Source organism: Ovis canadensis, chromosome 11 (assembly GCF_042477335.2).
Source record: "Ovis canadensis isolate MfBH-ARS-UI-01 breed Bighorn chromosome 11, ARS-UI_OviCan_v2, whole genome shotgun sequence".
Lineage (NCBI taxonomy): Eukaryota > Metazoa > Chordata > Mammalia > Artiodactyla > Bovidae > Ovis > Ovis canadensis.
This window is the reverse complement of record NC_091255.1, coordinates 66820170-66891280: the sequence shown is the minus strand read 5'-3', so window position 1 is coordinate 66891280 and position 71111 is coordinate 66820170. Positions and strand designations below refer to the sequence as shown.

Sequence of the window (71111 nt, the reverse complement as noted above, 5' to 3'; positions counted from 1 at the left end):
AATATGATAAATATTTGTTTCATGGAAGTTTCTGTGTCAGTGTTTTTTGATTTCCTGAAACTCAGCTTATTCTTTGTTTTCTATTAGAGTATAATTGCTCTACAATGTTAGTTTCTGCTGTACAATGACGTGAATCTGCTGGTGTTTCTGTTTTACGCTAAAAGATTAAAACACACCCGAGGGTTGTTTGTCACCATATCCCGACAGCCCTGACTGATACAATGCAGCCAGCAAGACATTGTGACCCCTGTTATAAAGTACTTCCTTATCTCTGTGGTCCCTCTTCTGCTTAGAGGCCAAGAAATGTCTATCTTCTGAAATGAGAACTAAAACCTTTGGGGTTTTGTTGTTGTTGTTAAGACAATGTGTTTTTAACCCAAAGGACAAAGTTAGAAACATGAAGCAGAACATAGAATGGAGGCCCTGGGGCAGAACGTCTTCACAGTTCTCAGCCCTAATTTCCTTAGGGATGACGGCTGCATCCCAAAAGGCCAGGCACGATTGGCTCTGAAACAGAGAAAGCAAGAAAGGGACATCACCCGCAGCTTCTCTCCAACGCCGCTTTTCTCTGCCTCAGCACCCTCGGCCCAGACTCACGTGGTTACTGTAGTCTCTAGAGCATAGTATGCTCATTAACTGCGCACATCCAGGGAGGCAGGTGAAACAGCTTCACGGGACATGCAGGCAGGAGGCTTCACCCAAAGGAGAGGAGGTTCCCGATGGTCTGTCCCCACTGGCAAATTGTTGTTGTTCAGTCGCTAAGTCATTTCAGACTCTCTGTGATCCCATGGACTGTAGCCCACCAGGCTTCACGGTTGTCCAGGCAACAATACTGGAGTGGGTTGCCATTCCCTTCTCCACGGGATCTTCCCGGACCAGGGATTGAATGCGCATCTCCTGCGTCGGCAGGTGGATTCTTTACCACCAAGCCACCAGGGAAGCCCAGTGCCTGAGAGATATCCAGAGGGATCCTCTCAGTCAGAGTTAAACCAGGGTACAAGGGCAGAGGGAACTTTCAGTGCTGTCCCCTGGCCATGAACCCAGCTCAAGCAATGCAGCAGGCACTCGAGGTATCTCAGAGTGCAGAAGGCAGGGAGTCAGTACATACTGTGACGGAGTAACTCCCCACACCCCAACCCGTGTCAGTCGGAAGGCAGCAAGATGATTTCTTCGGGAAGGTCATGATGGTGTTCGGTCATCCACTCCCTTCTATGCATTGCTGCCCACCCCCTTCTCCTAAAATTTAAAGCCAGCACTGCATGGGGAAATGACAGGGACCACCAGCTTTAAAAGACGCTTTTGAAAAATTGTGGTTTTGTTTTGTTTCATTTATTTTGCTCTGCCCGCTAAGGTGCAGAGGCTCTCTGCAAGTTCAGCTGCATTTTAAAACTCTGGCCCGATTTTTCTCTGGCCATGCTGTGTGGCCTGTGGGATCTTAGTTCACCGACCAGGGATCAAACCCTCACTCTCCACATGGAAAGCATGGCATCTTAACCACTGGACCTCCCAGGAAGTCTCTGAGAGCTCTTGCCCTCTTGAAAGCCAGTTGCCAAATCCTCTTGAAAGCCAGTTCCCAAACCAAACCTCGGGTTCTTCCCACACACCTTCAGGCAAAGTGCTGAGTTTTCACTCCGAGTTCAACCCTTCGAGAGCCTCTGTCAGCCCTCGGAGGCTGTTGACCAATAACTGTTTCCCAACCTCAGTGTTTGCTGATCTAACCTCACTCATTAAGCCAACAAAAGGAGTCAATGAAATTGATTTTCCCTTATTATAAAACCAGGCTATTAATCACTGTGGCAACCTGGCACGTGATCTGGTCCCTTCCATAAGAGGCGCTAAACCAGCAACATGATAAAAAACCGTGCTGTTTGGGGAGAGATACACTGTTAACCTGTGGTCGTCATACCATAAAAGAATTTTCATTACAGTCTGGGCAGTGCTCAACTTCAAGGTCCTATAATAATAATCCATTGATTTTTATTTTTTATTGTCTCATGCTAAAAGCAAAACGCCTAGAGCATGATTACTTTCACACCAAGGTCCAGTTGGGTGTGAGCCCTCCCACTGTAAGTTAAGGCAGCTGTGCCCGCCTCCCTCCCCTGCACCCGGAAGTGTGCCTGAGAGAAACCAACACCAGGGATGACTCATTCACAAAGGGATCCAGACAGGCCACCTTTGCCAGGCATAGGACTCTGGACTTTCTCTCTCACCACATTTCTCTCTCTCTCCCTGCCTTTTATTTTAGTAGTTTGCAAGATATCACAACACAAGTTTGTATAGTCAAAGCTATGGTTTTTCCTGTAGTCACGTACAGATGTGAGAGTTGGACCATAAAGAAGGCTGAGCACCGAAGAACTGATGCTCTCAAACTGGGGTGCTGGAGAAGACTCTTGAGAGTTCCTTGGACTGCAAGGAGATCCAACCAGTCTATCCTAAAGGAAATCAGTCCTGAATATTCATTGGAAGGACAGACACTGAAGCTGAAGCTCCAGTGCTTTGGCCACCTGATGCAAAGAACCAACTCATTGGAGAAAGACCCTGATGCTGGGAAAGACTGAGGGCGGGAGGAGAAGGGGGAAGCAGAGGATGAGATGGTTGGATGGTGTCACTGGCTCAGTGGACATGAAATTGAGCGAATTCTGGGAAATAGTGGAGGGCAGTGGAGCCTGGCGTGCTACAGTCCATGAGGTTGAAAAGAGCTGGACACGACTAGTCACTGAACAACCACCGCAACATGTGGGTCAAGGGTGCAGACCCGGGAGACAAAATTCTTGGGTTTGAATGCTGCTGCTTCTGCTAAGTCGCTTCAGTCATGTCCGACTCTCTGCGAACCAAGAGACGGCAGCCCACCAGGCTCCCCCGTCCCTGGGATTCTCCAGGCAAGAACACTGGAGTGGGTTGCCATTTCCTTCTCCAATGCATGAAAGTGAAAAGTGAGAGAGAAGTCGCTCAGTCGTGTCCGACTCTTCGTGACCCCATGGACTGCAGCCCACCAGGCTCCTCCGTCCATGGGATTTTCCAGGCAAGAGTGCTGGAGTGGGCTGCCATCGCCTTCTCCAGTGTTTGAATGCTAGCTCCCTCTTATTCTTAGTTGTGTGACCTTCAGCCGCTGTGCCTGTCTCCACCTCACAGTGTGATTATGAGGACAAAGTGAGTTCATTCGTGTCAAGCGCTTAGAAGGGGACCTGCACAGAGACGTTATCCAGTCGATGCAGGTCATGTGTTACCATGGCAACACAGATGAAAGGGTGGCTGCCATTCTTTGCCTTCTAAGCTATAAGTTCTGTGTTAGTGAACACTTGCTCTAGACATCTTTTATATATTTTGAAATATTTTTACATATTTAGATAGGGACTTCCCGGGTGGCACAGTGGTAAAGAATCCTCCTGCCACTGCAGGACATGCAAGAGACTCGGGTTCGATTCCTGGGTCGAGAAGATCCCCTTGAGGAGGAAATGGCAACCTGCTCCAGTATTCTTACCTGGAAAATTCCACAAACAGAGGAGCCTGGAGGGCTATAGTCCACGTGGTTACAGAGAATAGGACACTACTGAGGAACTGAGTGCACACACATGTATTTAGATACTTTGATATATTTACATTTTTTATATATTTTGGTATTTAGACACATTTAAAGGCACACCCCAGATTTTACCCATCACTATACCCCATGGATCCAGCAGTGAGTCTGGTACCCAGTGTTTAATTATAATGCTTATGATGCCTGGCAGGTTATAAATTTTCACTGATCAGACAAATGAGTGTTCAAAAATCACTTTATCCACTTTTTCTTTAAATGAATGTGTGCTCTGTTTAACAGATTGTGTTAATAAATAGAGACTTAGGGAGGAAGGTTCTCCCTGAGCAGGAGAGAGGGAGGGACAAGATGCGAGATTGAAAGGAGAAGAGATTTCCTATTTATGTAACAGGAGACTATAGCCTCTGCTGGCATCTCTCTGACTCTGGGGACCACATGTAAGAGGGGTCCCAGGGTTTCCTGGGGCTTCCCTGGTGGCTCAGATGGTAATGAATCTGCCTGCAATGTGGGAGACCCAGATTTGGTCCCTGGGTTGGGAAGATCCCCTGGAGAAGGGCATGGCAGCCCACTCCAGTATTCTAGAGCCCAGAGAATCCCATGGATAGAGGAGCCTGGTGGGGTACAGTCCAAGGGTCACAAAGAGTCAGACACAACTGAGCTCTTCACCAGGCACTTCACCAGGGCTTCCTAAGTAGTTCGGTGGTGAAGAATCCACCTGCCAGTGCAGGCAACGCGGCCTCAATCCCCTGTCCAGGAAGATCCCACGTGCAGAGGGGCTGCCAAGCCCGTGCACCGCAACTCCTGAGCTGTGCTCTAGAGCCCTCGCTCCGCAGCAAGAGAAGCTGCCACAGAGGGAAGCCCCGGAGACTGGAGGGCAGCCGCTGCTCGCCGCGACTACAGGAAAAACTCCCTCAGCAACAGAGACCCAGCCCGGCCAATCAAGAAATAAAATGTCAAATTAAAAAAAACAGGGGCCCCTGCAAACCGCCGGGTCTTTAGGGAGGCGATGAGGACGATGAAGGCGCTAGAGCACCTGTGGTGCGTGATGAGCTGAGTGAGCGCCAGAGAGGAGGGGGCTCCTGCAGAAGCGGGAAAAGGCTGCTCGGGACACCACAGACTCCGGAGCCCTGTCCTCGCACCTTCCGTGTACAGTAGGCACTCTGTTCTGTGATCCTGTCTCCAAATATGTCTTTTTTTAATTTTCAAATTTTTTCTGTATTTATTTTTACTGAAGCCCAGTTGATTCACCAAGTTAGGTTAGTTTCAGGTGTAGAGCAAAGGGATTCCGTTATATATTATATAATATATTATATGTTATATATATATGAAGAAGATATATGTATTCTTTTCAAATTCTTTTCCATGGTAGATGATCACAAGATGATTGTAGATTATTACCAGATTTTGAATGTGGTTCCTGTGCCTCCAAGTGTTTCCTGAATTCAGTGCGGACTCAGCCCCAGATTGCCGGTTATCCTGCTTCTGTGATGCTGAAATGCCCATACATTCCTCACTTGAATGGTTCCTCTTCTCCGCGGCCTAAATTCCAAGCCTATCGGGCGCAGCGCCCAAGATCCGCGTCGACCTTGCTCCAGCCCTCCTTCCCAGAGCCACCCGGCCCTCTTCACCCTGCTCGGTGTCCAGCGTGCTTTGCAGCAGACGCCTCTGATCTGGGAAGATTATGTTTCCGTCCTAGGTAACGTGCCCCGCCACTTCCTCCGCCTGATGGAGTCTGACCCCCCCTCCAGGCTCTCTGCTGAGGTCGCATCCCCTGCACGGCCTTGCCTGGCCTTGCCTCACCTTCCGGAGCAGCTCTGAGCCCTCCTCCACCTGCGTCCACCGGGAATGCGGAACGGACTGACATGTATACATCACCTTGCGGAAAATAGATGGCTGGCGGAGGCTGCTGTGCAACACGGGGAGCCCAGCTCAGTGCTCTGTGATGGCCTGGGGGGGATTGAGGGAGGGGATGGGATGGGGGAGGGATGCGTAGGGGGAGGGGAGGGGAGGCTCAAGAGGGAGTGGATATAGGCATACATATAGCTGATTCACGGTGTTGTACCGCAGAAATAACAGTGTTGTAAAACGATTATACTCCAATTTAAAAAATATTTTAAAAAACATTTATTTCTTTGTTTATTGCGGGGTGGTGGGAGGGTTTCCCTGGTGGCTCAGATGGTAAAGAATCTGCCTGCAATGCAGGAGACCTGGGTTTGATCCCTGGGTTGGGAAGTTCCCCTGGAGAAGGAAACGGCAACCCACTCCAGTATTCTTGCTTGGAAAATCCCATGGACAGAGGGGCCTGGCGGGCTACAGTCCATGGGGTCACAAAGAGTCGGACACGACTGAGCAACTAATACTGTGCACACTAAACGTTAAACAATAAAAAAGGACAAATCCTGAAATGTACTCGACTTGACATCCCATGAGCTTGCAGCATGCCTGGCTGAACAAGTAGGGAGAAATAGAAGCTGGAGATGATATCCCATTTAGTGTGAGAGAGGTGTTTTAATTAGAGACTAAGCCCCCAGTGGGCTTTGCTGGAGAGGTACAGAGACCTGTGACTCCCACACAAAGGTCTGTAGCAGGGACTTCCACATGATGCAGAAGGCTGACCCAGAGGGCCTTGGGGATCTTTATCAACCTGGACTTGAGAGTCAAGGATGCTATGGAGTTTGCAACCACAGCTCCAGACCTTCAGCCGCTTCACTGGAAAGAGGCGCACAAAAGTCTTGGACGTGCACACACTGCTATATTTAAAATGGATAACCAACAAGGACCTCCTGTACAGCACAGGGAACTCTGCTCGATGTTATGTGGCAGCCTGGATGGGAGGGGAATTTGGGGGAGAATAGATAACAGGTATATGTATGGCTGAGTCCCTTCATTGTTCACCTGAAATGATCACAGTATTGTTTGTGAATCGGCTATACCCCGATACAAAATAAAAAGTTAAAGAAGTGTTGGTCCTGGGACTTTGCAATCCCACAGTGGTGCTTCACCAAGAAAAGGATGCTTTTTCACCTGTGGGAAATGAAATAAATATGAAAGTTTCAGCTGTTGAGCAATAAAAGGATTACCTAGCTCTGAATATAACCCTGAATGTCTAAGACCTTTCTGCAAATAGATGCAAAGTAATATCTACATATATATAATGTTTGTTGTTTTTTTTTTTTTACCATACGTTCTCATAACTGAAAGAGGCAGAAAAACAGGAGGAAGGCAAAACGTGGCCTTCCAGATGTGTCAGAGTTGTGATAAGTCATGTTTAAACTTTACCCAAAGTGAAATAAAGTGTCAACAGAAACTGCCCAAACTCTCTGATCAGGTCAGGCAAACAACCAATCGAAAAAAAATCAATCAAATGTGAAAGGTGGCTAAAAGGGGTGAGAACGCTTACCTCTGTGATTCCCATAGGAGCCAGGGCTATTTAACATGTTTTCTGCCAGCGGCTGCTGCTCCTCCTCGTAGCTACAAACTAGCCACAAGGACGCCAGAGGCTGTTGTTTTGTCCTGGCTTGGTCATGAGCAGTCTAAGAACTCAGCAGCACTGGCTGACGATGCAGGAAGGAGGCTGGTAATGGTGGGCTGGAAAGAGATGGAGGGACTCAACCCCAGGGCCACAGCTTTGGGCAAGGAGGTGGCCAAAGCTGCAAAGATGAATGGCAAGTCAGATCTAGATCTGGAAGACCGCACAGACTCAAGGAGATTGGCTCACGTGGGTGGGATAGCTGAGCCAAAAATCTCTAAGTGAACTGCTGAATTCTGCTGATGACAGTATTATAACAGGGGAAGAATAGGTGTTCAGAGATATGCATGAGAAGCATATGGTAAATAAGCTATTTCCATGAAATATTTTGACTACCTGATAAAGTAATTAGGCTCATTGTAAAAATTGAGGGAAAACTTGGAAAGTGTGAAAAAGAAAATAAATATCACTCATGAACCTCTTAGCCATTTGGAATATTGTTGACTTTCAGATATACATGTGGATACATGAATATTGGGCTTCCCTAATGGCTAAATGGTAAAGAATCAACCTGCAAAGCAGGAGTCACAGAAGATGCGGGTTCAGTCCCTGGATCAGGAAGATCCCCTGGAGGAGGGCATGGCAATCCACTCCAGTATTCTTGCCTGGCGAATCCCACAGGCAGAGAAGCCTGGTGAGTTACAGTCCATGAGGTTGCAAAGAGTCAGACACAACCGAAGCAAGTTAGCAAGTACGCACACAACGCTTGTCACAGTCTTTCTTCCAAGGAGCTCGTGTCTTTTAATTTCATGACTGCAGTCATCATCTGCAGTGATTTTGAAGCCCAAGAAAATAAAATGTCACTGCTTAGGGGGAAAATGCATTAAAATTAGAGAAGGAGAAAAGTAGGTGAAATCAGAGAGTTGGAAAGGGCAACATTTTGAATGTTTATCACTATTATATTTGAAACTTTACATGGATCATCCCTTTTCATCCTCACAAAATCTGCAGGCTCGGGACAAGGATGCTCATTGTAGCTCGTTTATAATAGCGAAAAATTGAAAACAGCCTTCTTGTATAATCCTGAGAGAAACATTACGCTGTGCCCATGAAGTGCTTTACCACCAAACCCTTAAAAGTGTTTATAAAAAATTCTGTGCTGACAGGAGACAGTGCTCAGAGCATGACGTTAGGAGAAGTATACAGAATTGTATGCAATAAAATCACCAAAGCTCGTCTGTTGTCCTTGTTTACACGTATGCCTGAGGTACGGTTACATACTCATGCATCCATGGGTATGTCTGAAGTTAGCAGTGTTATAAATGGGCAGTGAGATCATGAGTGATGTTTATGTTCTTCTTCACACTTTCCAAAGTTTCCCCCGATTTTTATAATGAGCATACCTACTTTAACTATTAGACAGTCAAAATATTACATGGAAACAGCTTATTTGCCATATACTTAAAAAATAGCTTTATGTATGTATTTATTATGACCTCACGGATATACAATCCATGGAATTCTCCAGGCCAGAACACTAGAGGGGGTAGCCTTTCCCTTCTCCAGGGGATCGTCCCAACCCAGGGATCGAACCCAGGTCTCTCTCATTGCTGGTGGATTCTTTGCCAACTGAGCCACAAGGGAAGCCCAAGAATACTGGAGTGGGCGGCCTATCCCTTCTCTAGCGAATCTGCCCGACCCAGGAATTGAACCAGGGTCTCCTGCACTGCAGGCGGATTCCTTACCAACTGAGTTTACCAGGGAAGCCCGTCCTAATTTTATGTACTTGTTTATTCACTGTGCGCGGTCTGCCTTGCTGCACACAGGCTTTCTCCAGTCCCGGTGAGCAGGGGCTGCATTGTAGACACTGGGGCGTCGGCTTCTCATGGCAGCGGCTCTCGTTGCAGAGCAAGGGCTCTGGGACACACGGGCTTTGGAGGCTGTAGTACCTGGGCTCCGCAGTTGCAGCACGCGGACTCAGTAGTCGGGACTCCCGCGCTCGAGAGCAGAGGCTCAGCGGGTGTGATGAGGCTTAGCTGCTCCTCAGCTTGTGTAACCCCGGGTCGGGGATCCAGCCCGTGTCTCCTGCATCGGCCGGTGGAGTCTCTGCCACTGAGCCACCGGCGATGCCCATACCGTGGGCTTTTCGTGGAAAACTCTGATGCGTATTACTCCTCTGCCAGTCCATTCTGAAGGACATCAGCCCTGGGATTTCTTTGGAGGGAATGATGCTGAAGCTGGAACTCCAGTACTTTGGCCACCTCATGCGAAGAGTTGACTCACTGGAAAAGACCCTGATGCTGGGAGGAGAAGGGGACGACAGAGGATGAGATGGCTGGATGGCATCACTGACTCGATGGACATGAGTCTGGGTGAACTCCGGGAGTTGGTGTTGGACAGGGAGGCCTGGCGTGCTGCGATTCACGGGGTCGCAAAGAGTCGGACATGACTGAGCAGCTGAACTGAACTGAAAGTATCCTCACCAAAGGACTTCAAGTGGCCACATTTCTTTAACAAGGGCAAATTACAGACAATTGGAAAATGTCTAAAATACATCAGTAACTGCTCTGTTGCTCTCAGTCTCGGAAACATACCTTCCATGTTCTCACAACAAGCAAGCAGTGTGACTCTAACACCAGGAAATAGATATTCAATGTATTTTTATTCTGAAAAGTGTATGACCTGCTCACATTCTTTGCTGATGCTGAAAATACTTTGGGGGTGTCTTAGGAAATTATCAGAACCATACTTGTGTTACTCCCAAATAAAAAAATAAAATAAAAATGATGTTTTCATTAACCATATGTTCTACTAACCAATGTCCTAACATGACAATCCTAAGAAAGAGAATCTTACTGACATTTTTTTTTTGGTAGGGTTGATTTTGTTTGTTTGTTTTAATTTTTACAATGTTGTGTCGGTTTCTGCCATACAACAAATCAAATCAGCCATAATTAAACATACATCCCCTCCCCCTTGAGTCTCCCACCCCTCCCCATCCCACCCCTCGAAGTCATCAGGGAGAAAGGAGCTAAGCTCCCTGTGCCACAGGCAGCTTCTCACCACCTACGCATTTCACACGTGGTCGTGTGTATATACTGATGCCACTCTCTCCATCTGTCCCACCCTCTCCCTCCCCGACTGTGTCTGCAAGGCAATTCTCTATATCTGGATCTCCATTCCTTCCCTGCAAATGGGTGCCACCTTTCTAGAGTGCGTATATATGTGTTAATATACAGTCTTTGTTTTCCTCTTTCTGGCTGACTTCACTCTGTGTATGGGGCTCTGGGTTCATCCATCTCACTAGAACTGATTCATATCCACTCTTTTTAATGACTGAGTAATATTTCACTGCGTATATGTTTGACATCTTAACACAAGGTAGGCAGGGAAAACTGACGGAGCAGAGCTTTTGAAGGGTGGTTTTCTTTCTTTAAAAAGAGTCATAAAAGATGGGGGCAGGTCTGGGGAGATGAAAACAGATTGTGGCTCATCACTGAGAATGCTGATCCTAGTCTTTTTCTTAGAGAATAGTTGGGGTAGGGGGAGGGGAGACAGGCTCCTGGACCTCATTAGACTTTTCATCCCCCAATCAGAAAGGTGCTACCTTCCTCCTTTCTGCTGGGCTCAAAGCCAGAAAGCAATTCACCTCATCTATAGCCTGAGATTCGCTATCAAAGAGAGCTGGGAGATTGCTAATAAGACCCCAGGAAGGCAAATCACGTCTGATTCCAGGAAACTCAACCGGTTTTCAGCTTAGCAGCTTTACATAATGGACGTTCCAGGTCAGTCCAAAAGAGAGATCGTTTCCAAGATATTCAAGGGTTTAGAGTTAGACGAATGTGATGTCATCTCGAGGACGACATTCTGTTAAATGTCCTGGTGTGTTTTCAAGGAAGTTTACATAATAAGTTGCTCAGAACATGAGCATCAATAAAGTAGATATTAAGAGCTGTTGTAGTTGTTGTGGGCTTTTCTGAGAGCTCGGTTGGTAAAGAATCTGCCTGCAATGCAGGAGACTCCAGTTCGATTCCTGGGTCAGGGAGATCCGCTGGAGAAGGGACAGGCTACCCACTCCAGTGTTGCTGGGCTTCCCCTGCGTCTCAGATGGTAAAAAATCTGCCTGCAACGTGGGAGACCTGGGTTTGATCCCTGGGTTGGGAAGATCCCTTGGAGAAGGGAGAGGCAGCCCGCTCCAGTGTTCTGGCCTGGAGAGTTCTGGGGACTGTGTAGCCCATGGGGCCGCAAAGAGTCGGACACGACTGAGTGACTTTCACTCTCACTTCACTTTCAAGAGTTATTACTGTTGTTTAGGCGCTCAGTCCATGCGACCCCATGGGCTGTAGCCCTCCAGGCTCCTCTGTCCTTGGGATTTCCCAGGCAAGAATACTGGAATGGGTTGTCATTTCCTTCTTCTCCATGGGATCTTCCCGACCCAAGGATCGAACCCACCTCTCCTGCATTGCAGGCAGATCCTTTCCCGCTGACCCACCAGCGAAGCCCAGCTATCTAGAGTAGGTGGCTGCATATACACAACAATGTGAAGAGAAATGAAAGAGGCCTATAGCCAAAAATACGTTCTCCCCTCTGATAGTATCACACCTAGGGCTCCCCTATTGGAAAAGGGTACTAAGGTGTATTTTGTCTTCAAGAATTCCATTCCAAAGGCTAACAGAGCTGCTAGTGAGAGCAGGGTGAGTTGCTGACATTCAACCACAAGATAACCAGTAAAAGCCTCTTGAGGAAAGTGAAAGAGGAGGGTGAAAAAGTTGGCTTAAAGCTCAACATTTAGAAAATGAAGATCATGGCATCCGGTCCCATCACTTCATGGGAAATAGACGAGGAAACAGTGGAAACAGTGGCAGACTTTATTTTTGGGGGGCTCCAAAATCACTGCAGATGGTGACTGCAGCCATGAAATTAAAAGACACTCCTTGGAAGAAAAGTTATGACCAACCTAGATAGTATATTCAAAAGCAGAGACATTACTTTGCCAATTAAGGACCGTCTAGTCAAGGCTATGGTTTTTCCTGTGGTCATGTATGGATGTGAGAGTTGGACTGTGAAGAAGGCTGAGCACCGAAGAATTGATGCTTTTGAACTGTGGTGTTGGAGAAGACTCTTGAGAGTGCCTTGGACTGCAAGGAGATCCAACCAGTCCATTCTGAAGGAGATCAGCCCTGGGATTTCTTTGGAAGGACTGATGCTAAAGGTGAAACTCCAATACTTGGGCCACCTCATGCGAAGAGTTGACTCATTGGAAAAGACTCTGATGCTGGGAGGGATTGGGGGCAGGAGGAGAAGGGGACCACAGAGGATGAGATGGCTGGATAATATCACCGACTCGATGGACATGAGTTTGAATGAACTCCAGGAGTTGGTGATGGACAGGGAGGCCTGGCGTGCTGCGATTCATGGGGTCGCAAAGAGTCGGACACGACTGAGCGACTGAACTGAACTGATAGAGGTAAGGATCTACATTAGCCAGCATACTGCTCAGAGGAGGGGAGAAGTGTCCAGAAGAAAAGAGAGCAAGGGGGAGGGATACATTAGGAGGTTGGGATTAACATACGCACACGACTTTGTAGAAAATAGATCACCAACAAGGACCTAAGGTGTGGCACAGGGAACTCTGCTCGGTATTGCATGACAACCTACAAGGGAAAAGAATCTGAGAACATGCTCGCGTTATATACACACCAAACCCAGGGCCGGCCGAGGAGAGACTGTGAGAGTGCACCGCTTTCAGCACTGGGGCTCATCATCTGTCTGCGCTTCCCTCCATCGTTTGTGCTCTTCAGGGCCTTTTTTCTTTCCTTTTGTTTTGCTTTTGTTTTGTTTTGTTTAACTGAAGCATAATTGACGTGCAATAGCGAGTTGGAGACAGTCGCGAACTACGGAAAAGCACGTCCGGACTGAAATCCAGCCTAGGGGACAGTGGGCTCTTCACAGCTTCAGACGGACTGATGGGGTTCACAGAGATATAGGGGGAAAAAAGTAGCAGAGCAAACAGGAGCCTCTAACTAATTACAGTCAACCCTGCTTCATTGGTTCTAGCTCCTTGAGGTACAACAACAATACTCTCAAAAATACTTTTTAAAAATATTTTCTCTTCGGGAGAAAAAGCGCATATTCCATAGATGGTTTTTTGAAACACCAAGCGCTTAGAATGACAAGCCTTCTGCCACTCTAAATGCCTCCGAGACTGGGGCACAGGCGAGGTGACGGGTCGGTGGTCTGTGAGCCGATCCCTCCTCCCCGCTTTCCGGACCTTCCCCCTCCCCACACGGCCCCCCGCTGTCATCGCTGCCGGATTCCTCTCATTCTTCATCAGGGCTCTGACCTCCTCCAGCCAAACAAGCAGGGCCCATTCTGGGAGCAAGGACGCAGGGCAGCGGGGTGACGAGGAGGAAGCGATCGATGCCCTAGGCCTTTCCCACACTGACCAGTGTTTGCACACCGGGGCTCAAGGTTGGTCAGGTGGAAGCCAGAGGTTCTGGGGAGGCGGGGGGCTGGGAGAAGGCTGCTCCTGTGCCTTCAGTCACAGGGAGGTTTCCTGGAAACGGCGGACCCCAGCCGCCAGGTCCCTTGGAGGACCTACGCCTCATGCTCCGCCTCTCCTATCAAGATGCTGTGGGTCCCTCCTTCTCTCTCACGTGTGACAATGACTCCAACAGTCCGCACAGGTCCTCTCTGCCTTGGAAACCCACGAGGAAATATGAAATGGTCCTTGAAAAACAGGCCGATGCCCAGGGTCCTGGGTCCTGCCCTTCATAAGCAAACTGGAACTATTTGTGAAGCTGTCTGCTCTCAATTAACCAAGAACTGACTCTCCCCATGGTGTTGAAATCTGTGTTTGCCTCTCCCTTCGGTTGCTGTCCGGGATCGTGATGATGACTGGTATTATCAGAGGAGAAGAGAAGAGGACAGAGGGAAAAAGAGAGGGGAAAACCTCAGTCGATCAGGTTGCTTCCTAAGTAGGACGTGTGGGCAGAGGAGGGTGAAACTTCTGCCCTGATGAAGACCCTAAGCTTCTCTGCTCTGCTTCCCGATTTCTCACATGCTCCAGGCTGCTCTGTCCCTCTGGGCTTGTAGTCATGTTGCTTCCTCTCCCCCACCCACCCGCCCCCTTGATGCCCACGGAGCTCCTATCCTTATATCAGCACTTAGAGATGCGTGTCCCTGAGCATCCTAGTTAAGTCACCAGTCCCTCAACTTTGCTTCCACTCTGCCCCCCCAAAAATTTTTAAGTGGTTCTAATGCTCTACAGCATCCACATATTAATATCTGAGTCCCCTGGAGGCAGATTCTTCTTTACCGGGTTCATCTTTGTATCCTCAGACCCTGCATGGTGGGTAGCATAGAGTAGACACTCCCTAATCATCTCATGAGCACACACATTTGTAGATTTATATTACTAAGAGCCTCTCTATCCTTACAGTTCCAGAAACCAGAGCCATAAATGGGTGTGAGCATTTCTCTAGACCAATACGCAGATGGCGCTACATGGAAGTGATACTGGAGAGGCTCTTCAGACATTCTGTCAGCTTTATGTTATGTTACGTTCAGTTGCTCAGTCCTGTCTGACTCTTTGCGACCTCGTGAACTGCAGTGCTCCAGGCTTTCCTGCCCTTTACAATCTCCCAGAGTTTGCACAGACTCATGTCCACTAAGTCGATGATGCCATCCAACCATCTCATCCTCGGTTGCCCCTTCTTCTCCTGCCCTCAATCTTTCCCAGCATCAGGGTCTTTTCCAATGAGCAGGCTCTTCGCATCAGGTGGCCAGAGTATTGGAGTTTCAGCTTCAGCATCTGTCCTTCCAATGAATATTCAGGGTTGATTTCCTTTAGGATGGACTGGTTAGATCTCCTTGCAGTCCAAGGGACTTTCTCCAGCACCTCGGTTTGAAAGCATCAATTCTTCAGGGCTCAGCCTTCTTTATGGTCCAACTCTCACATCCCTACATGACTCCTGGATAAACCATAGATCTCCCCAGCTCATTCCCAGCTGCAGGTTAGCCCAGCTGCTATCCAGCCTCTGGTACCCGCATGGCTGGGCAAGGGGCACTGGAACCACCGCCCACGGCCCTGGGTGCTGCAATCTCCTTCTTCCCACACCACCTCTGCTCTCTCTGCCCCAGGCAACAGAACCGTATAAACAAGAGAGAGGGCCTAGGAAATCTGAAGTCCCAGTGACTCCGATGTCTGCCTGACCTGAACACTTCATATAAAATCAGCCACTTCCTGATACCAAACATCCCTTGAGGTGACTGGGGCACCCTCTGGTAATCTGAATGTGCCCTGCATACCTGGGTGAGGCAGTAAGCTATTGTCTGTCGGCTCTAAAACTCCTCTACAGCATTTATGATGCTAAGGTGTGTGTGTGCGTGCCTAGTCACTCAGTCATCTCTGACTCTCTGTGACCACATAGACTGTAGCCCACCTGGCTCCTCTGTCCATGAAATTTTCCAGGCAAGAATATGGGAGTGGGCTGCCATTTCCTCCTCCAGGGGCTCTTCCTGAACCGGAGATCTAACTCTTGTCTTCAGCGACTCCTGCATTGGCAAACAGATTCTTTAACACTGGGCCACCTAGGAAGCCCATATGATGTGAAGGTGTGTGCGTGCCAAGTTGCTCCAGGCATGTCTGACTCTTGGCTGTCCTGTGGACCGTGGCCCACAAGACTCCTCTGTCCATGGGATTCTTCAGAGAAGAATACTGGAATGGGTTGCCATGGCAACCTTCTCCAGGGGATCCCGATTCAGGGGTCAAACCTGCACCTCTGCATTGCAGGTGGATTCTTTACGGACTGAGCCAGCAGGGAAGCCCAGAAACAGAAGCAAAGAACCTCAGCTCCTTGCTTTGTCCTGGAAATGCAATGAGACGGTACAGGGAGTCTATATGAAAGTGCTTCAATGTCTGTTAGAAAGGCATCGTCGTCTTACAAAATGACAGAAATCTGCATGGAGGCTTTGCATGGCGACAGGCTCTGAAGACACTTCCTAGTTCTGGCCTCAGAAGGCTCTGCAAGACAACTCCTCCCACCTCCATCAGCCGCACAGCGAGTCATCCAGGTTCCCTGCTTTGTGAAAGACTCCCCTTGATGGAAAGAGGGTGCAATCCCCTCTTCCTTTATTGGTGAGATAACAATCACCTGTTTCCAAAATGAGACACATTCTGGATGTTGCAATGCCACGTTGACCCTCCTGTGCACTGAGAGTAGAAATTGGAGGATGTGGGTTTTGAGGCAAGAGAGGAAGCAGAAGGGGGTGGCCAAGCGGGATGAAGACCATATTTCTTCCACGCTTACCGTCATGCCACAGTATTCCATTCCTGTCAAGAACGGTGAGATCTGGAAGAAACTTGAGGGGTTAGTGGGAAGTGAGCGTGGGGGAAAGAGGCGGTACGATCAATTGCCCAAAAATTGGCCCAGCCATATTTCCTCATTGTTCTGCCAACTGGTTTTGCAATAAATTGGAGGGAATTTGGCAAGATATTCAACCAGAGCATGGACAGTGTGTTGGGACCAAAATAAACAACCATGAAGAAGTTGGCAGCTTCTCATTGGATGTTTCAGAAGTGAGACACCGAGCTGTGGGCTACTTCTTGTAAGTTTGCGCCTGCTCAGTCACACAGTGGTGTCCAGCTCTCTGCAACCCCGTGGACTGTGGCCCGCCAGGCTCCTCTGTCCATGGGATTTCCCAGGCAAGAATACCAGAGTGGGTTGCCATTTCCTCCTCCAGGGGATCTTCCTGACCCAGGGATGGAACCCATGGCTCCTGTATCTTCTGCACTGGCAGGTGGGTTCCTTACCGCTGTGCTACCTGCAAAGCCTCTGCTAAGTTTACCTAATGAAAATAAAAATAAGGTCACCAATGACAAATTTCTCTCCTAACATTTGAGAAACAAACAGTAAATAGGAAATACTTTCAGGAAACACACAAAGAATTAGAAAAAAAGTTAGAATTAGATCAAATATTTAAGATAAGTTAGATATAGTCAGCACATTGAACCAAGGAACTTCAGTCCAGAAGCTCCACATACGGAAACTATTCGGGCTTTCTAATAACTGGGGATTTTTTTTTTTTCTAGAAAAAGATGTCCCTGAGATCTATCCATTGCTAGATTTTCTTGAATGAATGTCTATGAATGAGCAGAGGTTCTTGACAATGTGTGTACAATGAACTCTTGGAAATTTATTGAAGACTTTTTTCTAAGAATTGTATATTTAAAGGCATAACTTGAAATATACACTGTTATAAAAAATAAATTATATTGAAATGCAGTTATCCAAATATTTAGAAAGCAAAGTTGTGATATATGATATACACGTTTCTTTCTTAACAAGATAAACGGGATCTGACTCTGGGACGATTAATGGTTCCTTGTTGACATAAACCATACCCTGACCAGAAATTCCCATTGTTCTCTCTTTTGTCTACACCTTATGCTAAGTCATTAGCTTCATATTTATGCACAAGAGGAAGTTTATTTTGTTGTTTAGTCTCTCGGTCATGTCTGACTCTTTGTGACCCCATGGACGGTAGCCCACCAGGTTCCTCTGTCCAAGGGATTCTCCAGGCAAGAATACTGGAGCGGGTTGCCATTTCCTTCTCCAGGGGATCGTCCCAACCCAGGAATAGAAACTACGTCTCCTACTTTGGCAGGAAGTAGATGGCACACTTGAAAAAGAACAATTTTAGAAGGCTTTGTCTACACAGCAACATTTACAAAGGTGTGGTTATAGGAGACTCACCGGAGACAGTGCAGAAACCCAGAGTTTGAATTTCTAGACCCAAATGATGAGGAGAAGCAGCAGCCACCTGATCTTTAAAGGACACTTTGAGTTGACCAGATTTAGAGGGGCCCTGATTTTCCACTGGGAAAATCGTCCATCCCAAGATGGGGACCCCCTCCTTTCTCGTGGAGGGAGTCAGTGGAGCAAAAACTCAGACTCCCCTCTCTTCCTTTTTCCCAGCCTCTTACCAAGTCTCTCCATGGGATGAATCCAACCAGAAGCCAGGGGGCGAAGGAATCCACTGATATCCTCCCAAGAACACGGACGACAAGGGGGGAAAGTGACCTGAAGTGACGCACCAAAGACATCAACACAGTATTAAAGAAGGTCACGCTCTGGTTCCAAACGTTCCTCCTCTCTGCTCCACCTCTCACGCTCAGATCCCCTCCCTGACGCACATCCAAAGCTCCCCAGACTCACCAAGTACTTTGAGTTGTCCATAGTTTAGGTCAGTCCAGAGCAGTGTGCCTTTAGCCTGTTTCTCTAGATGAGTTCCTGGCTGAGTTCTAACTTCAGGATCCAGATAAAAGGTCACCTTCTCTTGGAAACCTTCTCCAGTATTCCAAGGCAACGCTGCCTCTGTGTTTCCCAGAATATTGCATCACTTCAGCACTTCCCAAAGTGCTTCCCTGAGAATGCGAGTCCTGGCAGGTGTATTTTTTGGTGAAATGTGAAATACCAGTTTACAGGGTATTGGTGTTCCATGGAATATAGTCACGGGGGAATGGGACTTTATTACAACACTTGATCCAAATTCCTTTAGACTCAAGACAGAAAATGCTCAGAAGAAGGGGACAAATTTATGTGGAGAGTGATCCAGATGCCAGTGAACGTGAGAATTCACTTTCAAAATAAAGCTATGTTAGTTACAAATGCTGGATCAATAGGCGAAGAACACATTTTTGCCTCAAAACCCTAATCCTGTCCTCAGAGGACAGATGCCAAGGAATATATATACTTGAAACAAAAAAAATGCCCGTCACATGGAACTTTAATCAGAGCAGGACGCTTAGGCGAACTCGTCTCTAAGGAGTGAAGAAGCCCCAGACCAGATGGGGCAGAAACAGGAAGCCGCGGCCCCAAGGACCCAAGCCTGTTGGTCACATGAGCTATTAGATGGTGACATTTTCGTTTTCTAATAATTATTTTTGGAGACTCAACCAAATCGTGTTATGCATATATTTTTTATTAATTTGTATTACTTTACAATGTCGCGTTGACTTCTGCTGTACAGCACAATGAATCGGCCGGGGGGTACGTGCATTCGTCTCCTCCCTTGGGGCTTCCTTCCCGTTCAGGCTGCACTGCGCAGAGCCCCTTGTGCTAGCCGGTATGCTCTCATTATCGTACACACAGCATCAACAGTGTACATGCGTCAATTGTATTGAAGTACAGTTGATTTACAAGCTTCTGTTCAGTTCTTCTGTGCCACAAAATGACTCCGTTTTACATAAATGTATATACGTATGTGTTATTTTTCATATACTTTCCCGTTATGGTTTATCACAAGATATTGAATATAGTTCCCTGTGCTCTACAGGAGGGCCTTGTTGTTTACTATTCACGTATTTTTAAATTTTCCTTCTGAGAAAATTGACTTTAAAGAATAGTGATACGTTTTTAGGCTGTCTTATTTTGAAGAAAGATATAAAAAGTTTCCTCAGACTCCCCAGCTCCCCCAAGGAAGAGGGAACGTCATCACTATGGACTGTGACCACCCCAGGGGCCCCCCAGGAGAGAAGCAGAACGTGAGCCGTGGAAGGTAGGAGGCGCTTGGTTTTGCCACCTCCTCCCCAGTAGACTCGTCTCCATCACAGTCTTCTTATTTTCTGCTCCCTAGTCCGTGGACAGTGGGTTTGTCTGTGATGGTGCCTAACTCTCTGGTATTGCTGCTCAATAGAAATGCCAACCCCAGGGCCTCCCTGGTGGTCTGGTGGTAAAGCACCCGCCTGCCAATGCAGGAGACATCAGAGACGCGGGTTCGATCCCTGGGTCAGGAAGCTCCCCTGGAGGAGGGCATGGCAACCCACTCCAGTGCTCTTGCCTGGAGAATCCCCGTGGACAGAGGAGCCTGGCGGGCTACAGTCCCTAGGGGTGGCAGAGAAGGACATAACTGAAGTGACAGCAGACACACCCGGGCAGGAGACACGAGTTCGATCCCTGGTCTGGGACGATCGCACGTGCCGTGCAGCTACTGGGTCTGCGTGCCGCAACTACTGAGCTTGTGCTCCAGGGCCCAGGGGCCACAACTAGCGAGGCCCACGAGCCCCCGAGGGCGGCCCCCACTCACTGCCACGAGAGAGAAGCCCGCTCAGCAACGACTCGGCGCAGCCAAAAACAAACAAATAATCAAATACTCGAACTTTTAGAAAGGCGAGATGCCAGCCCCAAGGCCGCAGTGGCACCTGAACCCCTGGGCCCCTTCTGGGCCCTATTCTTCACGCACACCCTTGTCCTTGAGGAGTCAGTGAGCGCTGGGCCGGGAGCGTCTGCGACGAGCTGCGGATGTTTCCGCTAGTGCCTTCAGCGCACAGTGTGGGGGCTCCGGCTTTCATGGCTGGATGGCCAGGGAGGGTTTGAAATCGGGGGAAATCTTCAGGAAGTGTGTTCCTGTAGCAACCCGGAACCAGCACGTGCAGACGCATCACACGCATTTAGGATCTCCACCAGTGGCTGCTCTGGTGTTGGCACGGTCCTGAGAGGGACCCCTGTGACCCCCTCGCTGAACTACAAAAGTAAATTAATCTGTTCCAAATGCAGTTCCTTCCATTCGGCTCTTAGGGCCCGAGCCGTCCAGATGGCCGGGCTAGTTGAAATGAAAACCATTTTTCTTGTGACCAGCTCATGGTTTCAAGCGGAGCAGACACAGCAGACTTGACCTCTTTCCTACTCAAGCTCTTAAAGAGGCCAGAGATCTTCAGAGGGCTGGGCGTGTGTGCATTTCCCCGGGCAGATGAGGGGATGAACCAGAGGTAACGTGCATTAGTGAAGTCTCTGGGCGCGTTAGGAACTGGGACCATTCTGCTCCTGTGAGCAGGTTCTGACTTCTCTGAGCCTGGAATTTTCTATCTGTAAAGCACGCTTAGCAAAGGTGACACCTGAGCTGGGGAGGTGATGTGGCTAGAGGGGAACCCCAATAAGGATGAGCCTTGCTCTCCCCCTGGTCGTTTTTACCCTAGTTGGTCCCAGCACCCCTTGCCTTCCTCCCCTGTCCACTTACGCATCCCCACCTTATACACAGCAGTGTGTGTGTGTGTGTGTGCATGCGTGCTCCGTTGTGTCCAGCTCTTTGCCACCCCATGGACTGTAGCCCGCCAGGCTCCTCTGTCCATCGGATTGCCCAGGCAAGAATACTGCAGTAAGTTGTCATTTCCTCCTCCAAGGGATCTTCCTGACCCAGGGATTGAACCCACGTCTCTTGCGTCTCCTTCATTGGCAGGCAGATTCTTACCACTGTGCCACATGTGAAGCCCTCACACACAGCAAAATTTCGAAGTCACTCAGTTTTTGTCCGACTCTTTGCGACCCCATGGGCTGCATGGCCTACCAGGCTCCTCTGTCCATGGGATTTTCCAGGCAAGGGTACCAGAGTGGGTGGCCATTTCCTTCTGCAGGGGAATCTTCCTGACCCAGGGATGGAACCCAGGTTTCCCTCATTGCAGGCAGATGCTTTACTAACTAACCAAATGTTAGTTAGTTAGTATTTAGTTAGATGCTTTACTTTACGAACTGTCGGAGCAAAGAGCTATACAAATCCTAGCTCGGGGCTATCTGGGATCCTTCATCAATTTTTGTTTATAAAACATGGTAAAACAATCAATGCCTGGAAACTCCAGTATGCCAACCTCAAGAAAGGGTCGTGTTTGCGTGGGCACACACACGTGAGTGTACGCATGCTTTCCAAATTGTTTTCGTCTTAGGTGAGGGCTACTAGAGCTACAAAAAGCGCCATCAGGACTTCTCTGGTAGATCCTTGGTTAAGAATCCACCAGCCAGGACAGGAGACACAGGTCCCATCCCTGGTCTGGGAAGACTGCACGTGACCAGCTAAGCCCGCGCACCGCAGCTACTGAGCCTGTGCTCCGGAGCCCGTGAGCTGCAGTAAGAGGAGCCACCACGAGAGAAGCTTGTGCCCGCGACGAGAGCGCAGCGCCCGCTGGCTGCCACGGGAGAAAGCATCGCACAGCCAGGAAGACCCAGGGAAACTGAAAATAAAGTGTTTTTAAATCGGGTTTCCCTTGTAGCTCAGTTGGTAAAGAATCTGCCTACGGTTCAGGAGACCCAGGTTCGATCCCTGGGTCAGGAAGATCCCCTGGAGAAAGAAATGGCAGCCCACTCCAGGATCCTTGTCTGGAAAACCTCATGGACAGAGGAGCCTGGTGGGCTGCAGTCTATGGGGTCGCAAAGCATCGGCCACGACTGAGCGACTAACACACGCAGAAAGTGCAATAAGTTTTCCGTCCACTACTTTACCTTTCACCGGTGACCGAAAAATGATATGAAGACTAAATCTCACCCATGTTATTTTCCTGCTTACTTAATAGGGTACCATGTATCAGTGGATTGGTTTTGGCTCAAGGAACAAAACTCCTCATTAAAAGCAGTTTAAATGGTAAGGGCACATCAGAAGGTAATGGGGCAGGGTGTCTCCAGAAGGGGTTAAGTCAGCCACTCAACAACTGGTCTCTTTCGGAGTGTTTTGGCTTTCCCTAATAACTGCAACTGATAGCAGCTTCAAGCATTACTTAAAAAAAAAAAAACACAATATTTTTAATTATTTATTCACTTATTTGGTCAAGACTTACATGCCAACCCTTGAAGCAAAAAGAATGAATCTTTTGATGAATCTTTTCATACAGTATTTTCCCAGAACCTGCAGCAGATTGCTGTTACCTTTCTTATGCCGAGTTTAGAATGCCTGCCTTTAAGTCCATCACTAGCATAGGGAACCTTAAGAATCTCATGACTGGTTAAGATCCACGAAGTTGTCTCCCTTATCATCCTCCTAGTCCACCCTCCCTGGCACATGGTTTCTCTAAACTTCAACCAAATCGGGGTCCTATGGGGGAGATACAGCAGGAATTGGCTACCGAGCTGTTGTAACCAACAGATGCCTAGACACAATATTTCTTTCATTGCTCAAATCTGTTTGAACACAAACCATAGAAACTTTCATAACTGAATCACAGATTCACAGATGACATAGTTGTCTGTGTTTGGAACAGAAATCAATTATCTATATGACAGGTGTATGGAAATCTTTTATTATAATTTCATACCACATAGCTCAGTGGTAAAGAATCTGCTTGTCAAAGCAGGAGGTGCAAGAGATGCAGGTTCCATCCCTGGGTCAGGAAGATCCCCTGGAGAAGGAAATGGCAACTCGTTCCAATATTTTTCTTTGGAAAATTCCAGGGACAGAGAAGCCTGGTGGGCTACAGTCCATGGGGCTCAGGAAAGCGTCTGACTCGGCTGAGCACGCACTCATGAAGTTAGTTATCTCAACCTTCCTTCCTCCAAACTTATCCATCCAGCAGCTTGTTCCAAGGTGACCTGCTTGAGGAGGTGTGAGTTTCCCCTTAAAGATGAAATAAAACGATAGTGCGTGTTCATGGCAGGTGATGACTTTGTTCTGCAGTGGGACCGCTGATGACACTTCCCTCCTGAAAGGAGCAACTCTCCCAGAAGCTTGGAGACGTCTCAGCGTGGGAGGCAGGAGCTCTGCTGGGAACGGAAGATTGGACCAGGGGTCTGCCTCCCACCCAGCTGAGGCTTCCAGCCAGGGGCAGTCTTGAGGATGGAGGTCCGATCACCCGGCAGTCCTGGGAGCATGGTCTCTCCACTTTTAAAATAGCCCAGCGATGCGGCCCCGGAACCTGAAATGCGAAGGCCTGGAGTTAAACCCAGACCCTGCAATTCCCTCTTCCCCACAGGCCAAACGAGGACTAATTTTAAACAAACCACCATGGCCAAGCCCGGGGAAAAGGCCGGCTCGCGCAGCGATTGGAGCCGCGCCGCTGCACGCCCCACCCGGCCTGTTTACTTCTGCGGAACCTCTCGGGGATGGACCACCGGGCTGGGGCTTGGGACGTGTCCATCCTTCCCTGAAGTTCCCTTTTCAGGTTAAGATTAGGAAATCCTTCCCCACACCGGCCCCCACCGAGCCAGAAGCTCCTGCCTTCCTCCCTTCTGGTTGTTTTCATTAGGAACTCACGTCTGGATTCCTATAATAGACTAGCCGAAAAAAGAGTCCTGCTAAAACCTGTCTACATAGGTGCTGAAGTCACGGGTTTTTATGTCAGTGTTCCAGAGAAACAGAAGAAATAGGACATTATATATACATGTGTGTGTATTTATGTATATAAGATCCATATTTATTATAGATTATCCTATATAATGTGATATATAATGTGTAAATATATGTTGTATTTATTATATGTATTATATATTATTATATGCGTTATATATTATATTCCTTATTTGTTTATATGTTTTTATACATACTTAATGTATACTATATATATATATCAGTTCAGTTCAGTCGCTCAGTCGTGTCCGACTCTTTGCGACCCTATGAATCACAGCACGCAGGACCTCCCTGTCTATCACCAACTCCCAGAGTCTACCCAAACCCATGTCCATAGAGTCGGTGATGCCATCCAACCATCTCATCTTCTGTCGTCCCCGTCTCCTCCTGCCCCCAATCCCTCCCAGCATCAGAGTCTTTTCCAATGAGTCAACTCTTCACATCAGGTGGCCAAAGTATTGGAGTTTCAGCTTCAACATCAGTCCTTCCAATGAACACCCAGGACTGATCTCCTTTAGGATGGACTGGTTGGATCTCCTTGCAGTCCAAGGGACTCTCAAGAGTCTTCTCCAACACCACAGTTCAAAAGCATCAATTCTTTGGCGCTTAGCTTTCTTCACCATCCAACTCTCATACCCATACATGACCACAGGAAAAACCATAGCTTTGACTAGACAGACCTTTGTTGGCAAAGTAATGTCTCTGCTTTTCAATATGCTGTCTAGGTTGGTCAAAACTTTCCCTCCAAGGAGTAAGTGTCTTTTAAGTTCATGGCTGCAATCACCATCTGCAGTGATTTTGGAGCCCCCCAAAATAAAGTCTGACACTGTTACCACTGTTTCCCCATCTATTTGCCATGAAGTGATGGGACCAGATGCCATGATTTTAGTTTTCTGAATGTTGAGCTTTAATCCAACCTTATATATTTAAACATATGTTTTATGTATTATATATAAGGGATATTCAGGTGGCTCAGTGCTAAAGAATCTGCCTGCCAATGCAGGAGGCACAGGTTTGATCCCTGGGTCGGGAAGATCCCCTGGAGAAGGAAATGGCAGCCCACTCCAGTATTCTTGCCTGGAGAATCCCCTGGACAGAGGAGCCTGGCAGGCTATACAATCCATGGGGTCACAAAGAGTCAGACATGACTGAACAACAACATTATATATAAATGCATAATTTTAAAGATATATAATTTTATAATTATGCATACATATGGGCTTCCCTTGTATCTCAGCTGGTAAAGAATCCGCCTGCAATGCAGGAGACCTGGGTTCGATCCCTGGCTTGGGAAGCTCCCCTGGAGAAGGAAAAGGCTATCCACTCCAGTATTCTGGCCTGGAGAATTCCATGGACTGATTTCTAAATCCCATGGATGGAGGAGCCTGGTAGGATACAGTCCACGGGGTCACAAAGAGTCAGACACGACTGAGCAATTTCACTTTCTTCATATACACATATGTGTGTATATACATATATGTGTGTGTGTGTGTGTGTGTGTGTGTGTGTGTGAGCCATAAGAGACGTGGGTTCCACCCCCGGGTCAGGAAGGTCCTCTGGAGGAGGAAATGGCAGCCCACTCCAGTATTCTTGCCTGGAAGATCCCATGGACAGAGGAGCCTGGCTGGCTACAATCCACAGGGTCGCAAAGAGTTGGACATGACTGAAGTGACTTAGCATATACATACATATATATATAAAGTCATTCAGTTGTGTCTGACTCTTTGTGACCCTATGGACATACAATCCATGGAGTTCTCCAGGCCAGAATCCTGGAGTAGTAGCCTTTCTCTTCTCCAGGGTACCTTCCCAATGCAGGGATCGAACCCAGGTCTCCCTCATTGCAGATGGTTCTTTACCAGCTGAGCCACAAGGGAAGCCCAAATACATATACAGAAATATGCATTTGTATACATTTCCTGACATACACTGGAGGAGGAGGTGGCAGCCCACTCCAGTATTCTTGTGTGGAGAATTCCATGGATAGAGGAGCCTGGAGGGCTACAGTCCATGGGGTCACACAGAGTTGGATACAACTGAGCACTTCATATATATATATGAAGAAATTTGTTTCAGGGATTAGCTCATGTAATTACGAGGACTAGAAAGCCCGGAATCCATAGGGCAGGGCAGCAAACTAGGAGCTCAGGTGTGGATGAATTCTGCATTCTAGAAGCAGATTTTTCTTCTCTGGGAGACAGTTTTCGCTCCGAAGTCCCCTTTGACGACCTGAATGAGATCCACCCACATTACTGAGGTAATCTCCCTTACTTAAAGCCAACAGTTCACGAATGTTAAACACACCTACACGATACCTCCTCAGCAATATTTAGATGAGCATCTGATTAAACAGCCAGGCGCTGCAGCTTCGCCAAGCCCCCACATAGAACTAACCGTCACATCTTCTGGCGGCTTTGCTGGCTGCTGAACCTCTGTGAAGTTCTTGTATCGTAAGCAGCTTTGGAGATGTTCAAACCTCTTAGCTATGGAAAGATAAAGATTGCATGGACCTGGGATTCACAGCTGCAATTTTAGCCCCAGGCAGCACCACCCACTGAAGACGCCCCTGACCCTGGGGGTCTCCATGTCTCAGTCGAGTCGTGATGAAATAGCTCTCAAGCTGCCTGCTTATTATCTGTTAGGCAGTTTGCTAAGTACTTTAACAGCATCATTTGGCTGAGGTTATTCCACTGAAATGAATCCTTACATTCTCCTTTGCAGATGAGGAAAAACCCAAAGCTCAGAGAGGCTCAGACACTTGTCTGAGGTCACACAGTGCTCTCAGCAGAGGGTCGAGACGTGAACTGCACTCTCTGACACGTGTCCATGTGTGTCCTGTGGAGCAGGACCTACGACCAGAACTGGATGGATGGATGGGGGGTTTCTTCCTTCTTCCTTCCGTTCTGTCTTACCCTGCTTTCTTCCAGCTTCCTACAAATTGTCCATTCCAGGCACAGCCCTCTTGGCAGTTTGCCATTGTCGGGGAGGGTGGGAAATCAAGGGAGGGGTTAACAAAGCTGAGGTGCTGAGAGTCTTCAACTAGCAACAGTCGGGAGAGCAGGAAGAGGCGTTTCGAGATGTGAAACATGTTTTTGCCAAAATTCAAAATCTGGCTCTGAACAGAGTTAAAATATTACCTCCGACCAAAGACATCCCGGGAGTCTCTACCTTCATTCAGTCATGCTTGCCCCGATCACATTTGTTTATAATTGCTTTACAATGTTGTATTAGTGGCTGCTGCTGCTGCTAAGTCGCTTCAGTCGTGTCCGACTCTGTGCGACCCCATAGACAGCAGCCCACCAGGCTCCGCCCTCCTTGGGATTCTCCAGGCAAGAACACTGGAGCGGGTTGCCATTTCCTTCTCCAATGTAGGAAAGTGAAAAGTGAAAGTCAAGTCACTCAGTCGTGTCCGACTCTTAGCCACCCCATGGACTGCAGCCTACCAGGCTCCTCCGTCCATGGAATTTTCCAGGCAAGAGTGCTGGAGTGAGGTGCCATCGCCTTCTCCGGTATTAGTGTCTGCTGTACAGCAAAGTGGATCAGCCATACCTATGCAGACACCCCCTCCCTTCTGGCTCTCCGTCCCATTCAGGTCACCACAGAGCACTGAGCAGAGCTCCCTGAGCTACACGGCCTGCTCCCATCAGTTCCCTATTCATCCACAGCATCAGTAGTGTCTGCGCGTCGGGCCCGATCTCCCAGATCCTCCCACCCTCCTTCCCCCTTGTGGTTCGTGTATCTGGCTGCGGTTTAGTCATTCAGTCGCCTCTGACTCTTCTGTGACCTCATGGACTGTAGCCTGCCAGGCTCCTCTTGTTCATAGCATTTTTACAGGTGAGAATACTGGAGTGGGTTGTCATTTCCTTCTCCAGGGGCCCTCCCAAACACACCTCCTACATTGACAGGTGCATTCTTTACTGCTAAGCCACCAGGGATGCCCTGATACACATATGCAGTGAAATATTACTCAGCCATAAAAAAAGGAATGAAATTGGGTCATTTGTAGAGAAGCAGATGGGCCTAGAGAGTAGAAAACAAGTGTCATAAATTAACGTATTTATGTGGAATCTAGAAAAATGATACGAAGAAAGTGAAAGGATTAGTTGCTCAGTCCTGCCTCCTCTGTCCCCATGGACTGTAGCCCGCCAGGCGTCTCCGTCCATGGGATTCTCCAGCAAGAAGACAGAAGTGAGTATCCACTCCCTCCTCCAGGGGATCTTCCCACCCCAAAGACTGAACCCAGGTTTCCCACATTGCAGGCAGATTCTTTACTGTCTGAGCCACCGGGGAAGTCCCGAAAAATTAAATAGGTGATCCTGTTTGCAAAGCAGAAATGGAGACACAATCTAGAGCACAGGTCCCATTTTTTATATCAGCCTCCTCCTAGTCCCAGGCCAGAAGATGTCGAAGGATACTGCCCAAGTCAGTCTCTGTCTGCAAGCAAATACAGCCATCCTGCTCAAGATACTCACGGAGGAAGAGGCCAGGCCTTGCCTAACCTATTCTCCTGCCCAATAAATTACATTTAAGATTGTCTTTGCAGCTTCTGTCCTCACCCAGCCGAGCATTACTGTCTCAGAATCAGAGACTGAAACCACGGCCTCTGGGAGAGACAAATGGAAACAAAGCCTGCGACGATCAACCAAGAACGGTTTCATTTCACACACAACGGGCAGTTTCTGCCACAACTTTTTCCTTCGAGTGAATCAACATCAATGAAAACTGGCTGATGTTCTGGCTCACCAGAGAATGCAGAACAAAGCCGTGAAACGGAGCCTGCCCGATTCTAACCCAGTTCAGAAGGACAAATGGGGAGTCACTCAGCAGACCCCAAACCCCTGGTCAGAAAATGATGTCCATGGAGCCAACCGTTTTATGAACCACCGACCCAACCCTGTTGCTAGGCAAGGAGATTAAAATAGTTAGTTCACCAGCCTTGCTGTGATGAGTGACGTTTTCGTCAGTCCATCATTGACCCGATGGAACTTCTATGTTTTCATGTAAAGTCAAAGGTGCAGTAGGAAGAATTTATTTTACAAAATGACTCCAGCACTTCTACCACGTGAGGCGTGTATCTGTCTCTCTCCTTCACGTCACTCAAGCTCCTGCTCAAACGCCACTTTCTCAGAGAGAGAAGTCCTGGTCACCCTCTCGACATGACACCCTCCACCACCCAACACTGGGATTCCCTGGTGGCTCAGCAGTAAATAATCCGCCTGCAATGCAGGAGTCGCAGGAGACACAGGTTCCATCCCTGGGTCAGGAAGATGCCCTGGACGGGGGCATGGCAACCCACTCTAGTATTCTTGCCCAGAGGATCCTATGAACAGAGGAGCCTGGTGGGCTGCAGTCCATAGGTTGCAAAGAGTCAGACACGACTGAAGGGACTTAGTGCGAACACACACACACACGCCACCTAACACAGCACAACTTCTCGATCTAGATTTTAATTCCTGGCATCATATTGATTATATGTATCTGTTTCTTTATGAAATATATCTCCCCTGCTAGAATGTATGCTCTGTGAGCACTGAGTCATTGATTAATCTAATCATAATTCTGTTTTCAGCATCTAGAACAATATTCAGCACAGAAGAGATACAAGGGGCTGGATAAATACCTGTTGAATGGATTGATCAACGGATCAGTCGCTTAACAGACCTTGCTGAGGGTTTCCCTGGTGGTCCAGTGGCTAAGAATCCGCTTGCCAATGCAGAGAACGCAGGTTCAGTACCTGGTCCAGGAAGATCCCACGTGGCCTGAGGCATCTGTGCCCATGTGCCACAGCCACTGAAGTCTGTTCTCAGAGCCCATGCTTTGCGAAGAGAAGCCTGCGGACCACAACGGACACCGCAACTAGACAGAGTCCTCACGGCAACCAAGACCCAGCACGGCCAACACACAAATAACAACTTTTCGATTCAGTACATTTTAGAAAAGGCCATTCTGAGAGTGAGCAGTCTCGGAGCTTGATATTTGAAATTCTCTCGTTGGACAGCTACCCTGAAAATTCTTGACCTTTGCTGACTCCTAGTTTCGGATTCCATGGGCTATGATTAGGCTGAAGCTTGAGAGTCTCTGATTTGGCTGGTAGGAAAACCAGCCAAGAACTGTTCTATGAGTCACATGGACAGAATTGCCTTTGAAGAAGTATCCAGTTGAAACGTAGACACCAATAGTTGAGCAGCAGGTCCACATCCTAGATCTGGCGTTTCCCAGATGAGTCATCTTGGGATATTTATCTTAGCATCTCCGTGGTTTTGGTTTCCTTGTATGTAAAACAGGAATGATGCTACTTCATAGGATTTTGTGCAAGGAAAAATAAGCAAGTACATGTAAGTTATATTTCCTACACAGAGGGAACACTCAACAGGGACTAATCGATGTTCATTTTGTTATTTGAAAAATTAATAAAGACAGTGTCATTTAGAGCCAGAGCTTGGGCAAGGCTGTGGAGCGCCAGGGACACGGAATGTTACGGAGGAGTCACTGTCGGGCGTCAGCCGTGCACCTCTTCTTAGTCCTGGATCTGCAAGAAACGGACAAGCAAGAAATAAAACTAGTGTGAGAAGAATGTTAGATGCCGTTTGTCTCGTGGTATTATGATGCTTTACGATGAGCTTCCCTGATAGCTCAGTTGGTAAAAAATCCATCCGCAGTGCGGGAGACCCTAGTTCGATTCCTGGGTTGGGAAGATCCACTGGAGAAGGGATAGGCTACCCCCTCCAGTATCCTTGGGCTTCCCTTGTGGCTCAGCTGGTAAAGAATCCGCCTGCAATGCAGAAGACCTGGGTTCGATCCCTGGGTTGGGAAGATCCCCTGGAGAAGGGAAAGGATACCCACTCCAGTGTTCTGGCCTGGAGAATTCCATGGACTGCATAGTCCGTGGAGTCGCAGAGTTGGACACGCCTGAGCGACTTTCACTTTCATTATGATGCTTAGAGAACATGTATCACCATCAGAGGAAATGCCATTCAGGAGAAGAACAAAATCCAAACCCCAGCAGGACCAAGACTCACATTTTAGCAAATGCAGAGGTTCCCTGAGGTCGCTGGACAAAATCCCTGTTGACAATAAGACCAGTGGTTCTCAGGCTAATCTCCAAACTTCCTTGAGTTCCCATGGGCTTCCACCTGGTACATCTACAGGCTTGCCCATACACATTTGGCAAAGAGAAGTCTTCTATTTTTTAATTTTTAGTTGGTGTATAGTTGCTTCACTGTTGCTGTTACAGTTACTTTATAGTTGCTCTTGTGTTGGTTTCTGCTCTACAACAACGTGAATCAGCCATAAAGTGAAGTGACTCAGTTGTGTCCGACTCTTTGCAACCCCATGGACTGTAGCCTGCCAGGCTCCTCCATCCATGGGATTTTCCAGGCAAGAATACTGGAGTCTGTTGCCATTTCCTTCTCCAGTCAGCCATAGGTATACACATATCCCCTCCCTCTTGAACTTGCTTCCCAGTCTCCCCATCGCACCCCTCTAGGTCATCACAGAGCACCAAGCTAAGCTCCCTGTGTTATACAGCAGCTTCCCGCCAGCCATCTATTTTATAAACGGTATTGCATAAGCCAATGCTACTCAAAGAAAGGACTTTTAGAGATACCTGTGAAGATCACGTTATCATGAGAACAAAATGCATTGGCAAATGGCACGCCATTGACTGGTACTCCAAGACTGAGGACAAGATGAGAACTGTATGAGGGGTGATTTCAGGAGGAGCCCTGCATCATCAGATGTCCAAGCCGCCTGTCACAATATGATGGAGGTCCTGCCATGCTGTGTGCGCAAACCAACCCGCCTCTCTGACCACATCTGATCACGCCAGGGAATGGTCGATAAGTCAAAGGTAGCCACATAGGGCCTGGGCGTGAAGTCTCGATGTCTCTGGAGGACACTGTATTCCAGTTCTGCCCCAAGAGATCGTCTAAGTGGAATGATAGCATATTAGCCCATTCAAATCTTTTCTTTCAGGAAGTATGGCAATTAGACAAACTAAGAAAAGACTAGTCTCCTAAGTACAGTTCTCTAGGAGAGTGGATATGCCTCATGGTTCTGGGTCTACTAAGATTCAGGCAGACACCGTGATGGAGGACAGATTATCTCTTTCTTGCGATTCATCCCCCTTCCTGGGGGTAACCACTGGGGCTCTCCCATAGCTGGACACAGAACCTCACACATAATCTCCAAGTGTTTTCATAAATTTTAGTAATAATACAACAATCCAAGGGAAGGACAAAGAAGGCTGAAACAGCGAGAGTAAAAATGTCTGTCTGCCCTCATGTCCTTCCAAACAGATGACTGGTTTTTAAGACTTTGATGTAAGGATATCATCCATGATATTCACAGTGCCTCCACAGTCTCAATTATTTCTCCATTGTGTTTGTAAGAGAATTGGAGCTCAGAGTTATGGAGTAAATTTGTTGCTACAAAACTGCAACTTCATAGGTTTGCTTAACCATACTGCATTCCTCTTACCCTGCTGCTGCTGCTGCTAAGTCACTTCAGTCGTGTCCGACTCTGTGCGACCCCAAAGATGGCAGCCCACCAGGCTCCCCCATCCCTGGGATTCTCCAGGCAAGAGCACTGGAGTGGGTTGCCATTTCCTTCTCCAATGCATGAAAGTGAAAAGTGAAAGTGAAGTCGCTCAGTCATGTCCGACTCTTAGTGACCCCACGGACTGCAGCCCACCAGACTCCTCCATCCATGGGACTTTCCAGGCAAGAGTACTTGAGTGGGGTGCCATTGGCTTCTCCGCCTCTTACCCTAAGTTAACCATAAATTTTAACACAGGTAAGATTTAGATCTTGAAATAAATTCAAACTGAGAAAATGAAAGAGAAATCTGTAATTATGATCTAGCTTTTAGTGAAACTGAATGTTAGTCACTTCAGTCATGTCTGACACTTTGTGATGCTATGGGCTGTAGCCAGCCAGACTCCTCTGTCCTTGGAATTCTCCAGGCAGGAATACTGCAGGGGGTTGCCATTCGCTTCTCCAGGGGATCTTCCCAGCTCAGGGATTGAACCCTTGTCTCTTGCATCACAGGCAGATTCTTTACCAGCTGAGCCGTCAGGGAAGAGCCCATCTCTTAGTGACCAGCTTTCAAATATGCCGCTGGGACTGTGAAACCATTTAATGAAGTTAAAAGCAACACGACATATTCTGCCATTTTTATTCCTTTCTCTTCTGCATTTGGGGGCTTCCCTGGTGGCTCATATGCTAAAGAATCCACTTGCAATGCAGGAGCCCAGGATTCCATCTCTGGGTTGGGAAAATCCCTTGGAGGAGAGAATGGCAACCCACTCCGGTCTTCTTGCCTAGAGAATTCAATGGACGGAGGAGCCTGGTGGGCTGCAGTCCCTGGGGTCGCAAAGAGTCGGACACTACTGAGCGACTAACACTGTTCACTGGTCCTCTTCTTTTGGCCAGAAGGCGGTGGTGGGTGGTCATGAACTGTCCCCTCAAGCAGGAACGTCAAAATAGTCACACTCAGATTCCCGATGTCCCATATGCACAGCTGGCAGTGGACTCGGACTCTCATGGGAAGGGCGTGAGGCACAGGTTAGTCCTTGGCCTCCACAGTTTGCTCTGACTTCTGACAGGCCAGCTCAGACCGGAGCTGTGAAGTTTCCCAAGCTCTGGGCAGGTGATGCAGGCCCACCCTGCAAAGAGCAGTCTTTCACCTTCTGAAGACTTGACCCTGTGAAGCAGCAAGGAAGGAGCTTTCTGGCTCCGCTCCCTGGCACAGTCGTGACCTAGGGCCGCTTATTCTGACTAGCGAGTCCTCGAAACTGAGCCTCTAGAAATCTGTAATTGATGACCTGAGTGAAACGGACAACTGAATCAGAGGATGCGAAAAGCATGCTTCTCCTTCCACCTCCACCCAGACCTGAAATCTTTCGAGTGGACCAGACAAAGAGGAGCTGGTAAGACTGACCTCAGGGAAGAGCAAAGTCAGGGAGAGAAGCTAGCAGACTCGACAGAGGGCATTCTGGAGGGCCTGGCCGACTGTGTAACTAAAGAGGGAGGCAGCCGCCTTTTGCAATTCCAAAAAGTATGTTGTTCAGTCGCTCAGTCGTGTCTGACTCTGTGACTCCACGAGCTGCAACATGCCAGGCCTCCCTGTCCGTCACCAACTCCTGGAGCTTGCTCAAACTCATGTCCATTGAGTAGGTGATGCCATCCAACCATCTCATCCTGTCACTCCTTTCTCTTCCTGCCCTCAATCTTTCCCAGCATCAGGCGCTTTTCCAACGAGTCGTGTTGCTTTTTCCTAAAGCTGCCCTCATTCCTATGTCCAACCCCAGGGAGGCAGGGCAAGTATCACTCTTCTCATAACTTCATTTTAATTTTTTAAAATCTTTTGGCCACACTGCTCAGCACATGGGATCTCAGTTCCCCAACCAGGGATCAAGCCACACACTCTGCAGTGGAAGTTTGGAGTCTTAACCACTGGATCTCCAGGGAAGTCCCTCTTCTCATGATGTGAAGTGAGAAAGCAGAGTCCTTTAAGGCGAGCTGCCAGAGCTCCCAGGAGTAAACTGTTCCCCATCCCATCCTCACGGCCACACGTCCCTGGGCAGCAGCCCCTAAACTCAACATCCTCCGCCCTTCCCAGCGGCGCCACTGAGCTCCTTGCCATGGTTTCGCTTTCCTGCCCCTGACAACGGCCGTCTGTCAGAGGCCCTCGGCGCCTGGAATTCGAAATTGTTTTTCTTCCCTCCCTTCCTCAGGACCAGATTGTTCCTGAGCTCCGGGCTGCATGGCCAGCGCGGGCCTGACGGGCTGGCACGAGGCTTGCGTGGAGGATCAGGGTTTGTTTGTTCAGGATCGCTCATGAGCGATGGAGTGCTGGCCTTGGCTTCCCCGTGAGAGGGGCAAGGCAGCTAGGCATGTATTTGCAGGGAAGCAAACTTCAAGAACAAACAGAAAACACACACGCTCCACATCCTGTCGGCCAAGCCCAGGGCTCCCGGTCCTGACAGGTGATCCATTCCGGCTTCCTCACCGAGACGTGCGCCGTGAAGCGGGGCGCAGACTGGGGTTCCCCACTTTCCAGCAGGGTGGGCCCGCAAAGGCGACCTCCACAGGCACTGCATCTGCAAGCTCCGCAGCGTTCTTGCGGTTCCTCCAGCACACCCGAGTCTTCCCCACCCCAGGGCCTTTGAGTGGACGCCTGTCCTGGCCTGGTGGGCTCCTCCCGCGGCCCCCTGCCCTCAGGAACATTGTCTCTAAGGCTGCAGGCATCAGCTTAAACCCCATCTTCTCAAAGAGCCCTTCCCCGGCTATCCTGTGCAGTGAAGGGCGCCCCCCACCCCCACCTCAGTTATTCTCTATCCCGGGCCCTCGTTTGCGTTCTTCAGATATTTGTCCCAATCTCTAACACTCCTTATTTGCTCTTTCTTCCTGTTCAAACGTGAAGGGCCTGGGGAGTTGCTCTCAGCTGGGTCAGTGCAGTACCTGGGGTCTGATGAGGACTCAATCAATATCTGTTTAAATCATAGTAAATGTCCTTGCTTTGTCTAGGCTTAATGAGTTCAAGACGAAAATCAATAACAGCCACCAGAACCCAGAATCTCCACTCCTGAGGGCCATTTTATCTTCCACTGAGTTCATGCGAATGACAAACATCAGTGGCAGAAAGATACATAGCCCCAAAGGTCAAGGGAACTAATGATTTTAGTGGCAAACAAACAAATAAAGAAATGACCCGCTCTCTGGTGTGTCTTCCATCCGCTGCGCACTATACCAGCCGTGTAACATTTTCCCCCACGTCAGCTTGAAAACCTTCTCTACCTCCGTAAGTACAGAGTGTGTTTATAAAAATATCCTAACTTAATGGTCTGGATGAAGTGATATTATCAGTGATGAGCTAATACATGGAATTTATAAGAATATATGTCTACTTACAGCTGATTCACGTTATTATACAGCAAAAATAACACAACACTGTAAAGCAATTCTCCTCCTCTTAAAAAAAAATCCTGTGACAAGCCAAATGGAAAAGAATATTTAAAAAGACTGTATACATATGTATAGCCAAACCAACTTTGCTGTATAACAGGAATTAACAGCATTGTAAATCAACTATACATAGGGAAAAAGTTCTATTTATACAGTACAAATCTGTCAAGTGCCTGAGATTATAAATAAATGAATAAAGCAATTCTACACTCAAGAGCTAATAGTCTTGCTCAGAACACAAAATATATACTTATTAAACTGCTCTAGGAGCTTATGAAGAAAGCATAAAATAGTATAATGAAATGATTTTAGATAAATGTTTTGATCTAGAATTCATAGGAAAAAAATCAAAAGAAAAGAGTTTTGGTTAAAGTCTTGAAGACAGTCATGGAATAGAGATTGGCACAGAACAATTATAAGGTTTTAGAACTGGAAGAAGTTTATTATTAAATAGAATCCCCTTTTACAAGTGTGCTTTTGGGGGGAGAAAAATTATCTTCATTTAGTTTCATATACATCCATAGTTGAATTTTAATACAAAAAGAAAAAAAAATTGAATCTGACGAATGTTTGCAAACAAGATACTTCCAAATAGATTTTGCTCATGTTAGCCTGGAACAGAGTAAATGACAAATTGTACTGTTATAGTCAAGGCAACAAAGTCTGTAGTCCAGGACCACTTGGCCCAACCCTTAAGCAAGCTTAATTTTTATCTACTAGGAACAGTAAACTCATTGTTGATTCCCAGTTGTATGTGTGAAGCTGTTTAATAGAGTCTCACGGAAAACTTTCTACTGTATTTATTTATTATTGCAAAAACAGACACTTTTGTATCACTGCCCTCATTTGTCAGCTAATTATTTTTTCTTATAAAATCCACCCCTGGTTCCTGGTTACCTGTAATCCATTCTGCATCTTATCACGTGTCCTGAAGGTAAAACTACAAGGCGACCTCTAGATGTCTTTGTTCTGTGGAAGGAGCTGCTATGTGCGCATGTGCATGGAAGTGTTTAAGTGAAATATATCTGTAACATTGTGTAAATTCAAGAGGCAGAACATGCTGACCTGATGCATTTATTTATGCATCTGATACATTTACATTGTAACAGGACTGCCTCTGTAGCTATAGCCCTTCTGTCACAGCACGTAACTGTCATTTCTTTTTGATGTTGGGCATAATTCAGATCTAGTCTGAAGCCAGTCTGATGCTTATAATACAAGGTTGTCATCTACACTCACTATGCCCTGTATCACATCTCCAGGACTTAATTTACCTGCTAGTTACAAATTTGTAACCTTACAAATCATCTCCCCTGTCACCCCGCCTCCCAGGCCTTGGTAAATCACCTCTTTACTCTGTATTTACAAATTTGGCTACTTTATTATTTTTCAAAATTATTTAGTTTTAATTGGATGATAGCTGCTTTACAATATTGTGTTGGTTTCTGCCATATGTCAACATGAATCAGTCACAGGTATATATATATATGTCCCCTCCGTCTTAAACCTCCCTCCTACCTCCCGCCCCATCCCACATGTCGAGGTTGTCACAGAGCACATAAGTTGAGGTCCCTGCGTCATAGAGCAAATTCCCACTATCTGTTTTGCATACGGTAACATATATGTTTCAATTTGGCTTCTTCGGATTTAACATGTAAGTGATATCAAACAGGATGGGTCCTTCTCTACCTGGCTTATGTCACTTAGCATAATGTCCTTGAGGTCCAACCATGTAGCCACAAACAGCAGGGTTTTCTTCTTTCTCGTGGCTGAATGATATTCCACTGTGTGTGTGTGCGTGTGTGTGTGTGTGTGTGTGCTTAGTTTCTCAGTCGTGCCCAACTCTTGCAACCCCATAGACTGTACCCAGCCAGGCTCCTCTGTCCATGGGATTCTCCAGGCAAGAATACTGGAGTGGGTTGCCGTATCCTTCTCCAGGGGATCTTCCCAACCCAGGAGTCAAACCCAGGTCTCCTGCATCGCAGGCAGACTACTTACTGAGCTATGAGACTGCAGCTCAGCTACTAGGGAAGCTCATATATTGCACACACTAATATATGGGTACCATTCCCTTCTCCAGGGGATCTTCCCGACCCAGGGATTGAACCTGGGTATCCCTCATTCTAGGCAGGTTCTTCACTGTCTGAGCCCCAGGGAAGTATAATCACACTTCTTCTTCACCTGTTCAGGTATTGACTTGATGGGTGACAGGCTCTGAGACTGGTCTCCTATCTTGGCCATTATGAATAAGGCTGTGCACGTCCTTTCAATGCCCTGTTTTCATTTCCTTTGGGGGGAACCCCTCATTTACAAATGCAGAGCATGAGGTGCATGTGATATTTTCCCCACCTGGTCCCTGTAGCAGAGGCCAGTGAGGGAGTGAGGAGCCCAGGTGCCCAGTCTTTCCACTACATCATTCGGGCTGTTTCAGGAGGAGGTGGGGCAAAACCCCAGCTGTGGCACCAGGCTGAGTGAGCAGGATGTGGCCGTGGTCATGGAGACACGACCAGGCTAGGAATGGAAAGACGTGACAGGAAAGGCTTGGAGGTGAACCGTGGTGTGGCAAGTGGCTCCTTTCCTCATAGAACATCCTTATTTTGGGCCTGTTGACTTGCTAAGTGGCTCCTGAGTCATCCCTCTCGAGGCTAGGAACCAACTCAAATAGAGGAGCTCACACATCACGCCTTTCACCTTGGGCACCGTGGGTACCCACCAAACATTTGTTGATTTGCTTTGACTATGATGCTAGAACTATGAGCATGCCACGGAGGAGTCTGTGTGCCCCGTGACCATAGAGCCTTCTATTTATGTTGGGAAGATTCAGAGCAGGAAAAAAATAAGTCACCTCATTTACAGATAGCAGGCATCACTCCTGTTGAATCAAAGTGCCCTTGTTGACTTGAAAGAACAGTTGAGCTGGAAGAATGTTGCAGAGTGGAAATGTAGCAGGAAGGCGCCATTTTCACTCTCCCTCTCCTGGTGAGAGCTACACCCAAGCACCAGCCCATGGGCATGGCCCCCTTTCTCCAGCCGAAGGAGGAACCTCCCCAGAGAACGGTGGATTCAAGCTCTCCTGTTTAACAGTTCAGTTCAGTTCAGTTCAGTCGCTCAGTCGTGTCCAACTCTTTGCGACCCCATGAATCGCAGTACGCCAGGCCTCCCTGTCCATCACCAACTCCTGGAGTTCACTCAGACTCACGTCCATCAAGACCGTGATGCCATCCAGCCCTCTCATCTTGGGTTGTCCCCTTCTCCTCCTGCCCCCAATCCCTCCCAGTGAAATCCGGGGCATGACGGCCACCTCTTTGAGCCCACAGTCCCCTCACTTGCTGACACAGGTGAGGCACGCAGCAAGATGCACAGCAAAGAGCAGGTGTCCAGGAGAGACGAGTGCTTCTTTCCCTACCAATCAAAGCAGTCCAGCAAGGGAGGGTGGGCTGTACAGGGAAAGAGAACAACTTTGCATGACCTGGTGGAGAGACGATGGAGGGTCGCAGAAGCGGGGATCCTGAGGACTTGTCAAATCACGAGGCAAGCCTTGAACCTTCCAGAAAAAAGGAAGGAACAGAGGCAAAGTGTGGGCATCCCTGATGGCCCAGTGGTCACGAACCCGGCTGCCAATGCAGGAGTCCCGGGTTCAGTCCCCGGGTCAAGAAGACCCCCTGGAGAAGGGAATGACTACCCACTCCAGGATTCTTGCCTCGGCAATACCATGGACAGAGGAGCCTGGTGGGCTGTTGCCCACGGGGTCACAAAAGAGTCGGACGTGACTTAGCAGCTAAACAACAACAACAAAGAGACACGGTGTGAATCGAAGAGAAAGGTTCAGACTGTGAGGATCTGAACTCTGCTTTAAGGCACGAGCACCGTGGGCAAGTTTGACTCCCTCTTTGGAACTCAGCTTCTCAAGTTTTTTTTTTTTTTAAGGAAGCTTTAATGTTGATCTCTGAGGGTCCTTCAGGTTCTGTGGTTCAATGGTTTTAAACACTGAGATGGCAAAAAAAAAAAAAAAAAAAGGCAAGGGCTCAGGGGAGAGAGATCTCCCTGGTTGTCCTTCCCATTACAGCGTAGAAGCTAAATAAACTAAGAAACACATCAGGGCTCAGCGGGAAAGAATCCCACTGCTGATGCAGGAGACGTAGGTTCAATCCCTGTTCCGGGAAGATCCCCATGCCCTGGAGCAACCAAACCTGTGGGCCCAATTATTGAGCCTGTGCTCTGGAGGCTGTGTTCCATGACAAGAGAACCCACCGCAATGAAAAACCTGTACATCCCGGCTAGAGAGGAACCCCTGCTCGCCGCAGCGAGAGGAAAGCCTTTCCAACGATGAAGACCCAGCACAGCCAAGATAAATAAATAAATAAAATGATATATCGATAAAAGGAACACATCAGTGCCTTATGGATCTTGTGATTCTCAGGACAGTAACCAAGAGATGAAGGTGAAATACACTATTTTCTGCCTAGACAGTCTCCACTTCCCCCTGCTTCACAGTTACCTTTGGGGGCAGCTGCAGGGCAGGAATGCTGAAGGGAACACTCTACTCTATTTTAAAGGGTGATACGATTGGTCTAGTAGGTGAAAAAAGAAGCCATTTAAACCCTCTGTGTCTTTAACCATCCTTGACTGTAAAGTGAGCCCTGATGCTGAATGTTTTCCTCTTGGCTGTGCTTCCAGGGTGAAGGGAGGCACAAGAGTGGAGGAGAGATTCGGAGTGGAAGTCCGTCCTTCCATACGGCTATCGCAACTGCATCCTGAACCCTGTTAGCAACGTGGCCTGAGGCTGGCTTTGAGTTGTTTCAGTTCCCTGAAACTCAAACATCCCCAAGATATGCTGGGCGATCCTGAGACATCAGTCATCCCAGACCAAGAACCTCCCACTTCCCAAGTTGAAAAACCAAAGGATGTTCTTTGTTCTTTGCCTTGGGGAGGCTGACGCTGCTGATCCCGTCCAAGCGTCTGGATCTGTAGAAGCTGGGTACACATCAGTTACCCTGGGCTGCCTAAACGAAGTGCCACAGACTGGGTGGATTAAAACAACAGAAACATACCATCTCATAGTTCCAGAGGCTAAAAGTCCAAGTTCGCGGTCTCAGGAGGGCCACGGCCCCTCTGAATTCAACGAGAAAGGCCTTGCTAGTCCACGCCCCTCTCCCTGCTTCTGCAGCCTCCGGTGCTCCCTGGCCGACAGACCCACGGACCCAACCCTCCGCCTTCTCACGGTGCCCCTCCCTGTATCTTACTTCCACGTGTGTGCAGATTGTCCCTTTTAAAAAGGATTCCGATCCCATAGGATCTCAGGCCCAACCTCTTCATCATGACCTCATCTCAACAAATTATATCTCAATGACCCTCTTTCCAAATAAGGTCAGATTCCAGGGTACTAGGGATTAGGGTGTCAGCATTTTTAGGAGAACCCAGTTCCGTTCTCACCACTACTAGCCTTCTCTCACTTACAATCAAGAGGTCAAGAATTGAAAGTAACGTTCCCCAAAGACTAAAGACCGTGAACACTGACCCTCTGTCCCCAGTACTCCTGCACGAGAAATGATACATTAAAATGGATACCAACGCAGGCAGTTCCAATGGATAACCGGCCCTAAGCCCTCTCCCTTCACCCAACCCACATCCCCAACCTCCATGAGCTTCCAGGCACTTGTAATACATTCCACTTTCTAAGTAATATACCCCTCAAATGATCCTACGCCAAAGCTGTTCACACCACACTAAAGAGTCCTGATGTTGAAGTAACCTATTCTATTCAGAGAAGAAGGCCACTTCCTGGAGGAAGTGGCCAGGAAAAGACACGACTGTGAATAAATCAAACCCCGAAACAGTTTCACAGCAAATGGTTACCCGTTTCCCTGAATCCCCACAAAGAAACACTGAAGCTACAATGGACAGACCTCCCACATGGACACAAAGCACATAAAACAACATTGCTTTTACTTCTGTCTTGGCTTCAGATACAGAAAGTTGCGGGGGAAGGTCATTTAAAAACGCTCCCTTTCTTGGTGTCTACTAACGTATTACTTCAACTTGGGTATTATCAGGCTAGTTACCCAAAGACGGATGCAGAACAAGAAGCCGATCGCATTTCCCAATCTTATTTGCAAACAAGCGTTCATTTCCTGCTTATCAAGGCATCGTGCGGGTACTTTGTCCGTTCAAATCATTGTCTTAAGCCACTGATGCAAACCACTAACCAAGGCCGGCCCCAGCCAGAGCCTGGACGCTCAGTGTCATTGAACTCAAGGAGCAGATAATTAGTATTGAAAGGTGTGATTGCAACCCAGTCAGCCAGGTAATCAGCCCTTGATTTCTCTTCAAGATTCGAGACCAGTTGGAAATCTTAGCCCAAGAGGAGGCTGGAGGGAATTATCCTGGAAGTGTAGTATCCCTTTTCAAATATAAACACGGGACAATTATCTCAGCCAGTCGGTTCCTCCTTGCTAGGCACGCAGCATCCCAGGCGGAGAGCCGAGGGCACCGGGCTCTTCCCAGGCAGGTCTGCCTCCCAGCCCCAGCTCCCATCACCCCTTCCAAGCCTGTCGCAACCCCAAGATGTCTCTGCAGACTGAGAATCTTCCTCCTGCTGCTTGTTTTGCAAACATGTGTCTGCCTCGTGGGAACCTGCCCTGACCTGAGGCTTTGCCCTCCCTTTGGGCTGGGATGGTTAAGGCTTCTTGAGAAGGCCTGCTCTCTTTTCCCACTTAGGTCTGATGGCCTGAAAGTGGGAGATCGGAAGGCATCTTTCTGCTATTCCTTCAAGGACAGAGTTCCAGTTCCCCATTCTCTGATGCCAACAGATAACTTAGGGGCATAAAACTCAGTTAAATATTTAAATGAGCATTGGCATAAAAAATAAAAATACTTTAGGCAGTGAGACAAAGCCTCAAAAGATATCCCTTATATGTGGACTCTAAAAAGAAATGATACAAAGAAACTTACACACAAAACAAAAGCAGACTCTCAGAGTTCAAGAACCAACTTATGGTTGCCGGGAGAGGGAAGATGGAGGGGAAGGGACAGTTCAGGAGTTTGGGATGGACATATACACTCTGCTATATTTAAAATGGAGAACTGGTAAGGACCTGCTGTAAAGCGCAGGGAACTCTGCTCAATGTCATTGTGGCAGCCTGGGTGGGAGGGGAGTTTGGGGGAGAATGGATACATGTGTCTGCATGGCTGGGTTCCTTTGCTGGTCATCTGAAACAATCACAACATTGTTTATCGGCTGTACTCCAACACAAAATTAAAAATTTTTAAAAAGAGAGAGTTCCAGTCTCCTTCCTGACCATGGGTGGGTCCTCCTCCATGGACAAGGATTTCATCTGACAAGGAAGGTATATATGGGAACACACTCACTCTCTATCAAAGGATGCTTTCTCCATCTCTTTACAGGGCTCTGCTTTACCCAAATCCACAATGGCCGATGTAGTTAGACAGCAAGATAAACACGAACGTCTGTAAAATACAGACTCTCTCCCGCTCTGACAGAGGCGGTGCAGCCAGTTACTTGCTCCAGACTGAGAGGGAGGGTCCAGGAGGTAAACAGAGCTTGCACACAAGACTCCGTGTGTTATCAACATATCACGTTCAGGTTCCTGCCAACCTCACAGCAGGCACATAGCTCTGTATTACGTAATGTGGAGAGCAGCAAGGTTCTGGGAAAAGAGGTTTTTTTTTTCCTTAGACCCTATCTTCCAGCTTGGGCAGATGTCTTCTAAGTCACACCAAGTGACTCAGGAGCTGAGTCCCCAGAGAAGAGGCTCAGAGCTCCAGGCCACTGCTGGTCCTTCTTGCTGCTAGAAAAGGCTGACTTTCCAGTCTTCCCTTGCCTTCTACATAAACCGCACCTGCTTCCAGAGTGCCCCGTTCCTTCCCTACCTTCCATGAGTGCTAGCGTTACTGCTCACTCGTGTCTGACTCTTTGTGACCCCACAGACTGTAGCCCCCCAGGCTCCTCTGTCCATGGGATTCTCCAGGCAAGCATACTGCATCAGGTTGCCATTTCCTTCTCCAGGAGATCTTCCTGACCCAGGGGTCAGAGCCGGGTCTCCTGCATTGCAAGTGAATTTTTTAAATTGTCTGAGCCACCAGGAAACTACATTATGAACATTTCAAATATCAAGAAAATTTGAAAGAGTCACCCAACAACCCTCGAGGAGCGTTTTTAAATTATGACCCTTCTCCTAGGTGGCTCTCGTATTCCTATTCTTTTCTCCAAGCCACTTTTTTCAAGAGATTTGTCACAGGAAGCCTAGGACATGGGAAAGCAGTGCTCCGTGGTTGTTCAAGCTGTCCCCCAGGGTTTCTAGCCATCCTCTTTCAGAAAGGAGAACCCAGGTTTCACACAGGTCTGGGTTTGGATCTCAACACTTCCTCTTACCAGCTCTGTGAAGCTGGTGTCGTTGTTCAGTCACTTAGTCATGTCTGACTCTTTACACCCCCACAGATTACAGCACGCCAGGCTTCCCTGTCCATCACTATTTCCTTGAGTTTGCTCCAATTCGTGCCCATCGAGTTAGTGATGCCATCCAACCATCTCATCCTCTGTCGTCCCCTTCTCCTGCCTTCAATCTTTCCCAGCAGCAGGGTCTTTTCCAATGAGTCAGTTCTTTGCATCAGGTGGCCAAAGTATTGGAGCTTCAGCTTCACCATCAGTCCTTCCAATGAATGTTCAGGGTTGAATTCCTTTAGGATTGATTGGTTTGATCTCCTTGCAGTCCAAGGTACTCTCAAGAGTTTCTTCAGACGTGTTATTCTGTTGCTCTGAACATCAGCTCACCTTCAATTTATGATGAGCAGAGAGCTCGCCCAATTAACCTATGCCGAGCATTTATTAGACACCGAGAACTCCCCGACATGACATCCGCTAGCTCAGATCCTCACAATGGCCTCGTGAGGAGAGGAGTCCTAGTGTTCCTCCCATGGTAGAGAACGAGGCTGGACACGCAGGTCCTCCACCCCTGGGCGCTCGCGCACAAGGAGCCATCACGTATTCAGCATGGCGTATTCAGTCCAATGTTTTTACTCACGGTGGCTTTTCAATGAATAATTCAAGGATTAGTATTAGAAGTAGTCATATTTTTAGAAAGTGTCTTCGATCAGTATCCAATTATAGCTGAGAATGTTGCCAACGATGAGTGCTTCTCACTGCCCTGGATTCCTATTTATTGTTGTTATTTAGTTGCTCACTTACATCTGACTCTTTTCTGACCCCATGGACCGTAGGCTCCATGGACCCCAGGCTCCTCTATCCATAGGACTTCCCAGACAAGAATACTGGAGGGAGCTGCCATTTCTTTCTCCAGGAGATCTTCCTGACCCGGGGATCGAACTCGGATCTTCTGCATTGGAAGGCGGATTCTTTACCCCTGAGCCACCTGGGAAGCCTCTAGAGTCCTAAATTCCGTTCTTTAAAGAGCTAAGGCCATTACTAGAGCCTCAACACCAAGGAAGTCAGCCCCAAATGGAGGGCTCCTCAGAGAGCTGTCTTCTGTCTAGAGGCACAGATCTCTCTGCACAGCAGCGCTCTGAGTGCTTGGATGTTAAATTCAGAAAACTGGGCAGTGCAGCTGTGATAGGAACTGGAGGATGTTCAGATGCCCCAGTTAGGTGATGCCACGCCATATCAGACAAACAGAATTCAGACTCCAGCGCTGGTGAAGGTATATCTTTTGTTGGCTGGATCATCTTTTTTTTTTAATGATGGAAATCTATCAAGTCTAAACTCTGTCCATATGCCCTTTTGTAAACATGACTGTTTACATCGAGGAAATATTTCCAGACCGGCTCATCCCTCATCTGTTCAGCCCAGAGATATTTCCCATGGTGGCTTCCATATAAATTTGAAACCCTAAGAGTTCTGGGGCTCTTGCCCCAGGGATGATCAGCCCTCCTCTGTTTCTAGGGTGAGGTACAGGATGCCTTAAGCATGGATTAATGAACTGCCATCTTTCAGGCCAAAACAAATAGCTCTTGCAATTCGCAACCCTTCTCCTTCTAAGCATCTTTGAACACCACCCTAACCCAACTCCCCCATGAAGGAGCATGCCAGAGATCACTAAGGGCAGAGTCTTCTGGCCTTGGGAGAAGCAAAAGAAGAGTGAGTGGATGCTAACTTTTGATGAAGAACCACCAATGAGTGAGAGATACAACTGAAGCCCAGAGATGCGATACAGCTTTTCTAAAATCATGGAGCTGGGACTTCCGTGGCAGTCCAGTGGTTAAGACTTCGCCTTCCGATGCAGAGGGTGAGGGTTCCATCCCTGGTGGAGGAGCTAAGATTCCCACGTGCCTCACGGCCAATAAACCAGAACACAAAACGGAAGCAAAAGCATAAAAAATTCAATAAAGTCTTTAAAAATGGTCCATATCCAAAAAAAATCTCTAAAAACAGTCACAGAGCAAGTTGATCAAACAGAAAAAGAGAAAGAGAAGGAATTTAAGATTTCTGAGCCAAGAGTACTGCTGTGCAAGAGAAGGAGAAGTATGGCATCCCTCATAAGTGGGATCTAAAAAAAACGAGACAGTGAACTTACAGAACAGAGACAGACTCACAGACTTAGCGAGCAAGCATATGAGTGTGTGCGCAGGGGTGAGGACGTAGGGAAGGGATGGTTAGGGAGTTTTGGATGGACATACACAGAAGACAGAGGGCGAGATGGTTGGATGGCATCACCGACTCAATGGACATGAGTTTGAGCAAGCTCCAGGAGATGGTGATGGACAGGGAAGCCTGGTGTGCTACAGTCCATGGGGGTGCAAAGAGCCAGATACGACTGAGCAACTGAACAACGATGACAGCTATTTAAAGTGTATACCGAACAAGACCTCCTGTACAGCACAGGGAACTCCGCTCAGTGTTACGGGGCAGCCTGGCAGGGCAGGGAGTTAGGGGGAAAACGGATACATGTATGTGTATGGCTGAGTCCCTTCCCTGTTCACCTGAAACTATCATCACGTTGTTAATCAGCTATACCCCAATACAACATGAAAAGCCTTTTTTAAAGAGTACTGCTGTGGATTAGACAAGGAATAACGCCCATTTGCTCAAGTCCAGAGACTCGAGAACTGAAACAAATCCTTGCAGCACAAGCGTTTCGTAAACCACTGGAAGCACCCTAATGACACTGTCTTTCTGAAAGAGAAGCAGCTTCAGATACACCCAGGCAGGACACTGCCGGTGAATCTGATACATTCACATCCAAAGGAAAATAAAAGGTGGGGCGCAGGGGGCGGGGCAGGGGCAGGAATCATCTCTTGAGTCTTTGCCGTTCATAGTTGAAGAAGAGAAGTTAGAGTTTGGATAAGAGATATTCAGCCCATGAGAGAGACCAAGAGCCACGGGACAGATGGACACATTCAGAGCGAAAAGGTCCACTAACTGACCGGACAGTGAAACGCTCCAAAAGCAGAGTCACAAGCAACTCCGGAGGTACATGTACAGCCACCAGACTCCTGCAAGGATCCAAGAGAAGGGGAAGGAGTGGGGGGTGGGGATGAAGCGAGGTGGCAGCGTCTCTCGGGAGCCTGCACGCATTCATGGGAGCTCTATTTCAGCACTCGCTTTGGGAAGGGACACTCATGCCAAGACGTCTGGTCACAGTCGTCCTTCCCGGGGCCACGGACGCTCACCGCCAGCAGCTGACATGTCATCGCAGAGTCGCAGTCAAGGCTGGGCAAGAGGAGGTGGTGGTTTCAGGTGGGCTGGGGCAGCCTTGCGGACTGCCGTGTTTTCTAACCTACCCACAGAACAACACGGAGCCAAATGTTCTGCAGGCCGGGCCAGACTTTCCGACCCCACCTTGGGGGTCTGCCAGCCTTCGCTGGCTCACTCCCCACCGTCCAGCCTTCTTGTGAAATGACTGGTGCTTCCTGCTTCCCGTCGCACCCCAGACCCAGACACACCACCGCTGCCTGGGTCGCCGCCCTACGGTCTCGTGAGAGGGAGCCAAGGGGCTCTTGAGGACACAGGAGCCCCTGTTCAGATGAGGATGAAAAAAAAAAAAAAAGAGCCAGGCCATCTCCGTCCCTGCTTCCCAGTTTCCTTGGAGCCCTTTCTCTGCTCCCCCCTCCCCACCCCTTACTCGTGGTCTCTTCCCCCTGGCTGAAATTCAGCACTACATTCCAGCTTCTCTGTGTCCCCAGCTTCCCAGGGACAAGGCCACAGGGATGTTCAGAGAGGCCTGACTCTGAGAACATCTCATCTCCATAGACCTGTCTACCCACCTCCCACCTGTCTCCAGAGAAGCAGCCAACATTCCTTCAGTCCCACAGAGAAAGGGTGTGACTTCGATTACTCAATGCAACCTCGGAGCCAGGCTCTTATGCCCCCAAAACAATAGCGTTATATTTTTCTTGGACTTCCTTCATTTTGCTTGGTTTCTCCTTTGATTGGCAGAAAGAACTCTTCTCCCGCCCCCTCTTTCTGTGTTGTTGTTGTTTAAACACCAGCACAGTCCTTCTGCTAGGGCCCCAACCCCCTCCAGGCTCGAGAAGGTGAAGCCCTGGATGGCGAACTCGAGTGACGTCAACCAGCTTGAGAAACGCCATCCGTTTCTCCTGGGCTTTCTCACACGTGGGAATGTCTCTTGGGAGCCTGCAGCCCATCTCGGATCTGTTTGTCTTGGATGCCGATCCCGGGACGCTGGGTGAGGTGTTAGTCAGACTGACCTTTCTGGTTTTCTGAGTCAGTGAAGTTAGATCACTAAGTCAGGCGCTAAGTGTTGAAAATGAAAATTGGTGTGTGTGGCAGGCTGAGGGAGTCCGGAAGGTGGGAACAAGGTGGTGAGGGGGGAGGCTGACCCTCTGGTTTGGGTTGAAACAAACACAGCCCTCTATGTGCAATCAAACCCATCCTCATCAAAAGAGATTCTGATCATTTGGGATGAAGCTCATATTACAAAGAGTCTTGTATGGACTTGACCTCTCTCTACACACACACACACACACACACACACACACACACAGCCTCTGAAAAGGCTACCATAAGGCTTAAGTCTCAAGGCAGCTTCCATCCATCCCCAAACAACCCAATCTCCTGGTATTCGGGAAATTTTCTGTTTAGTTGTCCACTGAGCTCCGGAGGTCTGTTGGGTTACAAGAGATATTTGCAGAGCATCTTGCTAGGCTGGGGCATTTAGATCACCCACCAATTCCACCCAGCTCCTCTATCACGCAAACAGATCTAATGGAATAACAATGCTAATAATGCCAACTGTTTGGTTTGGATCAGCTTTTTAAACCCAGCTCTTACCTCAGAGGTCAAAATACCTAGTAAGCTCAAGTGGAAGCAGCTTACTCCCATGTGTAAATAGACAGCTGCTGAGAAGTCATTCTTTAACATGGGAAGCTCAGGTCAGTGCGCTGAGATGACCTGGAGGGTGAGATGCTGGAGGCTGGAGAGGGAGGGGACAGGTGTATAATTACGGCTGACTTGCGTTGTTGTACGGCAGAAACCAGCACAACATGGTGAAGCAAATTTCCTACAATTAAAAACAAATTTAAAAAGAAAAAATATCTATGGAAGCTCAGACAAGTTCTCATTTAACAGGAGAAAGCAGCCTCCTCGAGGAGCAAAGTGTTTCTCAGAAGGTCACACCACATATTTACAGAAACACGGTGGTCACAGTGGTCTTGGATCTAGGATTATTAACTGAAAGCTATACGGAGGTTACATTGTGTTGGCAAAAAATAGGGTTTTTTAAAAAATGTTTTTTTGATTTTTGGCTGCAATGCATGTGGGATCCTAGTTCCCTGACCAGGGGTTGAACCCGCACACCCCACGTTTGAAGGCAAAGTCTTAAGCACTGCACTGCCAGGGAAGTCCCCAAAGTTAGTTTTGAGGTGTAACTACCTGTGCTGACCACCTGGTTAAGCTTTGTTGCCTCTGAATCTTCAGAACTCTCCTATTTCCCAAATCATCAATAAAATTTTTACTCCTGCCTCAGCAGGTCCAGCGCACAATCGGGACTTCTTTCACTTAAATGCATCAAGCAGAGCAGGTGCAATCCTTTTCAACAAATATCTGTTGAGCACCGATTACCTTCAAGGCATTTGCTCAAATCAGATTTAAAAAAAAAAAAAAAAAAGCTAAATTCATTCGTGAAAGCAAACCATCCCTACCATTCTCTCTGTTTTCTAAAATTCAGCACCTCCTTACATTTTTTTTCCTACAATTCAGTTCTCAAGAAGAGAAAACGTGATCACAAAAGGAAAGAAATTACCCCCATTTTGTTTTCTCGAAGAACACGCATACACGGACACACGGACTCACAGACGCACAGGCACGTCTGTATGAAATGCTGACTTGTCCAGTAAGATCTCCCTAGATGTCATGGACGGAAATACACTGGGCCTGTCAAAGTCTAAACTGCAAGTCTGCACTTTTTTTTTAAGGCTCCAAAGGGGTAAAAAAGAGAGAGAGAGAGAGAAGGGAAAACCCACCAGGAGCCTAAAGGAGTCAGATCTCTCTCTATACTGCCAGGTAATTGTTAGCAGAAATCGGCTATAATAACAGGCCATTTTAAAGGAATGCTAATTCCATTCTCTCCTGTTCAAAGAAGATCCAGGGTCCGCCTTCGTTCCTAACCTGGGCAGTGTGGAGAAAATAACAATACCTTCTTTCAGCAATGGCGGGCATCGGCAAGCGAGGGATTCTGCCGTCCCAGGTAAGAGCTGGCAGGAGAGGTGAGTGCCACCAAGGGGAAGCTGGCATCAGATCTCAGGGTGGGGGTCAGCCAGGAGACCCCAGGGAAGAGGACCAGCCTCCTGGGAGGCAGTGAGGTTTGAGGGTGTTGCAGGGGGCAGGGTGGGGCAGGTAGGAAGAAGGTGCCTTGCTTTCAGAAACTTAGAAAAAGGCTCTCTACACCTCGGTGCGAATGCCAAGCCTCCACCGTGGCAGCACCTCTAGTCTCTTCAGAAAGGGCTCCCTGCTGACAGTCTGTTTGCAGTCTGGGACTGTTTAATGTTTTATACCACTGGCTCCTTCTTCCAAGAGTCTGAGGTTTAGGATTTGGGTGAGCATGAAGGTTAGCTTCTCCCTCTCTCCCTCTCTCTCTCTCTCTCTCTCTCTTTGGTTCCTCTGCCTTTTGATTCACAGTTTCCAACACAAAAAGCACTTTATACCATCCATGGAAACCTTCGTGGCCACAGACTTAGAAAAAGATTCTGACGAGTGTCCGACCCAGGCAGGGAAGGCAGAGGGCAGTGTCCAAGTATGTGGCACAGATGTGTTGCTAAAAAAAAAAATCAGGTCCCCAAAGTGGCATTTCTTTGAGAAAAGCTGGACAGGCAAGAGAGTCAGCTGAGAAATTGGCACAGCCTCCACGATGGGTGAAAACTTGAAGTTGCCCTTGAGTGGGTCCACTTGGGAAGCTGTGTAGCACTGAGCTAGACCTCTCTTTAGACACTTGGGAAGTGTTTCTGGAGTGAACATGCCCTGATTTTTTAAAGGGCTCTGTGTCGCTGGAAGGACATACTGGATGCCTCCTGGAGACAGGAGTCATAACATTTGAGTTTGTCATTATTCTTGTCCCCACTAGATTCCCTGGCTCCCCTGAGAATGATCTGAGCTCAGGAAACATCGCCAGAAATGTGCAGCTAAACTGGCTGAGCCTTGTCCTTCTCTCGAAGTCTTCTGCGCCCGTTCTGTATCCTCTCTGGAGACAGTCTGTGCAATCACTTCTACCCACCTTCTCATTTTTCCCCAACCAATTATACAGAAATAGTTGCCTATAATTGGTTAGATAGCATCACTGACTTAATGAACATGAATTTGAGCAAACTCTGGGAGACAGTGGAGGACAGAGGAGCCTGGCGTGCTGCAGTCCATGGGGTCGAAAAGAGTCAGGCGCGACTTAGTGACTGAACAACAATCAGAAAGAAATGAAGGTTGAGCCCAGTTGGTTTCTAATCTGGCTGCTCAGGAGAACAGTCAGAGACAATGGAAGGGACAGCAAGATGCTCAGGGAATCTCCGCTTCAAGTCTCTGAAGCATCCGTCCACCCCACCCTTCTGAGAGCCAGCATCAGCTTCCTCTCTCCTCAAAGCAGCATCACAACCTTTTCCCCACACGTTGTACATGACCAAGTCTTAAACACCAGTGTCTGCTGCACAAATGAAATGTGTTCGCACACAGACCAAGTTTGAACCAGAGGATTCTAATCTTGATTCCTCCCCAAAAGATGAGTTCTCCACAGACAGAGAGTAGCAGCAGGAAGTGAGATCGACCAGTGGGTTATCGAATCGGCCGTGTTTTATGCAAAACACAAGAAAAGACACTGACAAGCAGAAATCCCAGCAGCCCCTCTTTGCTCCAAACCATTCTCCTCCACCGACAACCTTGCTTCGGAACCTTCATGCCCAAATGTGGATTGCCTAGCAAACACAGAGCCTAAAGGAGATAAGACAAGTCTAAAAAGAAACAAGGCATTGGGTAAAACGTCCCCCACTGGAGAACAGAGGTGACGAGGGCATAGCCCATCTGGTCTTCGCAGTAAATGAGTTTTTGAGAAAATTTATTTATTTTTGTTATTTATTTTGGCTGCAGCGAGTCTTAGCTGCAGGATCCAGTTCCCTGACGAGGGATGGAACCCAGGCCGCCTGCATTGGGAGCACAGAGTCTCAGCCACTGGACTACCAGAGAAGTCACCATAAATGGTTTATACATAGTAAGCATCCCAGGGTGGGTGGTTTGTTTTTTTTTTCCTTGTTTTACTGTCGCTGTTAGTGTGGGGTTTTACCACTTGAACCTTAGAGCTGTAAAAGTCTGGACAAGTGAATTAACTCTCAGCCTCAGCTTTCTCATCTGTTAAATGGGAGAAGGGAGACACACCACCAAAGGTTTTCTTGGGGCGATATGGGTGATTTATCCAATCTGCCCTGAACAGATTGCCGAGCATATGGTAGAGAGCTCTGTAACATCTCCTCTTATTAATAAATGACCTAATGGAGGGAACTCCCTGGCGATCCAGCGTTCAGGACTCCCTGTTTCCGCTGCAGGAGACGTAGCTTTGAGCCTCAGTCGTAGAACTAAGAGTCTACATGCCATGTGGCCAAAAGAAACAAAACAAACAAAAAAAAACAACGACCCAATGGAGCAAAAAGAAAAGAAAGGGGTCCGGACAATGACACGGGTCCTGCTCCTCCAGAATGATGAGGACTGCTCTAGGGTGAGAGGGACGGTGACTCCCGCATCTGGTCAGGGGCATAAAACGATTTTGAAAACCTGGACAAGCCTGAATCAAGGTGTGAAACTGCCGCCACCCAACCCAGAGAAGAAAGAAACCCCAACACACATCAGAGCAAAAAGGACGGCTGTGAAATGAAGTCAGCCAAGGCACCGCTTCTGCCAACCCAGAGACGTTCTCATGCAAAGGAGACAAAGAGGAGGAAAGGCACATCAGAGGGGCCTGGCTCAAGTCACACTGTGTTCTCTGCTCCTCGGAGACAAAGGCTGCCAAACCCCGATTAGGGGACAGGGAGAAGATAAGAGCAGAGACGCGCTTCCCAAAAGAGTGGACGCCCAGTTCTTCGCGTGACCCAAGAAGAGAGCCAGAGCCCCAGGAGAGCTCCCAGAGAACAGCAGGAACGTGGGGGAGTGGGCTGCCTGGGCCAGCCTGCCTGCCGGCCTTGGAGCCCAGTTCCGTGGAGACAGCAGCGTGTGGGGCTCTGCGTGTGCCCGGCGTGCCAGGAGGCACACGGGGAGCTGGCAACACAGGACCCAGTGATCTGCCTCTCCCATTAGCTCTGGGGCCTCGAGCAAGGCACAGTCTTCTTGCAGGGCTTCTGTTTCTGCCTGTGAAAAAGCAGAGAGAGTAATTTCTCCCCCTCACAGCCTCCCAGAGATGTCCGGGGAATAGAGCTGATGAGTGGATGTAAGGGGCACTTCAAAAGCAGAAGCAGGAAGCAGCGGCAAGGAATATTCGTTAGTGGTGAAATTATTTTTTCAGTAATAGTTGAGAAGGCACAAGACCATTTGCTTCAGAATAGTGCGTGTGTGTGTGTGTGTGTGTGTGTGTGTGTGTGTATGCCTGGGAGAAAGAGACAGAGAGGATAAAGAGTGTACCCCCAGGACTCCTGCACACAGTTAGTGATCCCTCACGTGTGAATGGGCTTCTGGAGGAACCTGTGAAGCTGGGCTGGGTTGAGTCCACAGTTTCTGGTTTGGGCGGGCGGGGTGAAAGAGACCCCAGTGAGGATGGAAGTGGACACTTGACATGGACTGAGCAAGGGCTATACAGGCCCCAAACACACTTGGCCTATCCCCATCGGGGTCCCCATATTTCCTACATGGGGTGGCCTCCCACTGGCCGGAAGAGCGTGTCCATCCACTGACCCCTGACTGCATCGCCCCGCCCACCTAGCAATAAGTTTCACCCAGGGGGAGCAAAAATCTGTGGCACTTTGACATTTACTGACTAAATAAATACCTGCTGGAATTAACTCCGCCCACCCCACCCAAGAGCCAGGGCCTAAGTTTCCCGAAGCTCAGGTTTCTCTCCTCCTCCTGCTGCTTCTTGTCCTCTCTCTCCTTCTTCCTCCAAAGAAATCACAGTTTGGAATTAGGGGCAGGGGTGGAGACGGGAGATTCTGTTCTTTCAAGTGCCTTTGTTCGGGGAGAAAGTAGGATGTTGGGTCCAAATAACACTGCAAGAGAAACCCACGTTCCTAGACACCGTATGTCTGTGTCCACACATTTGCCCCCTCTTGCCCTTTAAATCCCACCCCCCGCCCAAGAGGAGCAGGGAAGGATTCTTGCTGCGGGCGCTCTGGGGACTGCAGTCCCCGGGGCGTATGGGAGTGATTAGCTTACAGATTTCAGGTAGCTCCAGCCACACGTGCAACCCACATGACACCCCTAATTCCAGGCCCAGCTCTCCTTCTCCAAACAAACAGCAGCACCGTTTGCAGAGGAAAGAAAATGCCTTTCTTAGGAGACCCACAGAGGAAAGCCAGGTCAGAATTGTCTGCTCTGCTCTGGACAAACCCCTCGCCCAACCCAGCCCACTGTTCATTCAAGGGGCAGCTACACCGAGGCTCATCCGTGAAAAGGCTGTGCCTCGTGCTTAGAAAAGCAAGCAAGAAAACCAGGAAGAGAAAAATATTTATTATCCTTGTGTATTTGGGTAGCAGGGTCCAGGGGGGTTAGAGGCTTCTGATCTGTTAATAATGCTTTCAGTTCGTGGTTTGATTGTTTTCTCAGAACCTGTAAATCCAGGCTTGAAATGTATAAAGATTGCAATTCTAAAAGTTTTACATCCATCACTCCAAAAATTCTCCAAAGGCATGTCTCCAAAACCCTTTCTTATGAGAAAGAAGTCAGAGGGTAGGAAATTTAAGAGAGGATTCCAGAACAAGAACAGACTTCCTCGAAAGTGATGCAGACAGACATCTAGGGGACATGTTTTGACCCACATAAAGATATCTCATCGAATCAGCCAGGGTGTCCTGCCAGGGCCCGAGCTGGAATCTACCATTAGACATTCATTGCTGTGGCTAAATTTTGCTCTCATTCTCTAAATGGAGGTTTACTCAGCAGAGTCTTTGCGGCATACAGACTGAAGATTCAAAAAGGATAACACTCTGTACTTGTCCTCAAGGAGATCATAGTTTAATGGCTCGCATATCCACACAAAGGACAAATGAGAACACCAAGAGACAAGAACAAGATATTATTAAAACAGAGATAAGAGCAAATATCCATTCCTGGGAAGACATCAAGTCTTCACCGAGGGGTTACTATGTAGCCTGGATCTCTATCTCCTACTAAAGTCTGTCTACCTCTGAGATTGAGAATATACTAGGCATACAGTCATTCACTCCATAGTCTGAATAAGGCTCACATTTTCCCCAGGACAGCAGTGGATGAGGGCAGCTTTCATCTGAGAGAGATACCCTTCCCTGAAGAGGGAGCAGCGCCCTGCCAAAAAGGGCTGGAAGGAAGGCTCCCCTGTCCCTGAGAAGCACATGAAGACAGGAGTAAGCCAATGCATAAACCCAGGAAGGCTGGGTCAGTTCAACACACGAGTCTCTGAGAAATAGCCAAACAACGAGGACAAGACCTGAGGAGTCAGGACCACTCTCAAGAATCAGCAAGTGAAGACACAGGAACAATTCTTTCTAAGGAAATTCCTAGGAAGCATTGCTTAGAATTTTTTTTTAATCAGAAGAGAATCTAGGGACTTGGCTGGAAGGCCAGAGGTTGAGACTTCATCTTCCAGGGCAAGGGGTATGGGTTCGCTCCCTGGTTGGGGAACTAAGATCCCAACCAGGGATGTGTGTGCTTGCTCAGTCAAGTCCGACTCTTCGCGACTCCACTGACTAGCCCTCCAGGCTCCTCTGTCCACAGAATCTTCCAGGCAAGAATACTGGAGTGGGTTGCCGTTTCCTCCTCCAGGGAATCTTCTTGACCCAGGAATCGAACCCAAGTCTCTTGTATGTCCTGCCTTGGCAGGCAGACTCTTTACCAAGTGCATCCACCTGGGAGGCCCCAGATCCCACATGCTTTGCAGCCAATTAAAAAACCAAAACAAAACATAAACACACACACACACACAGAAGCAATACTGTAACAAATTCAATAAAGACTTTAAAAATGGTCAACATTTTAAAAAAAAATTTTTTTTTAAAGAGAGTGAACCTAGTCTTTCCTCTGAACCCACTCTTAAGCCTCAAAAGCAACCTCACCATCACTTCCTGGTTCGTCTGACTGAAAATCAAAGTGCCCTTTGCAGGAGTAGGTCAGGGCAGCCTGAGAATGAAGGGAGATGCAGGTGACGGTTCGTGTCATCCTCTGCCTAACCCATCCGGTCCTCTTGGCTGTAGCGGTTCTCAGGCCTCGCAGAGCTGAGGGAATGAGCTTGGAGGCAAAACCCACCCCCCGCACGTATTGCTCTGAAACCCCGCTTTCCCCAGACCTCAGTTCCTGGAGGGGAGTCAGAATCAAGAGAGCCTCCTCGGTGCCAGGAAAATAGAAAGCAATTAGTGACTTTTGCTTTAGGCAGAATCTAAAGGGGAAAAAGAAAACTTGGAGCCTCACTGAACTCCACCTCCCTGGGCCTCTCCGGAACCACAATGTTGAGCCCACTCAGCGTTTGGCCCATGCCACCCTCTCCTCCCCCAGAAGATTTCTCTGCTCCTGGAAAATCATCTGGAAATTGTCATCACCACTGTGCTGGCTGGCAGATGTCCCCCAAAGAGAGAGTGAAGCGTACCACACACTACAAGGCATTTCTGGGCTTGGACCAAGAAAGTGGGTGGGGGGACGGAGTAGCCCAGGCGAAGAATAGCATAGCATCGGTGGGGACAGGAGCCAGAGGTGGGCTCTGCGGGAAGAGGAGAGAGACCAACACGGGCCTGACTCTGAGCCAGGAGCTCAGGACACTTCTCCCTTCTCCCTTGTCTTCCCCTCGGCACACGGATACAGCAGCAAGGAGGGGACTCGGTGCCCTGTGCCCCACGCGTTCTTTCAGGACAAGAAGGGAATCCAGGGCAGAGGCTGAGAGGGAAGGTCTCAGGAAGTAGCGAACCCAGAGAGCAAAGCAGCAGAGAACGGGCAGAATTCAGAGGCTGACCCTGATGGAAGCCAGATCAAGCGACAGTAACAGCCAGGGTCTCAGTCTTGCCCCCTTTGGACGGTCAGGCACACAGTAGGAACTTCAAGCCACGTCCGGTGACCTGATTGACAAGGGGAGCTGAGGATGACTGAAGGTGGGCTGGCTGGGACAGGCGGGAGGACAGGGAAGGGAGGGTGACGGAGGGGACAGGCTGTGCCCACTGTGCTGTGTGTCCTGGCCCCAGAATTGCGCCCCACCTGCCGGAGGCCTGGAGACAACACTCAGGCCTGTAGGCCTCGCTCCTGCACAGCCTCCCGGAGTCACCCACACCTCAGCCACGTGCGGAGTGAGCAGCACCCGGTCAGCTGCCCAGGACTTTACGCGTTTAGCACAGCTGTGCAGGCCTGCATGGGAAGCTGCTTCAGTTGTGTCCGACTCTGCGTGACTCCCATGGACTGTAGCCCATGGTTCCTCTGTCTGGGATTCTCCAGGCAAGAACACTGAAGTGGGTTGCCATTTCCTTCTCCATTAGTATGGCTGAGGTTCAGACAAAAGCTGGGTTTGGGGCTTCCTCACAGGCCAAGCCTCTGGGGGCAGCAAGGCTGGGCAGGAGAGCAGATCCTGGAGGCAAGGGGGCGAATGCCAGCGCAGAGCATCTGAGCCAAGACCACCCGCCCTGCCTCCCTCTCCTCCAGGAGCCAGAATCTTCCCGCCATCAGGCCCCACTTTTCTTCTAGCTCCTGAGGACAACCTGCCGAGTGTGAGATGCCTCCTCCACTCCCAGAAAGTGAGCCCTTAAGGAAAAGGCCCCTCCATGTAGGGCTCTCTGAGTCTACTGGTCCCTTCTGAAGAAAAGTAAGGGCCTCGATGTTCGCATCTCTAGCAAGCCTGCCCCTAAGTTACCCGGGAGACTGCTGCGTGTTGCTGCCTTGAGTGCAGGAGTGAAGGGGGATGCAGCTAAAAAGACTCTTCTGCCAACGAAGCTGACAGCTTTGGGAGCTTTAGGGGGACCAGGAGGAAACTCGTTTCTGCAGCCACTCCTGCCTTGTCCAGGCTGTTGGGCCTTCTCTCCTGTTTCCTCCCACCTGGAATTTGGGGGAGCGGCAGGTTCTAGCCCGAGGACTCACTGTGACAGAAACACCTGCTCTTGCCCATTATATGTAAACACGCGTTGTCCTAAAGACAGACTCACTGATACCGTGAGATTTGTCTGGGTCTCAATAATATAAAGGAGGGGCCACAAAAAAAAAGAAAGAAAGAAACCAACAAAAACAAAAAGAAAACGGTTCCCCTCATCTAAGGCAGGTCAAATTTCACATTCATTTTAAAAAAAAAGTGTGGGGGGGGATTTAAGAGTTTATTTATTCCTTTTACACCAGTGAAAGGGCCTTGGGAGAAAAATGTCATAGAGAGAAGTGGGGGTGGAAAAGAATGAACCTCCTTTCTCAAAACGCCTCATCTGCCTATTGGAAGCTGGGAAAGAGAGGACAGAGAGACAGCCCTTGCCTCTCCCTTGAACCAAACCCCCAGAGGCAATGCGGTCATAATGCTGCTGGCCTCCTCTGCCTGCTTGCAGACAGCCTGAGCGCCAAGAAATTAATCTGAAATAAACAATGACAAGGCAGGAAGCCCAGTGCATCTCCGGGTTCCCTGGGGACTCCACTTGATGATGCCCCGGGGCTGTTTAAGCAGGGGGCTCTCGGTCCGCCCACCCTCTGCAGTTTTCGCGACGTCACAGCACCGAGAACCACCAGCGTTAAGATGTCACTCCGGGATAACCGGAAAGTTGGAGACTGACTTCATGGCTTTGGCCTTCCCGGGGCCCTAGGTGGAAGGCACTCTGGCAGCTGCCTGAGCTAGACCAGAGGACTGGCGACCCAGCTTGATCGTCTGCCCAGGAGCCCGGCTCAGGCCACTCAGCATCAGCAAGGCATCACAGGAAGCCTTGGCCCCTCGAAACTACGGGTTCCAGAAACCAGGGCGATGCAACGTGCCCCGGGCATCCGGTCCTGCTGAGATAGAAAAGGATTGCGAGAAAGACACAAGATCACTTGTCTTAAATTCTGGCAGTCACCTTTGGAATTGTGTAATAATACCATTTTGCTCTTTTTCTAGGTTGGATGGAGACAGCCCCTCCCCCTGCCCCATTCATGCAGATCGGAAATAATCTGATGTCCCAGCTACGAGGACATCTCGGAGGCAGCAGCTGGGTAGAGGCCCTGCAGAGTGAGACGCAGTCCTCATTCTAAAGCTCCAGGTCTCCTTGGGAAATTGTCCAAAACTCCTGAAAATCTCAGCTCTTTTCTGTTAGTTCTCTCCCCGGAACTAAAGACACCTAAGCTGAAAGGGGACCCCAGGGGAGGCAGGTGGGACTCTGTGACCTACAGGGAAAACGCTTGGGGTGAAGTGAGCGCCCTGACCCCTTCGGAGTCCAGGGCAAAGGAGGCACGCTCTAGCGCTGGTTTTATTTGTATTTTTAAATCAGCAAGGCAAAAGCACTTTCAGCTGAAAATGCCCCAGAGATTTTTTTTTTTTTAAGAGGGGAATTATGGAGGGACGAACTCACACACACAGTCCTAGGAAGTTTCCCGCGGGCCATCCTAGAGAAGCCTGGAGGGAATCCGCAGGATGCCCGTCTCCCTGGTACTTTGACTAAAAACAGATATTTTCGAAAAAGGAAGGTTAAAAAAAGACAGCGAGCCAGCACACTCCCTTTGGAAGCAAAGTCCCTCTGGGGCCACGGCCGGGACGTCCCCACTGCCAGCTCTCCCCTCCTCTCCCCGTCGGACTCTTAGCCAGTCCCGGACTAGCCAGCTCGCCCAGTCTCTCTCGCCTTGGCTGGATCCCCGCGCCCCCGGGGCGCCAAGCGGGTTTGCAGCCTCCGCTGCCCCCAGGGCGGGCCGCGTCAACCGGAGCAGGGGGACGGGTTCCTGCCTCCTTCCTGAGACACTTCCCGTTCACCGCACCCCGCTTTCTCTGCGAAAACAGACGGGGGTGAGAAAACTGAAATGCCCCCTCTCGGCCTGCAGTTTTAGGGGCGCCGGGATGCTCCAATCTCGGGCGACACAGATCGGATCACCTCCCCGAGCAGGGCGCCCGTTTGGGGAGAAACGCACAGGGACACACACACAGGCGAAGGCGTTTGGGGACGTGCTGCCGGGAGGTCTGGAGGCCTGCGAGGTGCAGAGGTCACTTTCTCTGGCCGGTCCACAGATATTCACTGCACCCCGACGAAGCAGCCTGGCACTTCCCTTTTCCCTTCTGCTGTGGCCGCGCAGCCCGGCGCTTGTCCTGAGACAAGCTTACCTGCGCCTCCTTCGCAAAAAGAACTGGAGTCCCACGCGAACTGGGGAGACGGGCAGGCCGGCTCGGGCCCCGGTGAAACGGTGCTAAAAACGAGGATCCGCAGGCCGCTCAGGGAGGGCGCCAGGGCCTGAGGGTCCCGCCGGGGGCTGGGCTCTTTCACCTCAAGGGAACACGGCCAGGGATGTTCGCGGAGAGCAGGGGCATCCATCGTCCCCGGCACTTCTACAGAAAACACTGCCCGGGGCTGAGAGACGCGGGAGACGCTGCCGCTCGCATCCCCACCAGTTAGGGGTTTTTTTCCCCACCTAGGACCTGCCTGCCTGCAGAAAACAGTTTGGACACAGTCCTCACTTTGGCCAAGGAATTTTAGGGAGGGAGGTCGCGGTCCTTAGTCCCCCCGCCTCCGCAGTCAAAAGGGAGCCCCCTCCGCCCACAGGGCCCACCCCCACCCGAGACAGAGGAGCCCCACCGCCCCAGGCTCGCGGAACCCGCTCCGCGCCAGCTGCGCTGGGCTCCTGCTTGGCTCCCGCGTAGACGCGGAGGGGGACCAGCCGCCCGAGCTGGGGAAATTGAGCCCGGCGCCGGCCCCGGACGCCGAGTGAGCGGGAGGGGGAGGCGTATCCCAGACCTCGGTTTCCCTAGGGATACGCTCGCACCGATAGCCTAGGCTCCCGGCCGCAGACCTCGCGGCGTTGCCTCCCTCGCGGGCGGGACTCGAATGCGCGCCTTGTACTGGGGCAGTGCGGCCCAGCGCTCGCCCCTCTGGTCGGTCTGCGCGCCCCTGATCTCCTCCAGCCCCCCACGCCCAGACTGTTCAGCTCCGGGCAGAACGCTCTAGCTCAAACTGGGTCGACAGCCTCAGTTTCCCCATCTGCAACCGGAATACTGTGAACGGGTTTCTTTCCCTCGGGTTCTCTGACTCAGGGGCTCTGGTCGGGGGCTGCGAGCCTTCTTCCCTGGGCAGCTCAGGGAGGTCAACCTGCAACCCGGGGAGAGTCACACCCTGGAGCGAACCGAGTCCCCGCATGGAGGCGGGTGGGGGTGGGGGGTTGGCACCCGCCGGAGCTGCCTGCAGAGATGCAAAACCGCCGCCCCCACTGACTGACCCACGATGCCCACGCGCCAGAATCGGCCTGGTCCTGGCACTCCGTGACGCTTGGCACCTTGGAGCTGGGGGTCCTTGCGGTCTCGGTGTTCCAGTTCTGGGCAGAACAGAAACGTCAGGCATCTCAAATGCTACCCCGACCCCTTCCCCACAGACGACACATCTCCCAGTTCCCCTCGCTGGGCTGCCCAGAGGTGGACCTGCATGGGAGGACATATCGGATAGGAATTCCTGCAGAAACACACCACCCCCTACCACCACCATCTAAGTTTTCCTGCAGTTCCTGAGAGTTAAGACAGTTTCTGGGCTTTTGGCGCCCTCTCTGGATGCAGCTAAAAATTGCAGCCCGTTTTTAAAGTCAACTGATTGTTTATCCTGTTTTCAAAAAGATACAAAAATATTGGTATGGAACAAACAGAAAGGGGATACAGATCTATAGGTTACAATTTTAAATTCTATGCATTACATAGCTCCTATTACATTATCAATTTAAAATATATTTTAAATGTACGTATTTATCTTGACAAATATTTAGTGAAATATTACCAAAAAAAAAAGTCACAGTCGTCTTCATTGCCTTCATGCCAGTAAACACGGGAATCGCAATAAAATGTAGCTAAATACAGACGGCCCGGCTAAAGCGTCTGCCCGAAGTTCTGGTCTCTGAGTCCCCTCTTGGGTCAGGTGTCCTTCGAATTGTACTAACAACTGCCCCCTCCCTAGGACACAGATATCAGTCCCTACTAAGCGGGACTTTTTCTCCTAAGAAAGGACGGAGTTGTTCTTAGACTTTCCCAGCGTATTCACGCGGCCAGGAATACAAGGCTGTAGTACCTTGTCTCTTAAACGGGTAAACAAGCTATAGAGTATCAGACACGTCCACTTGTAGGTTATATTCGCTTAAAAAGTAAATAGTGTTTCACAGTTTTGTGACTGGCTACCTTCCGAAGAGTTCCATTTCCTGTAGCAAATGTCCACTTTTTCAGAAGAAATGGAAATGTCAGAAAAAGAAAAAATTCTCCAAGGAAAACATTCTTTGAAATCTTGCACTAATATCCGCAGTTGCAAATTAGAAATGAGAAGCCTTTGCTGTGAAGAGGGATGATTCACCGTGACAATAATTTAATTCGGAGGCGAACCCTGGCGAAAGCCAGAAGGGGAAGGGGCGAGGTATTTAAAAGTGAGTTTTCCGCCGCGGTGCGTTTATTTGTGATTCTCAACACACGGAACCCGCAGGCGACTAAGATTTTTCTTCCCTCTCAAAACACAGAGCCAACTAAGCAGTTCGTGTAAACACAAAAGTTGTGCTCAAATCACACTTGAAATACATCAGCAACACCCCCACACCCCTGGCCAGAACTTCCGAATGTCTGCAAGTCAGAGAGGATACGGCTAAAGTCAGGACCACAGGCGCTTCACCGCTCCAGGTGTTTTTGTAGGGCTGGGGGCTGGGGGCGGGGGGAGGAGGGTGAAAGCAGGCAAGAAGCACGACTCCACCAAAATGGAGTGTTTTGTCTGCGGTGGTACCCATTTGTTTTGGCTTTTTCAAACCCAGTGACGGGCCTCGGCCTCCAGGCCCAGCACAGCCACGTTCGCCAAAAGTTCGGTTTCTGAAAGCCAGAGCAGTAAGCGAACTCTCTCCAGGGCTAACTTTGCTCAAGTTCTGATTCGGCCAGAGGTGAAAGGCAGAACCTAGGGATGGCCGCCCTGTCACTGAGGCGCGCGGCGGGGTGCGGGCCGGGGGGGAGCGGGGGTGCTGAAGAAGAACTAAGTCAGAGTTCAAGGTCGGAGAGGCGCGGGCCGGCTCCCGCGAGTGCGCGGGGCTCCGGCGTCTCTGCGGCCGCCGGCGCGAGCGGGGCACTTCGCTGTGGTTTTCATTGATTCTCTTTGCACCGAGCGCAGCCGAGTCCCGACCAGCCGCACGGGCCCCGGCGAACCAGAGCATGTTCATCTATTTATACGGATTATTACAGAGGAACGGCGGACGTTGAGTCACCAAAACATTTGCTTCAAAAGACAATTTCTAAGCACATTCGGAGGAGGCAGGCTCCAGGAGCGGAAACTGGGCTAGGATTTAAGGAAGGAGCGACAGCTTTTCGAATACTGCAAACCCAGTTAAGTCCCCGGGACCGCGGAGAAAACTGAACAGAAATGCTTGTGGGTGGGGACAAATCCTAGTCCACACACACACACACACACACACACACACACACGCAAAGATTCGCGCAGAGACGGCACCGAATTCTGATATTAAGAGAGGACAGCAAACTTACACACTTGGAAGTCCCGGGTCCCCCGCCTTCCCCGGTGCACCCCCCAACCCCCCGCGGGACCAGAGGCTGCGATCGCCTCCCCGCTCCTCCCCTCTCCTCTCGTCACCCTGCCCAGCACCACAGTCCTCCCCCCCCCCCCCCACAAATCGGGCCCAATCAGCTGCCTGCCAACCCCCTCAAATGCCGCGCTGTGATTGGCCCTTGTATTTATTAAAGAGCCGCTGGACTGGGAGTTGGAGAGCGCAGAGCGGACCTGAAACTTCAGTGGCGCCGAGACTTGCCAGTTTCACTCCAGGAACTTTTCTTTGCAGGAGGGAGGAGAGAAGGGGTGCGATCGCCCCCGCTTTTTGCTCTCTCTTCCCCTCCTCCTCCTCCTCTCCAGTTCGCCTTCCCCCACTTGGAGCGGGCAGCTGCGGGCTGGCCCCCGCGCGCCTTCCTAAACCCTCGCTCCTGCGGCCGAGGGACGCGCCAGGCTCCCCGGGAGCTGCTCGCTCCGCGCCCGGGCCGCCGAGGGGAGAGGAGCCCGCGCCTCGAGTGCCCGAGCCGCCGCGGCTCCTCGCCTTTCCCGGCCACCCGCCCCCTGCCCCGGGCCTGCGTATGAATCTCCTGGACCCCTTCGTGAAGATGACCGACGAGCAGGAGAAGGGCCTGTCCGCCGCCCCCAGCCCCACCATGTCCGAGGACTCGGCGGGCTCGCCCTGCCCTTCGGGCTCCGGCTCCGACACGGAGAACACGCGGCCCCAGGAGAACACGTTCCCCAAGGGCGAGCCGGACCTGAAGAAGGAGAGCGAGGAGGACAAGTTCCCCGTCTGCATCCGCGAGGCCGTCAGCCAGGTGCTCAAGGGCTACGACTGGACGCTGGTGCCCATGCCGGTGCGCGTCAACGGCTCGAGCAAGAACAAGCCGCACGTCAAGCGGCCCATGAACGCCTTCATGGTGTGGGCGCAGGCGGCGCGCAGGAAGCTGGCCGACCAGTACCCGCACCTGCACAACGCCGAGCTCAGCAAGACGCTGGGCAAGCTCTGGAGGTAGGGCGGGCGGGCGCGGCGGGGTCGGCTCCGCGGCGGCGGGGGGCGCTGGCCCCGACGGTCTCTCCGCGCCCCGCCTCCCCGCGGGAGGGGGTCGCCGGTCCCCCTGCAGGCTCGGGGCGGGGGGCGCCGGGGAGGGGCGGGGAGGGTTGGCGGAGCGGGGTGCGGGGACGAGGTGTCATTTGGCTGAGAGTTTGACCGAGTTCTTGGGTTGCTCTTGGGGAAAGGGGGGAGGGGTAGGTGAGGCGGGGAGGATTGGGGGGGCACGTCGCAGAGGAGGGGAGGACACTCGCAGGGGACGCGGTGGGACCCGGCTGCTAGCCTCATCTCCCGCCCCCGGCTGTGAAGGTCAACCTCAAGTGGGGGGCGCAGTGGCAATGGAAGTGTGCCGCCCCCTCCCTCGACCTGCGCAAGCCCTTCGCCCACCGGAATGGGATGCACGGGGCGGGGGCAAACCAAGGCCCGAGGGTCCCCGGGCAGGAATCGGACTTGGGGGGTGGCGGTTGGAAGCTGCTGGAAATAGGTTGGTGCCGTGTGTGTGTTAGCGGGCGGCGGTGGGGGGGGGGGGCAGTCCTCAGGAGCGGCTCCTTGCAGATTAAGTGGTTTTTTAGAAAATATTCAGAGGGTGTTGCGGACGGAAGCGGGGTGGGTATAAATTCAGTAGCAAAGGCCGGGAGAGCAGAAGCTATTTTCATCCGCAGCGTTTCCAAAATAGAAGAGAAGGGGAGAGGGCGGGGCGGGGAGGGACGCTCAGGTCGCACCAGGAGGACGAAGTTTTGCGGTTCTTGCTTTTCAAAGAAAAGCGGTGAGCTGCAGTCGCGTCTGGCAGGTAGGGAGGCGGGAGGGAGGCGAGGGTCAGTGTTTGAGGATGCCGCGGGGTGGGGGTCGCCTCCGGGTCTCACCGACCTGCGAGCTCAGCCCCTCTCTCTTTCTCCCCGCGCCGCCCCTAGACTGCTGAACGAGAGCGAGAAGCGGCCGTTCGTGGAGGAGGCGGAGCGGCTGCGCGTGCAGCACAAGAAGGACCACCCGGACTACAAGTACCAGCCGCGCCGGAGGAAGTCGGTGAAGAACGGCCAGGCCGAGGCCGAGGAGGCCCCGGAGCAGACGCACATCTCGCCCAACGCCATCTTCAAGGCGCTGCAGGCTGACTCCCCGCACTCCTCCTCCGGCATGAGCGAGGTGCACTCCCCCGGCGAGCACTCGGGTGAGCCTCCCCCCGCCCCCGGGCCGAGCCGCCAGCCCCCGCCACCGCGCGGCACCCTCCCCCCGGGAGGCTCTGCTTAGGGACCGCGCGCTCCCCGGGGAGGGGACAAACTAAACCCCGCGCCCATTCGCCCAGTTCTCGCCTCGCTGCCCAGGACCGCAGGGCCCCACGAAGTCCCTGGACACGCACAACACACCCCCTAATCCTTGCATCCTAACAGATTAATTTTTACTGCAAGGCAAAATGCCTTTACAACTTTACCGGGCTTCTCCCCTTTTTCCCTTTGCTGCCCCGCCCCCAAAGCACACACAGGGCTTTTCTACAAGTAGCAATGTGGTCTTCCGGACCCTCCGGGGCCTCGGACCTTCCCCTGATAAAAGGGGGCTGCCCAGTGTGTACCCGCGGGTTAATCATTCGACGCCTTATCTCGGGCGCAGCGCGCCTACCTCGCGGATGCGAGGAGGGAGGGTGGGTAGGTGCGCCCCCCGCCCCCGCCGAGACCCGAGCTTCACCTCCCCGCCCTCCCCGCGCCCCCGGGACCGAGCCTCCGGGGAGCCTTGGTTGATGGCCCCGTGCTTCTTCTTTTCGCCGTCCCGCAGGGCAATCCCAGGGTCCGCCGACGCCCCCCACCACCCCCAAAACCGACGTGCAGCCGGGCAAGGCCGACCTGAAGCGCGAGGGGCGCCCCCTGCCAGAGGGGGGCCGGCAGCCCCCCATCGACTTCCGCGACGTGGACATCGGCGAGCTGAGCAGCGACGTCATCTCCAACATGGAGACCTTCGACGTCCACGAGTTCGACCAGTACCTGCCGCCCAACGGGCACCCGGGGGTGCCGGCCACGCACGGCCAGGTCACCTACACGGGCAGCTACGGCGTGAGCAGCACGGCGGCCAGCCCGGCGGGCGCAGGCCACGTGTGGATGTCCAAGCAGCAGGCGCCGCCGCCGCCGCCCCCGCAGCAGCCGCCGCCGCCCCCGCCGCAGCCGGCCCCGCCGCAGGCGCCCCCGCAGCCGCCGCCGGCGCCGCAGGCCGCCCCGCCGCAGGCCGCCCCGCCGCAGGCGCCCCCGCAGCAGCAGCCGCCGCCGCCGCCGCCGCCGCCGGCGCACGCGCTGGGCGCGCTGGGCAGCGAGCCGGGCCCCGCGCAGCGAACGCACATCAAGACGGAGCAGCTGAGCCCGAGCCACTACAGCGAGCCGCAGCAGCACTCGCCGCAGCAGATCGCCTACAGCCCCTTCAGCCTCCCGCACTACGGCCCCTCCTACCCGCCCATCACGCGCGCGCAGTACGACTACAGCGACCCCCAGAACTCGGGCGCCTACTACAGCCACGCGGCCGGCCAGGGCTCCGGCCTCTACTCCACCTTCAGCTACATGAGCCCGGCGCAGCGGCCCATGTACACGCCCATCGCCGACACCTCGGGGGTGCCCTCCATCCCGCAGACCCACAGCCCGCAGCACTGGGAACAGCCGGTCTACACACAGCTCACCAGACCCTGAGAAGAGCTCGCACGGGGCGGGGGCCCACGATGCTGGCCGTGATGATCGCAGAAAGAACCCAAGAAACAAACGCGCGACCCTTTGGACATTTTTTTCTTCTCCTTCTCTCTCTCTCTCTCTCGTTTTTCTTTTTTTTTTTTAAAGACAACGTTAACGCTGAAGGCGACTCGGACGCAGATTCCCAAGACACTAAACGTTGAGCTATCCAGACGCATCACCGCCTTGTCGTTAGACTGGTGGCCAGCCCACTCTTGGCTAGAATGGACCGGCGGAACCGACGCCGAAACTGGACTGGAAACCTTCAAAGCGAGCGTGGAGGACGATGGAGATTCTCTCATGTGACCCAATTTGCTCAGTTCTCTCTGCCTGTTTGGACTTCGTAATTATTTTTTAGCAGTAATTAAAGAAAAAGAAAGTCCTCTGTGAGGAATATTCTCTATTTTAAATATTTTTTAGTATGTACTGTGTATGATTCATTACCATTTTGAGGGGATTTATACATATTTTTAGATAAAAAGAATTAAATGCTCTTATTTTTCCAACAGCTAAAAACTACTTTAGTTTGAACAGCGTGCCCTAGCTTTTCTTGCAGCCAGAGTATTTTTGTATAGATTTGCTTTCTCTTACAAACAAACCAACGAAGGAAAAAAAAAAAAAGTGTGTTATATTAACCTGCAAAAGCCACAGATTTGTGTTAACTGGGCAGTTTGGGGGGGTGAGCTTTGCTTAACTCCTCAGGCTTTCCAATTCAAGGAGAAGTTGCCTTAGAAAGAAAAATCAAGGCCTTATTTTGCAAAAACAGAAGTAAACAATAGTCTAGAGACTATTGTGTGAGCATCTGGTAAGCTTTATCATATATATGTTTTTTAACAAGAAAAAAAAAAGCCGCCTTAAAGCCTTAAAACCATGCTGCTGGAAAATCTTTGCCCCCTCTTTTAGTGCGTTTCTTCCTGTATGTGCTTGTTCGCCACAATCTTAAGCAGCAGAAGGCAAGCAAAGGAGACGAAATCTGTCTGGGGAATGCTTCAGCAGCCAATAAGTACCCCAGCACACTGCCCCCTGGCCGCCTGCCCCGGCCCCATGTGGAACACAGATGCTAGAGTCCTCTCACTAACACCATCACCTGTGCCTCTCTGAACACCAGCAGTTAACCTTCAAGACATTCCACGTGCTAAAATTATTTATTTTGTAAGGAGAGGTTTTAATGAAAAAACAACAGAAAAAAAAAAACTCCCTCTTTTTTTTTTATTTTTAAAATTTACCTTCTTTAAAATAGGTTATTGCAGCAGCCGTCCTCAAAGGGTATGGTCATCTGTTGTTAAATTATGTCCTTAACTGTAACCAGTTTTTTTTTTAATTTATCTCTTTAATCTTTTTTTTTTTATTAAAAGTTTCTTTGGATTCCTTGTCCTAGATTTGTATAAATGCCTTTTTTGTCTGTCTTTTTTTTTTTCCTTTCCTCTTTGTTGTTTTGTTGAAAACAAACTGGAAACTTGTTTCTCTTTTTGTACACATGAGAGTTTGCAGATGTAGTATATCACTGAGTCATTTGCAGTGTTTTCTGCCACAGATCTTTGGGCTGTCTGAACTGTGTGTGTGGTGACACGAACAGTGCAAGGATGTGTCAGCAGCGTTCCCCTGCAGGTCTCTTAGAGAGAGAGGGGAACAGGGGAGGAGGGTCAGCCCACTGACAAACCTTAATTCCTAATTACTTCTATGGCTGGAGAGTTTGAGGATTGCTTTTTAAAAAAGACAGCAAACTTTTTTTTTATTTAAAAAAAGATATATTAACAGTTTTAGAAGTCAGTAGAATAAAATCTTAAGGCACTCTTATAATATGGCATCTTTCCATTTCTGTATAAAAGCAGATCTTTAAAAAAAAAATTTCTGTAACTTAAGAAACCTGGCATTTAAATCATATTTTGTCTTTAGGTTTGCTCTGTTTTGTGTTTGTGTTTCCTTTGTTTTGCTTGTCCCCCCAAACCTTTTGTTTTCTCTGTGAAACTTACCTTTCCTTATTCCCTTCCTTCCTTTTTTTTTTGTATATTATTGTTTACAATAAATATACATTGCATTAAAAAGAAAATGGCCTATGGACTTATTCATTTGGTTGTCCTGTTAAAAGGATGATTTGAAGAATTGGGGCCCCAAAGAAATGGTGGCATCCTGATCATTGTGATGTTTGGGGGGTTTTATGTGTACTTCTAACAGTCCTAAAAACCTGCTAAAGACTGTGTCCCCCAAAATCAAAGCAGAATCTTGAAAAGTGCTGCCCTACAAGGTCACCTAGGGCTTCCCAGGTGGCTCAGTGGTAAAGAACCCACCTTCCAATATAGGAGACACAGGAGACATGGGGATCCCTGGGTCGGGAAGATCCCCCGGGAAATGACAACCCACCCCAGTGTTCTTGCCTGGGAAATCCCATGGGCAGAGCAGACAGGCAGGCTATAGCCCATGGGGCTGCAAAGAGTCAGACATGACTTAGCGAATCAACAACCACCTTAGGTCATGTAGAGAATCGCATATCAGTAGTTTGCCCTCCTGGCAAAACGGTTGTGGTTTTAACACCCTCATGGCTTCAGAGCAAACGCTGCTTCCTTGCAGAAGTCAGAGGGGGCGTATTAACCCTGAAGTCAGTGGCTTGTGAGGAAACAATGCCAAAGGAGGTGACTTGCTTGCCTGAATTCAATAGTGCAAACCCCCTGTGATTATGAACACAAGGAAGAAACGGGGTGTCCATTCAAAAGGCAAAGGAAGCCAAGATAAAACTGTTCGAAGGGGACCATGGGGAGACTGTCTCGTTCAGTCTCCGGCTTTATCTGGTGGCACGACGAAATGAGATTCCCTTCTTTCTCTGCTCCCTCGAGTTTAACTCCTTCTGAGAAGACGCAAAGCCATCGTAGAAGTAATGAGACCTAATCCTGCTTTCCTTGGCCTCCGTTACAGGGGAGTTTCCAGGATCAGAGAAACGTTCAGGTCATTTTTCATTAAACAGATGAAATCACTCCTTCCCTCCCACCCCCACACTGAGACACTCCCCCGCCCCTCCCCCTCC

General features: G+C 49.8%; 1 protein-coding gene and 1 long non-coding RNA gene across 2 annotated transcripts; one reads left to right on the top strand and one right to left on the bottom strand.

Moving 5' to 3' along the window:
* Nucleotides 1–22573: 22573 nt before the first annotated feature.
* LOC138415445 (uncharacterized) lies at nt 22574–64419 on the bottom strand. Its single transcript, XR_011247253.1, has 3 exons — nt 64330–64419; nt 29734–30642; nt 22574–23682 (listed from the first exon to the last, which is right to left on the bottom strand). It is a non-coding gene; the product is annotated as an uncharacterized lncRNA (long non-coding RNA).
* Nucleotides 64420–64576: 157 nt separating this feature from the next.
* On the top strand, nt 64577–68803 carry SOX9 (SRY-box transcription factor 9). The gene is made up of 3 exons (XM_069544068.1): nt 64577–65357; nt 66308–66561; nt 67161–68803. Exons 1-3 carry the CDS (start codon nt 64927–64929, stop codon nt 68054–68056), a joined length of 1581 nt encoding a protein of 526 aa, XP_069400169.1. The 5' UTR covers nt 64577–64926; the 3' UTR covers nt 68057–68803.
* The last annotated feature ends 2308 nt before the right edge of the window (nt 68804–71111 follow it).

Excerpts from the sequence above, each read along its gene's own strand:
- SOX9 (XM_069544068.1), top strand. The coding sequence starts at position 64,927 with ATGAATCTCCTGGACCCCTTCGTGAAGATGACCGACGAGCAGGAGAAG. Across the intron at positions 65,358-66,307 it reads ACGCTGGGCAAGCTCTGGAG|ACTGCTGAACGAGAGCGAGA; the intron begins GTAGGGCGGGCG and ends CGCCGCCCCTAG. Across the intron at positions 66,562-67,160 it reads CTCCCCCGGCGAGCACTCGG|GGCAATCCCAGGGTCCGCCG; the intron begins GTGAGCCTCCCC and ends GCCGTCCCGCAG.